At 64.1% G+C, this 63,728-nt stretch overlaps 3 protein-coding genes and 11 non-coding genes across 14 annotated transcripts; all 14 read right to left on the bottom strand.

The window, feature by feature from the left end:
• Nucleotides 1-5,154: 5,154 nt before the first annotated feature.
• PIP4K2B (phosphatidylinositol-5-phosphate 4-kinase type 2 beta) lies at nt 5,155-27,038 on the bottom strand. The gene is made up of 10 exons (XM_054176754.1): nt 26,823-27,038; nt 16,952-17,049; nt 14,520-14,616; nt 13,525-13,677; nt 12,043-12,189; nt 11,509-11,547; nt 10,663-10,776; nt 8,909-9,167; nt 7,418-7,521; nt 5,155-6,131 (listed from the first exon to the last, which is right to left on the bottom strand). Exons 1-10 carry the CDS (start codon nt 26,997-26,999, stop codon nt 6,051-6,053), a joined length of 1,269 nt encoding a protein of 422 aa, XP_054032729.1. The 5' UTR covers nt 27,000-27,038; the 3' UTR covers nt 5,155-6,050.
• Nucleotides 27,039-28,729: 1,691 nt separating this feature from the next.
• On the bottom strand, nt 28,730-36,310 carry CWC25 (CWC25 spliceosome associated protein homolog). The gene is made up of 10 exons (XM_054176809.1): nt 36,261-36,310; nt 35,742-35,914; nt 34,932-35,168; nt 34,727-34,796; nt 33,353-33,480; nt 33,032-33,101; nt 31,780-31,949; nt 30,740-30,826; nt 30,026-30,187; nt 28,730-28,866 (listed from the first exon to the last, which is right to left on the bottom strand). The coding sequence occupies exons 1-10, from the start codon at nt 36,276-36,278 to the stop codon at nt 28,752-28,754; spliced, it is 1,230 nt and encodes a 409-aa protein (XP_054032784.1). The 5' UTR covers nt 36,279-36,310; the 3' UTR covers nt 28,730-28,751.
• Nucleotides 36,311-38,433: 2,123 nt separating this feature from the next.
• On the bottom strand, nt 38,434-38,505 carry TRNAC-GCA (transfer RNA cysteine (anticodon GCA)). The gene has a single exon. It is a non-coding gene; the product is annotated as a tRNA-Cys (tRNA).
• Nucleotides 38,506-38,856: 351 nt separating this feature from the next.
• TRNAC-GCA (transfer RNA cysteine (anticodon GCA)) lies at nt 38,857-38,928 on the bottom strand. The gene has a single exon. It is a non-coding gene; the product is annotated as a tRNA-Cys (tRNA).
• A 343-nt stretch (nt 38,929-39,271) lies between these two features.
• On the bottom strand, nt 39,272-39,343 carry TRNAC-GCA (transfer RNA cysteine (anticodon GCA)). Its single transcript has one exon. It is a non-coding gene; the product is annotated as a tRNA-Cys (tRNA).
• Nucleotides 39,344-39,678: 335 nt separating this feature from the next.
• Nucleotides 39,679-39,750, bottom strand: TRNAC-GCA (transfer RNA cysteine (anticodon GCA)). The gene has a single exon. It is a non-coding gene; the product is annotated as a tRNA-Cys (tRNA).
• A 361-nt stretch (nt 39,751-40,111) lies between these two features.
• TRNAC-GCA (transfer RNA cysteine (anticodon GCA)) lies at nt 40,112-40,183 on the bottom strand. The gene has a single exon. It is a non-coding gene; the product is annotated as a tRNA-Cys (tRNA).
• A 335-nt stretch (nt 40,184-40,518) lies between these two features.
• On the bottom strand, nt 40,519-40,590 carry TRNAC-GCA (transfer RNA cysteine (anticodon GCA)). The gene has a single exon. It is a non-coding gene; the product is annotated as a tRNA-Cys (tRNA).
• A 342-nt stretch (nt 40,591-40,932) lies between these two features.
• TRNAC-GCA (transfer RNA cysteine (anticodon GCA)) lies at nt 40,933-41,004 on the bottom strand. The gene has a single exon. It is a non-coding gene; the product is annotated as a tRNA-Cys (tRNA).
• Nucleotides 41,005-41,433: 429 nt separating this feature from the next.
• Nucleotides 41,434-41,505, bottom strand: TRNAC-GCA (transfer RNA cysteine (anticodon GCA)). The gene has a single exon. It is a non-coding gene; the product is annotated as a tRNA-Cys (tRNA).
• A 689-nt stretch (nt 41,506-42,194) lies between these two features.
• Nucleotides 42,195-42,266, bottom strand: TRNAC-GCA (transfer RNA cysteine (anticodon GCA)). Its single transcript has one exon. It is a non-coding gene; the product is annotated as a tRNA-Cys (tRNA).
• A 1,551-nt stretch (nt 42,267-43,817) lies between these two features.
• On the bottom strand, nt 43,818-48,037 carry RPL23 (ribosomal protein L23). The gene is made up of 5 exons (XM_054176785.1): nt 47,974-48,037; nt 47,651-47,734; nt 46,624-46,752; nt 44,854-44,967; nt 43,818-43,943 (listed from the first exon to the last, which is right to left on the bottom strand). Exons 1-5 carry the CDS (start codon nt 47,984-47,986, stop codon nt 43,861-43,863), a joined length of 423 nt encoding a protein of 140 aa, XP_054032760.1. The 5' UTR covers nt 47,987-48,037; the 3' UTR covers nt 43,818-43,860.
• A 396-nt stretch (nt 48,038-48,433) lies between these two features.
• TRNAC-GCA (transfer RNA cysteine (anticodon GCA)) lies at nt 48,434-48,505 on the bottom strand. The gene has a single exon. It is a non-coding gene; the product is annotated as a tRNA-Cys (tRNA).
• Nucleotides 48,506-50,288: 1,783 nt separating this feature from the next.
• TRNAC-GCA (transfer RNA cysteine (anticodon GCA)) lies at nt 50,289-50,360 on the bottom strand. The gene has a single exon. It is a non-coding gene; the product is annotated as a tRNA-Cys (tRNA).
• Between the last annotated feature and the right edge of the window lie 13,368 nt (nt 50,361-63,728).

The raw sequence follows: 63,728 nt of genomic DNA, 5'->3' as shown, positions 1-63,728 counted from the left end.
ACCAAATCCAAACCCAACCCAAATCCAACCCAAATCAAACTCCCAAATGAAAAGGAAATCAAAACCAACCAACAAAAAAAACCCCAAACTAAGCCCAAAAGCAAATTAAGCAAAGCCCAAACTGAGTTAGGGGAAAACAGTCAAAGGAAAATAAGTTAAATATCAAACAAATCAAATAATAGGAAGGGGAAAAAAAAACCCATCAAATACAAAACCCCAAACCCAAACTGAAGCCAAAGCAGAAGAAAGGGAAGGAAACAAATGAAGAAAGAACTCCAAGGGCCAAATCCCTTTGCAAGCCCAACCGAAGCCTGGCAGCCTCACCTCTCACCCCGACCATCAAAGCCCTGCCTGGAAAGCCCAAGGAGCACTCTGCAGGCGATGCAGATGGTGAACCAGACCCCAAAGTGCTTCCTGCTCAGCAAAGAGCCAGCCCTGGCCCCAAGGCCATCCTCGGGGAGAGCCCTGCAGCCGATTTCCCCCTCGGGGAGAGCCCTGCAGCCGAGTTCCCCCTCGGGGGAGAGCCCTGCTGCTGATTTCCTCCTCGGGGGAGAGCCCTGCAGACGATTTCCCCCTCGGGGGAGAGCCCTGCTGCTGATTTCCCCTTCGGGGGAGAGCCCTGCAGCTGATTTCCTCCTCGGGGGAGAGCCCTGAAGCCGAGTTCCCCCTCGGGGGAGAGCCCTGCTGCTGATTTCCCCTTCGGGGGAGAGCCCTGCAGCCGATTTCCCCCTCGGGGGAGAGCCCTGAAGCCGAGTTCCCCCTCGGGGGAGAGCCCTGAAGCCGAGTTCCCCTTCGGGGGAGAGCCCTGCAGCCGATTTCCCCCTCGGGGGAGAGCCCTGCAGCCGAGTTCTCCCTCGGGGGAGAGCCCTGCAGCCGAGTTCCCCCTCGGGGGAGAGCCCTGCAGCCGAGTTCTCCCTCGGGGGAGAGCCCTGCTGCTGAGTTCTCCCTCGGGGGAGAGCCCTGCTGCTGATTTCCCCCTCGGGGGAGAGCCCTGCTGCTGATTTCCCCTTCGGGGCAGAGCCCTGCTGCCGATTTCCTCCTCGGGGGAGAGCCCTGCTGCTGATTTCCTCCTCGGGGGAGAGCCCTGCTGCTGATTTCCCCCTCGGGGGAGAGCCCTGCTGCTGATTTCCTCCTCGGGGGAGAGCCCTGCAGCCGATTTCCCCCTCGGGGGAGAGCCCTGCAGCTGAATTCCTTTCAGCACAGAAGTGGCAGCTGGGCAGGAGGGGCAGAACAGGGGAAGAAGCAGAGGCAGAGGCAGGCAGGTTCCACTCTACAAGGAGCTGGGAAGTGGAGCAGTAGTCAACTGCTCTTAAGCCCTTAATGCAGGAACTGACTGCATCTTGCTGTCCTTCCTGGGGAGGAAACTCAGTGAGGGGAGGCTTGCTCCTAGCACTGCAGCCAAGCTGCAGCCTTCCACTCTCTTTGGGTTTGGAGTGTCTCAGGTTCACTCATTGCCTTCTCCCCCCCATCCCTACCCCTGTCCTTTTCCTCCCCCATCCCTACCCCTGTCCTTTTCCTCCCCCATCCCTACCTTTTAGCTCTTCTTGGGTTCAAACCCACTCCAAGCTAAGCAGTTTCAGAGCTTCCCCAAAAGGAGGAGGACAAAACTCAGCAGGGTCCCAAAAGCTGCAGATTTAAATGCAGGCTTTTCAAGCTGTCAGGAATCAAAACTGATTTCCTGCTCCTTCCCAACCCTACCTCTATCCCTTTCTTCCCCCTCCATATCCCTTTCCTCCCCCTCCATATCCCTGTCCTCCCCATCCCTACCTCTCCTTCTCCTCTCCAACCCTACCTACCCCTTTCCTCCCTATCCCTTTCTTCCCCATCCCTATCCCTTTCCTTCTCCTCCCCCTCCCTATCCCTTTCTTCCCCATCCTTGTCCCTTTCCTTCTCCTCCCCTTCCCTATCCCTTTCCTTCTCCTCCCCTTCCCTTCTTCTCCCCATCCCTATCCCTTCCCTTCTCCTCCCCATCCCTACCTCTATCCCTTTCCTCCCCATCCCTATCCCTTCTTCTCCCCATCCCTATCCCTTCCCTTCTTCTCCCCATCCCTATCCCTTCCCTTCTCCTTCCCATCCCTACCTCTATCCCTTTCCTCCCCATCCCTATCCCTTCCCTTCTCCTCCCCATCCCTACCCTCTCAGCTCATCTTGGGTTTGAGAGGTGCAAGTTGGTTCCCCCAGGGAAGGGAGGAGGAAGAGGAGGACAAAACTCACCAGGCCACACAAGCTGCAGGTTTAAACTGCCAGGAATAAAAACCCCAAGTGAGGAGGAGGTGTTTGGAGGCTTCCTCCTTGCTGGCAACCACTGAAGTGCTTCTTGGCTTTTAAGGGGAAAGCAACCAAGCAAAGGGCCACAGAACTGAGCTGGATGCTCACCAAGTCCTCCCCACTGGCTCAGGGCTTTGCAGAGCTGCATTTTGGGGCTGTGGCTTTTCCAGCTCCCAACACCTGAGGACATGAGAGCCTTCAGCCTCCCCCCCCCCCCCCCAGGCAGTGGTGTGTCAGCCCCCAGCCCCCCCTACCAAGACTCCAGTGGCAGAAGAACTTTGTCCCATGTCAAAAGGAATGACCCAAGGATGACTGAACAGAAGAGAAGGATTCAGATCCCATAATGAGCCTGGAATAGTCCTTGCTGATTCCTTCAGAGACTATTTACAGTGCACTCTTGCTGGGCTGAAATCTTTGCCTCCCCCCTCCCTCCCCCCCTCCCCTCCCCCCCCCCCCCCTTGACTGTGGGATTCACATCACCAACGTGGGGCTGAAGCTAAAAAACCCAAACCTAGAACCCCAACCCCACCCCCAAAGTCCACATTCAGGATCCAGGCCCAGAGCCAGGGGAATGAGCAGGATGTGATGAGCACCAAGTTCTCTCTCTCCCCACCCTCCCCCACCCCCAAAAACCCAACCCCAACCCCCTCCCCAAACCCAAAAAGGACCAAATTCCACACAGCAAAACTGTAGCACAGCACAGGGACAAAGGACATTCCCCAACAGCTTCTTCCCCCCACCCCCCAAACAAAGGCATATGTGAGAGAACAGTTTCAAGGCAGAGAAGCAACAGCTGCAAAACAGAAGAGGAAGGTTTTTGTCCCAGGCTGCTGGAGAATGAAAACTAAAGGGGGGAGGGAAAAAAAAGGAGGACCCAGAGTTCTGTAACCTGTGCAGCAGGAGCTAACAGAACCCCAAAAGCAAGCCTGAGAAGCTTGGCTGGGGTGGGGGAAGGGGAAGGAGAAGGGGAGATGGCAAAACAACCTGGAGAAGGAACAGGAGGTTGGTTCAGTCACACAGCTCAGCTCCAGTTCCTTAGGGGGTGGTGGGGAAGCTGAGGCAAGAACCTGGTGCCAAGTGTTCAAAGCATTTCCACTGCTTGACTGTGGCTCTGGAAGAGTGAGGAGGGCCTGGAGCAGAGGAGAGCCAAAGCACAGTCCCAGGCTCAAGTCCTTGGAGCCCTCCTGGAGCGGAGGGAAAGTCGCTGCCCTCGGAGCGCCGGCTCCCAGCGCTCCCCCAGCACAGTCCCAGGCCCTTGGGGGAGGTGCAGGGCAAGGCTGCCACAGCCAAAGCCAACTGCAACACCTCTGGCAGGACACAAATTCAAGTACCTGTGGCAGATGGGGAGGGGAGGGGGTGGGGGGCAAGGTGAGGAAGACTGAACACCAGCTGGGGGTTAAAACACTGCCGAGGGGGATGGGAAGCTGGAAGGGGAAGAGACAACACCGAGGGGCGGCAGGGAAGTGTTCCAGGCAGCCCAACCACTATCTCCTATCTACAGGTAACAAAAGGGACACCAAAAAGAAACCCCCACCCCACAACCACCCCAAAAAGGACCTTTTGCTGTTGCTGTTTCCTCTGAGGAAATCTTCAAAGCTGAGCCAGCTGAAAGCAGCAGGAGGAGGAGGAGGAGGAGGAGGAGGAGGAGGAAGAGGAGGTCCAAGCAGATGGCTGGAGGTCGTTGGATGCTTGTTGGTTGTCAGAGAGCAGGAGGAGGAGGAGGAAGAGGAGGAGGGTTTGGGTTTGGAAAAGGTTCTAGGGGAGCTAACAGCTTCTGAGGTGATCACCTTTGGTAGAGGTTCATCTCCCTCCTCTTTTGGTGGTGACCAAGGGCAGGGAAGAGTTGGGGGGGAAAAAAAAATCAGAGGAATAATTAAGAAGAGATAAAAAGAGAAGTGGTGGTGGAGGAGGCTTTGTTTCTTGTTTCTTGTTTCTTGCTTCTTAAATTAATCCAAACAAAAAAAAAACCCAAACCCAACAACCCCTAAGCTAAAACCAAAACCAAACAAAAAAAAAGGTATAAAGTGTCCCAGTTTGAGTTGCCCTAAAGGTCAGCAACTCCTCCTTAAAGGCAGGGGCAATGTTTGCCAGCCCTGAAGGGAGGTTTTGCCCTTCCCAGCTGCTACCAAGAGGGGGGGATAAAATAAAACAGTAAAATAAAAGAGAAGGGAAGGGGAAGGGAGAAGGGGAGAGAGGAGAAGGGAGAAGGGGAGAGAGGAGCAGGGAGAAGGGGAGAGAGGAGCAGGGAGAAGGGGAGAGAGGAGCAGGGAGAAGGGGAGAGAGGAGAAGGGAGAAGGGGAGAGAGGAGCAGGGAGAAGGGGGGAGAGGAGAAGGGAGAAGGGGGGAGAGGAGACGGGAGAAGGGGGGAGAGGAGAAGGGAGAAGGGGGGAGAGGAGAAGGGAGAAGGGGGGAGAGGAGAAGGGAGAAGGGGGGAGAGGAGAAGGGAGAAGGGGGGAGAGGAGAAGGGAGAAGGGGGGAGAGGAGAAGGGAGAAGGGGGGAGAGGAGAAGGGAGAAGGGGGGAGAGGAGAAGGGAGAAGGGGGGAGAGGAGAAGAGGAGAGAGGAGAAGGGAGAAGGGGAGAGAGGAGCAGGGAGAAGGGGAGAGAGGAGCAGGGAGAAGGGGAGAGAGGAGCAGGGAGAAGGGGAGAGAGGAGAAGGGGAGAGAGGAGAAGGGAGAAGGGGAGAGAGGAGAAGGGAGAAGGGGGGAGAGGAGAAGGGAGAAGGGAGAAGGGAGAAGAAGGGGGAAGGGAAGGGAGAAGAAGGGGGAAGGGAAGGGAGAAGAAGGGGGAAGGGAAGGGAGAAGAAGGGAGAAGGGAAGGGAAGAGAAGAGAAGAGAAAGGAGAAGGGAAGGGAAGGGAAAGGAAGAGAAAGCAGAAGGGAAGAGAAGAGAAAGGAGAAGGGAAGGGAAGGGAAAGGAAGAGAAAGGAGAAGGGAAGAGAAGAGAAAGGAGAAGGGAAGGGAAGGGAAAGGAAGAGAAAGGAGAAGGGAAGAGAAGAGAAAGGAGAAGGGAAGAGAAGAGAAAGGGGAAGGGAAGGGAAGAGAAGAGAAAGGAGAAGGGAAGGGAAAGGAAGAGAAAGGAGAAGGGAAGAGAAGAGAAAGGAGAAGGGAAGAGAAGAGAAAGGAGAAGGGAAGGGAAGAGAAGAGAAAGGGGAAGGAAGAAAACAAAGGTAAAATAAAATCAAAGTGAAATAAACTAAAAGTGAAATAAAGGTGAACTAAACTAACCCCCCCCAGGTCTTTCTGGCCTAAAAAAGGACTCCCCAGACAACCCCAAGGAGCAGCAGCTTGTGGCATTCAGGCACTGCTGCCACTTGCCCCCCCAGCCCCTCACTCAGCATCTCCCTGCCAGCCAGGGCCACCTCTCCAGCTGCCCTCTGGGGGCCGGGGGGAGGGTGGGGAGGGAAGGAGTCGCTGGGGAAGAGCAGTGCTGAAACAATGCACTTGGGCTGGGCTGGGGAAGAGCCCTCCAGAAACACCAAGGTAAAAATCAGCCAGGTCTGGGCACTTCTGGACCATCCAAACTCCACTTGTGCCAGCTGGGGCCAGTGGCCTGCCCGAGGGTGCACCGGGAAGGAGCTGCTGCTGCTGCTGCTGCTGCTGTCGTCTCTCGGAGTCACACAGTGCCACACACACCCCTTGCACACTCACCACCCACACACACCCATGCACACCCCACATGCTGCTACAGTGTCTGTGTCAGGGCCTCACAGGGCTGCCTTCTCTGCCGGGAAGCAGCCTCCCTTCTCCTCTTCCTCGCTGGCTGAAGGCTGAGGACCACCCTGACTATGTCAGGATGTTGGAGATGAAGTCGTTGAAGCGCTTCGAGTACTGCTCAGGGTTGACAGTGGAGATCTCTGCCCCAGCCTGCAAGGCAGAGAGGGGGAACTGAGGCACAGCCCAGCCCCCTGCCAGGGCACAGCCCCTGCCTGCAGCCCCCCAGAGTCACAGCCCAGCCCCCAGCCAGGGCACAGCCCCTGCCTGCAGCCCCTCAGAGTCACAGCCCAGCCCCCTGCCAGGGCACAGCCCCTGCCTGCAGCCCCCCAGAGCCACAGCCCAGCCCCCTGCCAGGGCACAGCCCCTGCCTGCAGCCCCCCCAGAGTCACAGCCCAGCCCCCTGCCAGGGCACAGCCCCTGCCTGCAGCCCCCCAGAGTCACAGCCCAGCCCCCAGCCAGGGCACAGCCCCTGCCTGCAGCCCCCCAGAGTCACAGCCCAGCCCCCTGCCAGGGCACAGCCCCTGCCTGCAGCCCCCCAGAGCCACAGCCCAGCCCCCTGCCAGGGCACAGCCCCTGCCTGCAGCCCCCCAGAGTCACAGCCCAGCCCCCTGCCAGGGCACAGCCCCTGCCTGCAGCCCCCAGAGCCACAGCCCAGCCCCCTGCCAGGGCACAGCCCCTGCCTGCAGCCCCCCAGAGTCACAGCCCAGCCCCCTGCCAGGGCAGAGCCCCTGCCTGCAGCCCCCCAGAGCCACAGCCCAGCCCCCTGCCAGGGCAGAGGACACAGAGCTGCTGGAGAGAGCCCAGGAGGCCACAAAGGTGATTCCAGGGCTGCAGCAGCTCTGCTGGGAGCTCAGGCTGAGGGAGCTGGGGCTGTGCAGCCTGCAGGGGAGAAGGCTCCAGGGGCACCTCAGAGCTGCCTGCCAGAACCTGAAGGGATCCTGCAGGGAGGCTGCAGAGAGACTTTTGCTGAGGGGGTCTGGAGCCAGGCCCAGGGGGAAGGGTTTGGAGCTGAGGCAGAGCAGGGGCAGCGTGGAGCTGAGGCAGAAGCTGCTGAGTGTGAGGCTGCTGAGGCTCTGGCCCAGGCTGCCCAGGGAGGCTGTGGCTGCCTCCTGCCTGGGGGTGCTGAGGGCCAGGCTGGATGAGCTGAGTCTAGCTGAGAGCTGTCCCTGCCCATGGTGGGGAGCTTGGAGCAGATGACCTCTGAGCTCCCTTCCCCATGGCTCCTAAGGTGCCCTGCAGGCCACTCTGTGACCCTCTGCAGTGTTTCCCTCCACCCAAGCAGGGCCCAGAGCTCGAAGCCTTCCCAAGGCAGCCAGCCAGGGGAGAGCTGCCCTTAGGCAGGGAGAATTCCAAGCTCAGGGTCAGAGGAGGCACCAGAGGCACACCTGCAGGCCAAGGCAGAGCCCCCCCGGGCCTGGGGGGGCCAGGAGCCTTACCCCATGCTTCACTGTCTTGGCAGCGTGCGCTGCCTTCTTCTTGGTGTCGTAGGGCGTCAGGATGTCGATGATGGCCATGAAGTAAACCTCCTTCCTGGGGGCACCTGGCAAGGCAAGGCAGCTGCTGGCACAGCCTGGGCTGGCAGCAAAGCCCAGCTGCACCACCTCCCCCCCCCCCCCCTTCCTCTTCCTCCCCAGGGGCTAGGAGAGAGAGCAAGGCAGAGCGACTGCCCCCCCCCGAGGCTCTGCCCTGCTCCCCCAGCACCACCCCCAAGCAGCTCCCAGGGGGCTGGGGGGGGTGGAAGCTTCCCCCCAGCCAGGCACAGTGAGGGGGAGGACACAGCTTCCCTCACCCCAGACTTCCCTCCAGTGAATCTAGCACAGAGGGGAAGAGAATCAACCAGGCTGGAAAGGACCTCAGAGCTCCTCCAGCCCAGCCTCCCACCCAGCACCATCTGATCAGCCCAACCCTGGCACCCAGGGCCTCATCCAGGCCCCTCCTGAACACCCCCAGGGCTGGGGACTCCACCACCCCCCCGGGCAGCACATCCCCAGGGCCAAGCTCTCTCTCTGGGAAGAAATTCTTCCTAACATCCAGCCTGAACCTCCCCTGGCACAGCTTGAGGCTGTGTCCTCTTGTTCTGGTGCCTGGGAGCAGAGCCCAACCCCCAGCTGGCTCCAACCTCCCTGCAGGCAGTTGCAGAGAGCAAGAAGGTCTCCCCTGAGCCTCCTCCTCTCCAGGCTCAGCAACCCCAGCTCCCTCAGCCTCTCCTCCCAGGGCTGTGCCCCAGACCCCTCCCCAGCTTTGTTGCCCTTCTCTGGACCCCTCCCAGCAGCTCAACCTCTTTCCTGAGCTGAGGAGCCCAGAGCTGGGCACAGGGCTCCAGGTGTGGGCTGAGCAGTGCTGAGCACAGGGCAGGATGAGCTCCCTGCTCCTGCTGCAGGCCAGGCTGCCCTTGGCCTTCTTGGCCCCCTGGGCACTCTGCTGGCTCCTGTTCAGCTGCTCTCCACCACTCCCTCCCAGGTCCCTCTCTGCCTGGCTGCTCTCAACAGCTTTCTTAACCTGAGGAGCCCAGAGCTGGACACAGGACTCCAGGTGGAGATCTCTGCCCCAGCCTGCAAGGCAGAGAGGGGGAACTGAGGCACAGCCCAGCCCCCTGCCAGGGCACAGCCCCTGCCTGCAGCCCCCCAGAGCCACAGCCCAGCCCCCTGCCAGGGCACAGCCCCTGCCTGCAGCCCCCCAGGCTGCCCCCTGGCCTACCCAGGGCCCTCCCTGCTGCCTTGCTGCCAGCCCTGGAGCCCAACCCTTCGCCTCCCTGGCCGCGCCGCAGCCTTCCTCTCCCCGCGCTCCTCCGCTCCCACCCTGCAGCTGGGCTTGAAAGGGGACAGGGGCGGCAGGGGCTGGCTCTGCCTTCCCTCCTGGCCCTGCCCTGCAGGGCTGTGTGCCCCCCCAGCCCCTGCCCCCTGCCCAGGCCCCCTGCCCAGGCTCACTCTCGTGGCTCTTCATGGCGTAGACGTCGACGGCAGGGTCGAACTCGCCGGGCCCGAAGAAGCGTGGGTAGCTGAGGAGGTTGCCAGGGCTGTCGGGGGGGGTGCCATAGGAGGAGAGGGGGTTGCCCCCCAGCCCATCATTCTCACACTCCTCCTCCTCTGCTCGCTCCTCCACCTCCATCTCCTCCTGCTCGGCTCGGTCCACGTCGTGGATGCCGACCAGCAGGCTGTAGTCCATGATCTTCAGCTGCGCCAGGAACTGCCGGGGGGGAGGGGGGGAGGGAGGGAGTGAGGCCAGCAGCAGGCAGCTGGAGGGCAGGAAGGCTCAGCCCTGACCCCCCTAAACCTTCAGCAGAGGGCCCACAGCTGAGCTCATGCCCCCTGCTGCCGAGTCGATAAGGATGGAAGAGATCCTCAGAGGCCGTCAAGCCCAAGCTGTGCCCCAGCAGCTCCTGACAGCTCAGCCAGGGCTCCAAGGGCCTCATCCAGGCCCCTCCTGAACACCCCCAGGGATGGGGACTCCACCACCTCCTCCTGACAGCTCAGCCAGGGCTCCAAGGGCCACATCCAAACCCCTCCTGAACACCCCCAGGGATGGGGACTCCACCACCTCCTCCTGACAGCTCAGCCAGGGCTCCAAGGGCCACATCCAGGCCCCTCCTGAACACCCCCAGGGATGGGGACTCCACCACCTCCTCCTGACAGCTCAGCCAGGGCTCCAAGGGCCTCATCCAGGCCCCTCCTGAACACCCCCAGGGATGGGGACTCCACCACCTCCTCCTGACAGCTCAGCCAGGGCTCCAAGGGCCTCATCCAAACCCCTCCTGAACACCCCCAGGGATGGGGACTCCACCACCTCCCTGGGCAGCTTCCCTCACCCCTGACTTCCCTCCAATGAATTTAGCACAGAGTAGGAGAGAATCAACCAGGCTGGAAAGGACCTCAGAGCTCCTCCAGCCCAATCTCCCACCCAGCACCATCTGATCAGCCCAACCATGGCACCCAGGGCCTCATCCAGGCCCCTCCTGAACACCCCCAGGGATGGGGACTCCACCACCTCCCTGGGCAGCACATCCCCAGGGCCAATCTCTTGCTGGGAAGAATTTCCTCTTAACATCCAGCCCAAAACTCCCCTGGCACAGCTTGAGGCTGTGCCCTCTTGTTCTGGTGCCTGGGAGAAGAGACCAACCCCCTCCTGGCTCCAACCTCCCTGCAGGGAGTTGCAGAGAGCAAGAAGGTCTCCCCTGAGCCTCCTCTTCTGCAGGCTAAGCAACCCCAGCTCCCTCAGCCTCTCCTCCCAGGGCTGTGCCCCAGACCCCTCCCCAGCTTTGTTGCCCTTCTCTGGACCCCTCCCAGCAGCTCAACCTCTTTCCTGAGCTGAGGAGCCCAGAGCTGGGCACAGGGCTCCAGGTGTGGGCAGAGCAGTGCTGAGCACAGGGCAGGATGAGCTCCCTGCTCCTGCTGGCCACCCTGCTCCTGCTGCAGGCCAGGCTGCCCTTGGCCTTCTTGGCCCCCTGGGCACTCTGCTGCTCATCAGCACAACCCTGCCTGGTCCTTGGCTTGGCTGAGCCAGGCCTTGGGCTGTTCACCCTTTGAGGCAAGAGGCCACAGTCAGAGAGCTGTCAGGGCTGGAAGGGAGCTCAAGGATCAGCCAGTTCCAATCCCCACTTGCCACTGGCTCAGGGGTGGCTCAGTGAGGATGCAGAGCAAAAAGCTGCTGCCCCCCTCCCCCTCCCTCCCCCAGGAAGCTCTACCTCCACATCCCTCTTCAGCTTCTCCAGGAAGTTCTTTTTGCTCTCTTCTCCCACATGCAGCTTCTGACCCTCATTCAAGAAGTCATTGTCCTTGAAGGTGGGCAGGTCCTTGGCCTGCAACACAACAGCCTCTGTCACATCCCCCTGCCCCTGAGGGGAGGGCTGGCACCACCCAGCCACCAGCAACAGGCACTCAGCACTGAGAGTGGGGCTGGCCCAGGGCCTTCTGTCTCTCTGGAGGGTGAAATGGCTCCAGGCTGGCCACTGAGCATGGAAATGAGGACTGAGAGTGGGGCTGGCCCAGGCTGTGCCTCTCTGGAGGGTGAAATGGCTCCAAGCTGGCCACTGAGCATGGAAATGAGGACTGAGAGTGGGGCTGGCCCAGGCTGTGCCTCTCTGGAGGGTGAAATGGCTCCAAGCTGGCCACTGAGCATGGAAATGAGGACTGAGAGTGGGGCTGGCCCAGGCTGTGCCTCTCTGGAGGGTGAAATGGCTCCAGGCTGGCCACTGAGCATGGAAATGAGGACTGAGAGTGGGGCTGGCCCAGGCTGTGCCTCTCTGGAGGGTGAAATGGCTCCAAGCTGGCCACTGAGGCTGAAAGTGGCATCAGGGAGAGCAAAAGAGTTGCCCCTGAATCCACCCAGAGGGAAACTGCAGGGAGGCCCAGGGAGCAGCTCAGCTGTGGGGACTGCCAGGCTGGGAGCTTGGGCAGAGCTGGTGCAAGCAGCTCAGGGCCCAGCTGAGAGCCTCTGCTCCATACCCTGTGGGGCAAGGGAAGTCAGCTGGATCCCATAGCTGCTTCCAACCCCCAGGAGGAAGGAGAAGCTGGGCAGGGCTGGTCCATACCTTCTCTTTGTCACTTGCTTCCCTGGATACTGTTGAGCCCTGAGGAAAGAAGAAAGCAAAGAGCATTGCTGCCCCCTGGGGCACAGCCCCAGGGAGTTCCAAGCCACTCTTTGAAGTCCCCCAAGCAAAGCAAAGCCAGGAAAGCACTTTGAAATCAGGGCCCAAAGCCTTTCTCCATGCCCAAGGCATGAAGATGATGATGATGAAGGCCTGGAGGTCTTCCACCCCAGCCTGGCTGTGTTCCTGCCCTAAGGAGGTCCTGCTTTGCAGGGAGGGGTTGGAATGGATGAGCTCTGGAGCTCCCTTCCAGCCCCTCCCAGGAAGCTGCAGATGTCCCTGGGCTGGGGTAGGCCACTTGGGACAGGTGAAGGGAGCAACACCTGAGCCTGCAGGGCAGCCCCATCCCAACCCCCAGAGCACAGGAAGCAAAGCCCAGGACCTCTGGCAAGCAGATGTGCCGAAGCCCAGGCTGCCCCCAGCCCTGCTGGGAAAGGAGCTCTCAGCTCCCAGGGGCAGAGCCCCCCAGAGCCTCACCTTCAGGTCATATTTCCTGTGCACAGTCAGCCTGTGGCTGAAGACATTTCTGGTGACCACCATGTAGGTTTCCACTCCATCCACAGTCAGCCTGTACATGCCCAGGAACTGGGGCAGGAGGGTGTTGCCATGGCACTCCACGATGAACTGCAGCAGGGCAGGGCAGGGGAGGGCAGAGAAGCAGCACAGAGTCCATCAGCCAGGCTGGAAAGGAGCCTCAGAAGTCATCCAGTCCAACCTCTCACCCAACACCTGCTCACAACTCAACCATGGCTCCAAGAGCCACATCCAAGCCCCTCCTGAACACCCCCAGGGATAGGGACTCCACCACCTCCCTGGGCAGCACATCCCCAGGGCCAATCTCTTGCTGGGAAGAATTTCCTCCTAACATCCAGCCCAAAACTCCCCTGGCACAGCTTGAGGCTGTGTCCTCTTGTTCTGGTGCCTGGCAGAAGAGACCAACCCCCAGCTGGCTCCAACCTCCCTGCAGGGAGTTGCAGAGAGCAAGAAGGTCTCCCCTGAGCCTCCTCCTCTCCAGGCCTCCTCCTCTCCAGGCTAAGCAACCCCAGCTCCCTCAGCCTCTCCTCCCAGGGCTGTGCCCCAGACCCCTCCCCAGCTTTGTTGCCCTTCTCTGGACCCCTCCCAGCAGCTCAACCTCTTTCCTGAGCTGAGGAGCCCAGAGCTGGGCACAGGGCTCCAGGTGTGGGCTGAGCAGTGCTGAGCACAGGGCAGGATGAGCTCCCTGCTCCTGCTGGCCACACTGCTCCTGCTGCAGGCCAGGCTGCCCTTGGCCTTCTTGGCCCCCTGGGCTCTCCTTCACTCCCCCTTAGGTCCCTCTCTGCCTGGCAGCTCTCAGCCACTCTGCCCCCAGCCTGCAGCACTGCCTGGGGTTGCTGTGGCCAAAGGGCAGCCCCTGGCACTTGGACTTGGTCAGTGCCATCCTGTTGGACTCTGCCCAGCCTGGCAAGGTCCCCTTTGCAGAGCCCTCCTACCCCCCAACAGGATCCACTCCTGCCCCCAGCCTGCTGCCATCTGCAACCTCAAGCAGGGCACCAAGGTCCCCCTTGCAGAGCCCTCCTGCCCCCCAACAGGAGCCACTCCTGCCCCCAGCCTGCTGCCATCTGCAACCTCAAGCAGGGCACCAAGGTCCCCCTTGCAGAGCCCTCCTACCCCCCAACAGGATCCTCTCCTGCCCCCAGCCTGCTGCCATCTGCAACCTCAAGCAGGGCACCAAGGTCCCCCTTGCAGAGCCCTCCTACCCCCCAACAGGAGCCACTCCTGCCCCCAGCCTGCTGCCATCTGCAACCTCAAGCAGGGCACCAAGGTCCCCCCCGAGGCCAGCTGTGGCAGGGCACAAGCTGAAGGCTGCCGAGCCGAGCCCCTTGGCGAGCCACGAGGGTGCCTGCAACCTTCCCCCACTCCTCCTCCTCCTGCTGCTGCTGCTGCTGCTGCTGCTGCCAGGGGCCTGCAGGCTCACCATACCTGGTGGTACTTCTTTAAGATGTTGTGCATCTCAGCCACATCCTCGCTGGACACTGCCTTGATGACGAAGCGCCGGTCGTAGGTGGTGAGGAAGCGCGCGCCGCAGCGGCCCTGGCTGTCGCTGTTCACAGGGGCACTGCGAGTCACAGAGTTCTGGGGGGGAGGCCACAACGGCCACAAACAAGGGTGAGGAGGAGGAGGAGGAGGCAGAAGCTGTCAGACAGCTCCCTGGGACGAGGAAGGGGCAGCAGTGCCGGGAAGCAGGCGAGGGGCGAGGGAGCCGGGGCAGGTCGGGGCAGGTCGGGGCGGAGGGCAGCAGGAGGCTGCCAGGAGAGCTCCTTGTGGCCCTCCAGGAAAGCTGGGGAGGGACTTGTGAGGGTGTCAGGGGGGGATAGGAGTGGGGGGAATGGATCCAAGCTGGAGGAGGGGAGATTTAGATCAGACAGCAGCTAGAAGTTGTTCCCCAGGAGGGTGGTGAGAGCCTGGCACAGGCTGCCCAGGGAGGGAGGTGGTGGCAGCCTCAGCCCTGGAGGTGTTTGCAGCCAGGCTGGAGGTGGCTGTGAGCAGCCTGCTGTGGTGGGAGGGGTCCCTGGCCAGGGCAGGGGGCTTGGGGCTGGCTGAGCCTTGGGGTCCCTTCCAACCCTGACCATTCTGTGAGGCTAGGAGGTGAGATGTGAGCGACCCTTGAGATGTGATGAGGGTGAGGGAGACTTGGAGCTGCTCAGCCTGGGGAAGAGAAGGCTCCAGGCAGACCCTGGGGCTGCACTGCCAGTCAGGTTGGACTTGATGATCCTTGGGGTCTCTTCCAACCTCAGTTATACTGTGAGACTGTGACACCTGAAGGGGACCTCCAGGGAGGCTGGGGAGGCACTGCTGGGAAGGGGGTTGGCATGCCAGAAGGGGAGGCAATGGTGTGACTGTGGAGCAGGGCAGGCCTGGGCTGGCCAGCAGGGGCAAGGTGTGCAGGCTGAGGGCAGGCAGGGGGCAGGCAGTACCTGGTAGTCCTGGTCATCGATGCCAAACCTCTCCCTGAGGTTCCTGAACACCAGGGGACAATACTCCTTGAACTTGAAGCGGCTGGGCAAGTTCTCCCTGGGGCAGAGCAGAGAGCAGAGCCCTGGTGCAACCAGCAGCTGGGGGAAGCCAAACTCCATTCTTCTCCCACCCCAACCCCTCAGGGCATCCAAGCCCCTTCCTCCTCCTCCTCCTCCTCCCTACAAGAGCCTCACTCTGCAAGCAGTCAGCCCTCAGCAGGGTTTCTCTGGGTGCCTGCAGAAGTCATCTGCTGGAGGCAAAGCAGGTGGGGGGTGGGCTGCTGGGGGGCTGCAGGGGTTGAAGGGAAGCCTAAGAGGCAATTCCAGTGCTCTCTACAGCTCCCTGGGGCTGGTGTTGGCCTCTGCTCCCAGGTAACCAGCAAGAGGATGAGAGGAAGAGGCCTCAAGGTCCTGCTCTGGCAGGGGGCTCGGACTGGATGACCTCTGGAGGTCCCTTCCAACCCCTGGCCCTGATGCTGTGATCCAGCCTTTGCCTCAGAGGCTCTCTGGCTGGGGGCTGTCTGCCTCCCAGAACAATCTCCCCTGTCACAAGCACAGATCTGACACAATCCTCTCTCTCTTTGCCTTTGTTGCTTTGCTGTGCTCAGCAGTGCAGCTGCCCCCCTGCTACCCACTGCTGCTGCTGCTGCTGGAGATGAGAAGCTGGAGGAAGAGGAAGGGGGTGGGGGGAGGCCCCTCTGGTTTCAGATCAGATCAGATCACTCCTGCATCAAAGGAAAGGTCACCATCTCCAAAGCATCTCAGCCAGAAGGCCAAAGGAAAAGGGTGGGAAGGGGGTGGGGGGGAAGCAGCTTCAGTCTGGCACCTTCCAGACCAGTCCCAACCAGCCCAGGCTGAGCTCTGCCAGCTGGGAGCGAGGCCTGCCCAGAGCACAGCAAGCACAGCTCCCCAGGCCTGAGCCCAGCTGCATCTGCCCTGCCACAGCTCCTGCCCTGCACAGTGGCAGGAGGCAGGAGGGAGGAGGAGGAAGCAGGAGGAGGGAGGAGGAGGAAGCAGGAGGAGGGAAGAGGAGGAAGCAGGAGGAGGGAGGAGGAGGAGCAGGAGGAGGAGGAGGAGGAGGGAAGAGGAGAGGAGGAGGGAAGAAGAGGAAGAAGGAGGAGGGAAGAAGAGGAAGAAGGAGGAGGGAAGAAGAGGAAGCAGGAGGAGGGAAGAAGAGGAAGAAGGAGGAGGGAAGAAGAGGAAGCAGGAGGAGGGAAGAAGAGGAAGCAGGAGGAGGGAAGAAGAGGAAGCAGGAGGAGGGAAGAAGAGGAAGAAGGAGGAGGGAAGAAGAGGAAGAAGGAGGAGGGAAGAAGAGGAAGAAGGAGGAGGGAAGAAGAGGAAGAAAGGAAGCCCAGAGATGGCATGGAGCTGCTGGGAAGAGGCTCAAAGGGAGAAGGAATCCAGCAGGGCACAGACAGCAAACTCCTGCCCTGTCCCCTGCCCCATGGCCTCTTTGGGTTCTGCTGCTCTGCAGCAGGGCACTGCAGCAGGGCTCAGCAGCAGGGCTCTGCAGCAGGGCTCAGCAGCAGGGCTCAGCAGCAGGGCACTGCAGCAGGGCTCAGCAGCAGGGCTCTGCAGCAGGGCACTGCAGCAGGGCTCAGCAGCAGGGCACTGCAGCAGGGCTCAGCAGCAGGGCACTGCAGCAGGGCTCTGCAGCAGGGCTCAGCAGCAGGGCACTGCAGCAGGGCACTGCAGCAGGGCTCAGCAGCAGGGCTCAGCAGCAGGGCACTGCAGCAGGGCACTGCAGCAGGGCTCAGCAGCAGGGCTCAGCAGCAGGGCTCAGCAGCAGGGCACTGCAGCAGGGCTCTGCAGCAGGGCACTGCAGCAGGGCTCAGCAGCAGGGCTCAGCAGCAGGGCTCAGCAGCAGGGCTCAGCAGCAGGGCTCAGCAGCAGGGCTCAGCAGCAGGGCTCTGCAGCAGGGCTCTGCAGCAGGGCTCTGCAGCAGGGCTCAGCAGCAGGGCTCAGCAGCAGGGCTCTGCAGCAGGGCTCAGCAGCAGGGCTCAGCAGCAGGCCAGGGACAGTCCTGCATCAGTTCTGTGCACAGCCAAAGATGTGCAGCAAAGAGCAGCCTCAGGGCTTTGGCCAAGGGACACTCTGAGCTCTGCTGCCTGCTGCCCAGCCCAGGCCATGCCTGGGGGGAAGGAGCTTTGCAGCAAGGCCCCTTCTGAGCCAGGCCTTGGCTGACTGCTCAGCACTCAGAGGACACAACCCAAACCACAGCACAGGACACCAGCTCAGGGATGCTGCCTGGACAGGGCACAGACTCAGGGCTTGTGTCCAAACCTCCTGGGCTTCAGGAAGAGGGAACAAACCCAAAGGCCTTCACCAAGGCAGTTCCTTCCCTCCCCCCAGCCCCAGCAAAGAGAGGAGGAGGCTGGCAAGCACCTACTTACTTGTTGAAGAGATGATTGTCCACCTTAATCTTGCTGTAGGCTTTGAAGTCATCAGGCATTAGCATGACAGGGACAGGGACATTGCTGAGTTCATTGATCTGAAAGAGAGAAGAAGCAAGACCCAGGCTTGGCTGCTGGCTCAGGGAGAGGGCAAATCCCCCAGGAAGCTGTTTTGGGAAGCAAGAGAATCTGTTCAGGACTCTGAGAGCTGTGCTGGAGGCCATCTGTGGTGAGAAGGCACAGAAGCATCTCCCTGCACCCTGTGGGGGGCTGCTCCCCGAGCCAGCCCTTGGCTCCTTCCCCTCTTCACCTTCCCCAGATGCAGCCAAGACAAATCCTGCAGCCCAGCACAGAGCAGATCTGATGCTGCCACCGAGAGCCCTTTGCCTTCAGCGAGGCAAATGCTGCACCAGCCAAAGGCTTCACTGCTGCAAGCCCCCGAGGGGGGCAGGCAGGAGAGGCTCTGGGCAGCCCTGGTGCAGCACAGCTCAGCTCCCCTGGGGCTGCTGGTTGGTGCTGAGCTCTGCTGTCTCTGGTTGCTCTTCTCCCACCTTCTCCAAGAGGATGAGTCACTCCACTCGATGTTTTTGCTCCTTAGTCATGTGTGGCAGCCACAGGAATAGAGGGGAAGCAGAAGAATGAAACCTTCAGCTCCCGTTGGGCTCAGGCTGCAGGCACCCAGCAGGGGGAAAATCAGCAAGAGGGAAATGAAATCCACAGATCCAGAGCCTGCTCCCCCAGCCCAACCCCCCCTGCCCCCCCAGCAGGGCTCCCCCAGCAGCCTGCCCAGCAGCACAGTGCCCAGGGAAGGGTTGGGAGCTCTGCTCAGCCTCTCTGGGCAGCCTGCTCCAGGCCTCCAGCAGCCTCACACCAAACAACTTTCTCCTCCTGCTCAGATGGAGCCTCCTGGGCTGCACTCTGTGCCCCTTGCCCTGTGCCTGGGCAGCACTGAGCAGGGTCTGGCCCCAGCCCCTTGCCCCCCAGCCTTTAGCTCTCACTGAGCACTGCTCAGCTCCCCCCTGGGGCTGCTCTGCTCCAGGCTCTCATCCTGTGCTCCTCACAGAGCTGCTCCTCAGCATCTTCAGAGCCTGCCCTGGACTCTCCCCAGCAGCCTCCCTTGAGCCCAGAAGGTCAGGGAAGTCCTGGAGTGAGTCCCCCCAGGAAGGAGCAGCCACCACAGCTGCCTCTTCCTCCTCCTGGCCAGGGGGAAGCCCCTGGGCTCCAGGGACCCATTCTGCAGCAGGCTCTGTGGCACAGCTCAGCTCTGAGCAAGACCCAGGGTGGTGCCAGCTCTGAAGGTGTGCAGGGAGAGCTCTGGTTGGAGCAGGAAGCCTTTGATGAGGGGCAGCTTTTTCCTCTCCCCCCCTGCCCATCCTTTCTTCCTGCACTCAGCAGAGAGGAAACCCAAACCCAGAGCAGCTCTAACCCACGTCAGCCTGGCACAGCCAAGAGGACTATTTTCAGAGCCAGCCCATCCCACACAGCAGAGCAGCAGCAAAGCAAAGTGGCCACCAAAGCTGCTCAGAGCCCAGGAGGTGCTCCCCACAGCCCTGCCCTGCAGCAGCTCCAAACAGCCCCCAGGAAGCGCTGGGGGAGGGAGGGAGGGAGGAGGCTGCCTGGGTGAAGGAATCCATCAGGGGATGGTTTGGGGTGGAAGGGACCTTGAAGCTCATTCACAGGCCCCTAGAATGGCTCAGGTGGGAAGGGAGCTCAGGGGTCAGCTGCTCCAAGCCCCCCAGCCCCGGGCAGGGTCCCCTCCCACCAGCCTGAGGCTGCTCAAGCTCTCGCTCAGCCTTGAGCCTCGGCCGCCCCCCGGGGATGGGGACTCCACCACCTCCCTGGGCAGCCTGCTCCAAGCCCTGCCCACTCCTGCAGCTCAGAGATTGCTTCTCCATGCCCAGCCCAGCCCTCCCCTGGCACACTTTCAGGCCATCCCTTCTCCTTCTCCCAGCCTGACCCCAGGGAGCAGACACCAACCCCCAGCAGCCTCCAAGCCTCCCCTCGGGGAGCCGCAGAGAGCAAAGAGCTCTCCCCTCAGCCTCCTCTCCTCCAGCCTAAACCACCCCCAGGCTCCTCCTTCAGCTCCTCCTCACCCTCCCTGCCCTCCAGACCCTTTCCCCACCTCTGCTGCCCTTCCCTGCACCCCCTGTGCCCTCCAGCTCCTGGTGTCCACCTCTCAGCCAGCCCTCGGAGCAGCCAATTTCCCTTCCCCCCCACCCCCCCTGCCCCTTGAAGGTTTGGAACTGGTGCTGGGGAGCCCAAAAAAAAAACCCCAACTCAGTTCTTGTCTGAAGCCAGAGGAGCTGCCTGCAGCCACCAGTGCTCTGCTGTCTGCCAGCAGGGGAAAGCCTCCTGCCAGCAGAGCTGCTCAGACGCCGAGGCACAAAGGCTCCGTCAGCAGAGCGGAGGAAGGGGGCTGGGGGCTGGCAGGGCAGCAGCAGCCCCTGCAGGCTGCCTCCCCCCTGCCAAGGAGGAAGAGAGGGGGGGAAAAAAAGAGAGGAATCCAACACCCAACCTTCAGCAGAGGGAGAGGAGATGGCAAAGCAGCCCTGCATGGCCCCAGCCCTGCACGGCCTCATCCCTGCCCCAGCAGCGAGCTCAGAGCCCTGGCACCTGTTGCAGCTTCCTCCTGACTGGCAGCAGTGCTGCAGCTGCAGGCCAATCCAGAACGGTCCTGAGCCCCCAGCTGGGCTGGGGATGGAGGCAGGTGGGCAGGAAATGTGAGCTGGAGAGAGGGGAGGTGGGCAGGGGGGGGATGGCAGCACTCCGAGGGCAAGAGGGGGCTGGAGGCAAACAACGAATCCTGCTGAGCCAGGGGGAAGGGTCTGGGCAGGGGGGAAGGGTCTGGGGAGGAGGGGAAGGGTCTGGGGAGGGGGGAAGGGTCTGGGGAGGAGGGGAAGGGTCTGGGGAGGAGGGAAGGGTCTGGGGAGGAGGGAAGGGTCTGGGGAGGAGGGAAGGGAGAGCTCCTGGCTGGGGAGGTGGAGAAACCAGAGAGCTGAGCTGCTGTGTCCTCTGGCTGCTGGGCAAGTGGATGAGGAGGGGGGGAAGGGGGAGAGGAGAAAGGGAAATGGGTGAGGAGGGAAGGAAATGGAGGATGAGGAGGGGGAATAAATGGAAGAGGAGAGGAGGCAGCTGGAGGAGGAGAGGAGCAAATGGCAGAGCAGGGCACAGCTGCAGCCTTGGGCAGCTGAGGACCTTCCTCCCCATCACCTACTGCTGTTCCCTAGAGCCCTGCTCCCTCCTCCCCTGCCATGCCCAGGGACCCCTCCCCCCCAGCCCAGGCTGCTCCAAGGCCTCATCCAGCCTGGCCCTCAGCACCTCCAGGGAGGGGACAGCCACAGCCTCCCCTGGGCAGCCTGTGCCAGGCTCTCCCCAGCCTCACTGGCAAGAATTCCTCCCTCAGCTCCAGGCTCAGTCTGCCCTCCTTGAGCCCAAAGCAGCTGAGCCTCCCCTGCTCCATGCTGAGCCTCCCCTGCTCCATGCTGAGCCTCCCCTGCTCCATGCTGAGCCTCCCCTGCTCCATGCTGAGCCTCCCTTGCTCCATGCTGAGCCTCCCTTGCTCCATGCTGAGCCTCCCCTGCTCCATGCTGAGCCTCCCCTGCTCCATGCTGAGCCTCCCTTGCTCCATGCTGAGCCTCCCCTGCTCCATGCTGAGCCTCCCTTGCTCCATGCTGAGCCTCCCCTGCTCCATGCTGAGCCTCCCTTGCTCCATGCTGAGCCTCCCCTGCTCCATGCTGAGCCTCCCCTGCCCCATGCTGAGCCTCCCCTGCTCCATGCTGAGCCTCCCCTGCTCCATGCTGAGCCTCCCTTGCTCCATGCTGAGCCTCCTCCTCTTCCCTCTCCACACCCCAAGGGAAAAGGGCTCCTGGAAGCTGTTCCTGAGAGGGGCTCCCAGGCCAAGGAGGCTGTGATCCACCTGCCTGGGTGGGGAAGGACTGTGGTGGCCACCACCCTATGCTGAGCTCTCCAGAGGTCCATTAGAGGCAGAGCAGGCAGCAAGTGCTGGCAAGGCCAAACCTCCAGGCTGCTGAGGCTGTGCCAGCAGCAGTTCAGAGGAGCTGAGGGTCTGAGAGGTGGCAGATGCTGCTCTGGCTGCCAGGAGCAGGCCAGCAGCAAGGCAGCAGAGAGGGCAGAAGCCTGCAGCAGGTCCCAGAGCTGCTGCAGCTGCCCTGGGATGCCAAGGAGCTGGGCTCTGTCCTGCCTGGCACCGCTCCTGCAGGGCCCAGGCCCTGGGCTGCAGCTCCCAGCCAGCCTCTGCAGCCACAGGAGGCTGCCTCAAGGCCAGCCAAAGGGAAGGGGTCTGCCCCACTCCCACAGGACAGGCCCTGGCCCTGCCAACAGCCACAGGGCTCCGGGGACCACCTCTGCTGCGCCCGGAGGAGCTGCACCGCAGCCTGCCTGGGCACAGGGCAGCAGCAGCCTCCTCCACCAGGAGCCCCCAGGAGCCCCAGGAGCCCCCAGGAGCCCCCAGGAGCCCCCAGGAGCCTGCCATGCCCAGCCCCTGGGGGAAGCAGCCCCTTCCAACCGTTTCTATGGTTTCCAGAGCATCCCTCCAGGCTGCTGTGCTCCTCCCTGCGAGATGGCTTCCCCCTCCCGGCGCCAGCACAGCTCCCTCCCCTCCCCCCCCTCCCTGGCCAGCTCCAGCCCTCAGGGACCCCCACCAGGGGAGTCCAGCCAGGGCCTGGAGAAGGTGCCTGGAGCAACCCCCCCCCCCAGGAGCTGCTCCTCCTCTTGCAGTGCCATGACAACAGCAGGGGCAGAGGCAGCCCCCCCAGCCAGCAGCCCCCCCCAGGCAGCAGCCCCCCAGCCAGCAGCCCCCCCAGCCAGCAGCCCCCCCAGCCAGCAGCCCCCCCAGCCAGCAGCTCCCCCAGCCAGCAGCCCCCCAGCCAGCAGCGCCCCCAGCCAGCAGCTCCCCCAGCCAGCAGCTCCCCCAGGCAGCAGCTCCCCCAGGCAGCAGCTCCCCCAGCAGCAGCCCCCCAGCCAGCAGCCCCCCAGCCAGCAGCCCCCCCAGCCAGCAGCGCCCCCAGCCAGCAGCCCCCCCAGGCAGCAGCTCCCCCAGGCAGCAGCCCCCCCAGCCAGCAGCCCCCCAGCCAGCAGCTCCCCCAGCCAGCAGCCCCCCAGCCAGCAGCCCCCCCAGCCAGCAGCCCCCCCAGCCAGCAGCGCCCCCAGCCAGCAGCCCCCCCAGGCAGCAGCTCCCCCAGGCAGCAGCCCCCCCAGGCAGCAGCCCCCCCAGCCAGCAGCTCCCCCAGCCAGCAGCTCCCCCCAGCCAGCAGCCCCCCAGCCAGCAGCCCCCCCAGCCAGCAGCCCCCCCAGCCAGCAGCCCCCCAGCCAGCAGCTCCCCCAGCCAGCAGCTCCCCCAGGCAGCAGCCCCCCCAGGCAGCAGCCCCCCCAGCCAGCAGCCCCCCCAGCCAGCAGCCCCCCCAGCCAGCAGCTCCCCCAGCCAGCAGCTCCCCCAGCCAGCAGCCCCCCCAGCCAGCAGCCCCCCCAGCCAGCAGCACCCCCCAGGCAGCAGCCCCCCCAGCCAGCAGCCCCCCCAGCCAGCAGCCCCCCCAGCCAGCAGCTCCCCCAGCCAGCAGCTCCCCCCAGCCAGCAGCCCCCCCCAGCCAGCAGCCCCCCCAGCCAGCAGCTCCCCCAGCCAGCAGCCCCCCCAGCCAGCAGCCCCCCCAGCCAGCAGCCCCCCCAGCCAGCAGCCCCCCCAGGCCAGCAGCTCCCCCAGCCAGCAGCCCCCCCAGCTAGCAGCCCCCCCAGCCAGCAGCCCCCCCAGCTAGCAGCCCCCCAGGCCAGCAGCTCCCCCCAGGCAGCAGCTCCCCCCAGCCAGCAGCCCCCCAGCCAGCAGCCCCCCAGCCAGCAGCTCCCCCAGCCAGCAGCCCCCCCAGCCAGCAGCTCCCCAGCCAGCAGCCCCCCCAGCCAGCAGCCCCCCAGCCAGCAGCCCCCCCAGCCAGCAGCTCCAAGCTTGCTGAGCTGCACTCAGGGCTCAGGGGGAAGCCCCTGGGGCTCCTCTTGCTGCTCCCCTCTGGATCAATTTGCCCTCTCCCTCATTTGCCAGCTCTGAAGTGTGGGCAGAGGGCAGCAGAGGGGACCCTGCCCCTTGGCTCTGCTCAGAGCTCACCTCCAGCCCTGCTGCCCACACCAGCAGGAGCAGGACTCAGAGCTGCTGGAGAGGGCTCCAGAGGAGGCCACAAAGCCAACCCAACTGCTGGAGCAGCTCAGCTGGGGCTGTGCAGCCTGCAGAAGGCTCCAGGGAGAGCTCAGAGCTGCCTGCCAGGGCCTGGGGGGAGCTCCAGGGGAGCTGGGCAGGGACTCTGGACAAGGGCTGGGGGGTGCCAGGCCAAGGGACAGCAGCTTGGAGCTGGGAGAGGGCAGACTGAGAGTGAGGAGGAGGAAGGAACTCTTGGCAGGGAGGCTGGGGAGAGCCTGGCACAGGCTGCCCAGGGCAGGCTGCGGCTGTCCCCTCCCTGGAGGTGTTCAGGACCAGGCTGGATGAGGCCTGGAGCCACCTGGGCTGGGGGGAGGGATCCCTGCCCGTGGCAGGGGAGCTGGAACTGGATCATCTTGGAGCTCCCTTCCAACCCAAGCCACCCCAGGACCTATGAAGGGATCCTGCCAGGCTGCTCCCACCCTGCTCACCCCAGCCACAGCCCCAACCTGAGCCCAACCCAGCCCCTGGCTGGGGAGCAGCAGGACAGCTGAGCCCCAGCTCCCTTCCTCAGCCAGCAGCCCTCTGAGCCTGGAGTCCCCAGGAGGCAGCTGCCTGCTGGGCTGAGATCCCCTGCCCCTGCCCCTGCCCAGCCCTGCCTGCAGCCACAGCAGCTGCTCCCAGGCTTGGCTAAGCACAAGGCAGAGCCCAACTGTTGCCAGACTTCAGCTGAGGCACCCAAGGGAATTGCTTCAGCCCACAGAAAGGGAGGAGAGCAGCAAATGGTTGAGGGCCTGGTGGAGCCCAGCCCTGCCTGAACTGAAAGAGTTCATCCCCAACCCAGCAGCAGCTGGGACAGAACCTTCCTGGCCCAGGCCCTGGAGCTGCTTGCTTTCCTTCCCCTCTCCTTGCTGCAGGCTTCAGCCCTGCCTGCAGAGAGCCCTGGCTCAGGAACCAGACACTGAGCAAAGCAACCCCCAAAAACCAGCCAGGAGTTCCACCCAAGGCCCAGAGAGAGCTCCTGGAAGTGCTCCCCAGCTGCCCACAGCCACTGGCTGGCAGCACAGAAGGACTTCACCAACATCACCTCCCAGATGCAGAGCCCCCAGGGGGACCACGAGGGGGGCCTGGAGCTGCTGGAGCAGGACCAGAGGAGGGCAGGGAGGTGATGGGGGGCTGGAGAAGCTCCCCTGTGGGGCCAGGCTGGGGCTGCTCAGCCTGGAGAAGGCTCCAGGGAGAGCTCAGAGCAGCCTGCCAGGGCCTGAAGGGCTCCAGGAGAGCTGGGGAGTGACCCTGGAGGCAAGGGCTGGGAGGCACAGGACGAGGGACAATGGCTTGGAGCTGGGAGAGAGGAGACTGAGACTGGAGAGGAGGAAGAAGCTCTTGGCAGGGAGGCTGGGGAGAGCCTGGCACAGGCTGCCCAGGGGAGGCTGTGGCTGCCTCCTGCCTGGAGGTGTTCAGGACCAGGCTGGATGAGGCCCTGAGCAGCCTGGGCTGGCAGGGGGCTGGCACTGGAGGATCCTGAAGGTCGGTTCCAACCCACTCCATGAATCCAGGAGCACACAAAGCCAGCCTCAGCTCACAGCCCCAGCAGCTCTCCTGGGCACTCAGGAAGCTCACCCAAAGGCAGCCCAGAGCTGAGGGGAGCAGAGGGGGAGAGGGGGGAAACAATCCCAACCAACCAGCAGGGATCCAGGGGTGGGGATCCCAGGGTGGGGATCCCCAGGGTGAAGACCCAAGGGTGGGGATCCCCAGGGTGGGGATCAAAGGATGAGGACCCCAGGGGTGGGGATCCCCAGGGGTGGGGAGGGCAGAGCTGAGATGTTCCAAGCCCCTTCCCAGCCCCTCCAGACAGTGCTCCGTGGCAGCACTTTCCTCCCCCCTGGGGCTCTGCTGTCATCTCCTCACCAGCTCAGGGCTCTCACACAGCTCCCCCAGCTCTGCCTCCCCTCCCTCCCTGCCTCCCTCTGCCTGAACATCTCCCAGCCGAACCCTCCCGAAGTTGCATCGCCCTGACCCGGAGCCTCCACCAGTTGCCAGCTTCCAAGCTCGCAGACAGCTCCAAGCAGGGAGGGAAAGAGAGCAACATCTGAAAGGGACTAATTAGCACCAAGCACCAACTGTCCCTCAGCGGCCCCCGAGTGAAACTCAGCCGCATCCTACCCAGTTCCCTCCCTGATGGCCCTCGCTGATCAAAGGCTGAGCGAAGGAACTGACTGCCCTGCTGCCCGGGCAGGGCTGGGAGCAGGCAGCAGCGCTCGGAGCACCCTCCGAGGGCAGAGCTGGCAGAGCTCCGCGGGGAAGCTCTCCCTCCAGCCTCGGGCAAGCTGGGAAGGCAACCCTCGGGCTCTTCACAGCGACAGAAAGGAAGCTGCCATCCCTCTGCCCTCCCTAGGAAACAGCCAGCAGGGCTTTGGGCACCCCCCAGGGATTATTCCTGCAGCGAAGGGAGGAGGCTTCAGGGCTCCTGGAGCAGCTGGATGCTTCCCCCTGCATCCATGAGCCACCTCCAAGGGAGAGCAGGAGGAAAGCAAATCCTCCTTCCCAGCCTGGGGTTGGTGTCTGCCATCACAGACGAGGGAGGAGTTTCCAGAGGAAACATGATGATGGTTCCATGAAGCTCCAGAGGAGATGGAGCAGAGCTGAGCCGCCACAGACACTGCCAGGGGAGCCTCTGCCAGCTCCCTCCCGAGCCCTGCACCGAGCCCTGCCCAGAGAGAGCCAGGCCAGGGCAGGGAGCCGGCAGAGCAGGGACAGGGGCGGGCAGATGGGCCCCGAAAAAGATCCTTCTGCGTTGTGGGATGGAGCTGAGAGACAGCAGCTGCTGGCCACAGCCAGCCAAGCCACGAGCAGGGCTGGCACCGTCTGCCTGGCACCTCTGGGGCACGGCACACAAGAGCCTCCCCCCAGCCCCAGGGCTGCAGGCACTGCCCTGAGCCAGCAAGGCAGGGGGCAGGGCGGGGGAGAGAGCCGGGGGTGGGGGTCCCCCCATCGGTGTCCCCAAGGTCTCTGGGGCCGGAGAGGAGGTGTGCCAGGGGCACAGCACCCACACAAAGGGATGCAGAGAGAGAGGGCAGCGCCTGCCCTGCCCAGGGACACAGAGCAGCGGGGAAGAGCTGGCTGGAAAAGGGGATGGGGAGGCTGGAGAAGGGGATGGGGAAGGGGAGGGTGGAAATGGGGATGGAGAAGGGGAGGGTGGAATAGGGGATGGGGAAGGGGAGGCTGGAAAGAGGGATGGGGAAGGGGAGGCTGGAAACAGGGATGGGGAAGGGGCCAGAGGCAGAGGAGGGGCTGGAGGGGCTCTGGCAGACACAGGTCCAGCAGCAGAGGAGCCCAAAGCCACCTCGGGCATGTGGAAGGTGATGCCCGGCAGGGACATCCTGAGCCAGGGCAGCAAACCAGAACGGTCCGGAGCTGGGGATGCCGTAGGGCAAGGCAGCCCCAACCCCACGGCACCGAGCAGCGGACCCCGCCGGGGAGACCCTTCCTCGCAGGGCAGGAGGCTGAAGGGTCCCGCCCCGGGGCTGCCCTGGGCACGGGAACCCCAGGCACGACCCAGCCCGGAGATGGGCTCCGGGGCTGAACGGGGCGCGAAAAGGCCCTGGCCGGGGGAGGGCAGGGTCCGAGCCGGGGCAGGGCGGGGGCGAGGCCGCTGGGTGCGGGGCCGGGCCCGGTACGAGGGGCCGGGGGGAGGGGGGGCGGGGGGTGCCCGGGGGGGCGGCGGCGGCGGCTCACCGTGTGGTTGGCCCCCCACATGAGGACGCTGAGCAGCGGCTCGGAGGCCCGGAACAGCTTCACCTTCTGGCACACGAAGTGCTTCTTCTTGGTCTTGGTCTTGCTGGCGCTGAGGGCCGAGCCCAGCGCCGTCCCCACGCTCCCCGCCGACGAACCCCCCGCGCAGTTCGAGGCCATGGCGGAGCCCGGGACCGGCGGCGGCACCGGCAGCCGGACCGAACCCCCCCACCTTCCCCCCCCCCCCGGGCTTTCCCCCTACCGCTGCCTCCGCATGGTTCCGCCCGGCCCGGCACACCCCCCGGCGCCCCCCTCCCGCGGTGGTACCGCCCGCCGCTGTCAGCCCCTGCCCGTTGGTCCGGCCCGGCCCGTTAGCTTCTCTCTCTCGCCGTATCCCAACCCTCCCCCCCCCCCCGGCTCTTGCCGCAGTGGTTCCGTCCCCGCCTCCCTTCCTCCTCCCCCCCCCCCCCCCCCCACTCCGCGGTGGTTCGCTCCACCGCTGAGGAGGAGCCGCCGCGGCCGGCCGAGCCCCGCTCCGGCCCCGCTCTGAGGCGCCGCCAAGATGGCGGAGGGCTGAGGAGCGGAATGTACCACGTCCCCAAAGGGGAAGCGCGGAGGCTAAGCGGCGGGAGCGCCGCGCTCAGGGCTGCCTCTGCCCCGCTCAACCTGCGGACGGGACGGGGAGAACCCCGACATAGCTCGGGCTGCGAGAGGGGACGGCGGAAAAGGTTGGGTGAAAGAAAGGAAAGGAGCGGGAAATAAGAGCGCCCTTCCCTCCTCCTCTGCCCGGAGATGGTCTCGCCCCGCCGGCGTGACGCGCCCGCCCGGGGCCACGCCCCGCTCTGAACTGGCCAATGAGCAGCGAGGCGCCTGGAATTATGAATGGGCTGCTGCGCACGGCCCCGGCCGCCGCGCCAAGGGCCAGCAGCGGGGCCGCGGCTAGCGGGGACCCCCTCGGGCAGCTCCCCCTGGGGCCAGGCGGCACCGGGGCCACGGCCTGCGGGACAACCGCTCGGGAAAACTCACAAAGGGACGGCCAGGGCCTGGTAAAGCCCACTGCAGGCTCTCCAAACCCTTCCCTGTGACGGGAAGTGTCACCCTTGCCCCCCCCCCCCCCCCATCTCCTGCCCCCCAAAAGCCACAAAAACCATTCAAAAAATGAGAGTAAAAGTGTCTTAGTTCTTAAAATAAAAAAGCTCTACGTCTCTGTACATATACACATTACTTACATTAGAAAATCCCAGAGCAGCTCTTGCTGTACCAGCCACACTCTGCTCCTTTCCTTTCCCCCCACTTCCCCCTCCTTGCAGCTCCCTTTTGGGTCAAGCTGCTTCAAATCTGGGAGCAACCAAAGAAGAGGGTTTTTTTTGTGTGTGTGTGACTTAACATCACCCCTCCAAACCCACAGCTCGAGTGTGGAGCAGGATTTGGTGCTCCTTGTGTAGCTTTTTATCCCCTCCCATGGAATTAGAGCCCAAGGGTAGTTTGTTCTGCTCTGATTTCCAGGCACCAACAAAACATGAGGGAACTCAATTCTGTCCTAGAAAGACCTCAGACAACCTGCCCAGTGCAGAAAGCAGCCACCCCCCAGGCATCATCTGGGTGCTAATACACCCAAAACCCCAAATCATGATACCCCTGAAGGTGGAGAGAGAAGGAAAAGACCTGGCAAGAGGTTAGAGATGGAATACAAAGGCTCAGGAGTTCTCCAGCAAAGGTCACACCCAGCACAAGACAGTTCCCAGTGCCAGGAGCATCCAGAACTTAGCATGAGCTGAAATCCAGCAGCTCCCTAGGGGAGGGCTGAGTGTTCCTGAGGAGAGGCAGCAGGTCTGGGGCTGGAGATCTCTCACCTTTGGGGGCAACAAGAATCCATCATACAAAAAAACCCCACAAACCCAAGTCCCAGACCCCCACTTCTGGGACCCAGTTTCATCTCTGCATGAAGTTCCTCTCCAGGGCAGCAGGAGTCCTCTGCAGGGAGTGGATGTTGCGCTTGACTCGATCCTCCAGGGTGGAGGAGGAGGCACTCTCCAGCTTCAAACGGCTGCAGGAGGGTGGAGGCAGAGAGACAACACATCAGCAAAACCCCCTCCCAGACACCAGCACCACTGCTGCCTTCACCCTCCCCCACATTCTCCACCCAAGCACAGGGCAACAGCAAATTGTTGCCCTCCTCCGAGCACAGCCTTGGAAGGGACCCTCAAAGGTCACCTTCACTATCCCCCCCCCTGCCCTGAGGGAATCAAACCACCTCTGAGCCTGGCTTGGAAGGGCTTTTGGTGCCTCATTTAAGCTTCCTTTCAGCAGCTCCTCCAAGAGGAGAGGACTCCAAATAGAACCAACTTAATTACTAAAGCATCTGTCCCAGGGGGGTGTGTGCCTGCTTTCCCCTGCAGCAGAGGAGGGAGAGGCACAGTGTGCTCCTGAGGAGAGGGCAGGGCTCCTCTGGGAGCCCAAAGCCACAGCTCCCTCTGGACATGGCTCTGGTGCCCACCAGGCCTCAAGGCCCTCAAGCTCTTGGGACACAGGCTCCCAGGGGGCCCAGAATGGTTTCAGTAGGAGAAGATCTTCCAGGTCCTCCAGTGCCACCAGCCTCTGGCTCGACCCTGGCCCTCAGCACCCACACCTCTGCCTCCCTGCAACACCTCCAGGGATGAGGCTTCCACCACCTCCCCTCAGGAGCCTGTGGCCAGGCTTTAGGAACCCTTCCAGTCCAGAAGTTTCTTCTGATGTCCAACCTCAACCTGGCCTGGTGCAACTTGAGGCCATTTCCCCTCACTGTCACTTGCTGCTAGGTACAAGAGATCCATCCCCACCTCATTCCAGCCTCCTCTCAGGCAGCTGCAGAGGGCAATGAGGCCTCCCCTCAGCCCACTGGCCTCAGCTCATGCATCCAACCTGAGCAGATCCCTCTGCAGAGCCTCCCTTGCAGGCTTGGAACCACTGCAGGCTCCTAAACCTTCAACACCTGTGTGTAAAACAGGACTAAGACTTCCCAGAGGGTGGCTAAACCCAGCTGACTACCAGCTTCCAGGTCCAGGACCACCATAACAACCTTCTGGGTTGAGGCAAGGAACTGGGACCAGCAGCTGCCCTGAGTTCTGCTGCAGAGCACAGCAGGGACAGCTCCTGGAGCACCACCCCTCAGAGGCTGTGGCCTGTGCTTGCCCTGAGTGAAAAAGCAGGCAGCAGGAGAGACTCACTTGAAGAACTTCCCATCCCTGGAGTCGAGTTTCTCCAGCTCCCTCTCCATCTCCTCCTGCTTTTGGTGCTTTCTGAGGTTGTTTGCCCTCTCCTCCTCCCTCCACTTGGCATTTTCCATCATCTCCTGGCGCTTCCTCTCCAGCTCCTCCGGGGAGATCTTTCTGTTTGGGTAGGAAAGAGCCCTGCTGAGGAGCCACAGCCCTGCTGCTGCCACCCTTCTGCCTTTCCACTCTCCACCAGCAGTGCCAAGCCCCCAAGGGAGGGCAGCCTTGAGGTGCTTTTGACTTTGGCAGCCCAGGCAGCAAAGCTTTCAAGCACCCAGCTGAACCTTCTGCTTCAGCACAGCCCCAGCTGGAGGCTGCCTTCTCCCTCCTCCCAACCACCTTCTCTTCAGCTGACTGCTGGGATGCTGCTGTCAAGCTGCCAGGTTAAAGAGAAAGCTCTTCATGAAGAGCCCATGGGACAGTGACTGCCCCTGCACAGTGCCCTCAGAGCCCCAGCAGCCACCTGGGATGGCTCTGGGGAGCTGCCCAAGCTGGGAGCCAAGAGCAGACTCAGCGCCCCGGGGCCTCCCTGCCCAGCTTGCTGGGCACTGAATCCAACCTGCTCCAGCTGAGAGAGCAAAGTTGGGTTCCCAGGTGACAGCCAGGTGGTTCCCACTCCCCCCCAGGGCAGCTTGCAGGCCCAGAGCAGGGGGAGAGGTCCTTGCTCACCTGGTGTACCCCGAGGTGTGCTGCCGCCGGTGGCTCCTCCTGGGGGAAGGGCTCCTGGCTCTGCCCTTCTCCTCCCGGCTGCTGTGCCTGGAACCCAGCAAAGCTCTGAGTGGAGGAGCTGAGCTTCAGCCCACAGCAAGGTTTGGGCTAGAAAAGACCTTCCAAGATGATCAAGCCCAAGCCTGAACCCAGCACTGCCCCGGGGCACCGCCACGCCATGGCCCTCAGCACCACAGCTGCCGAGGGCTGAGCTCCCCTCCAGGGCTGGAGGCTCCCCCACTGCCCAGGGCAGCCTGGGCCAGGCCTGGGCAACCCTTTTGGGGTACAAATTGCTCCTCATGGCCAAGCCAAACCTGCCCTGCTGCAACTTGAGGCCATTTCCCTCTCAGCAGCTTCCTGCTGAAGAACTTCTTCCTCAGCTCGACTCTAACCCTCAGCTCCAAACCCTTCCCCCTGGGGCTGGCTCCAGACCCCCTCAGCAGCAGTCTCTCTGCAGCCTCCCTGCAGGATCCCTTCAGCAGCTCTGAGCTCCCCCTGGAGCCTTCTCCTCTGCAGGCTGCACAGCCCCAGCTCCCTCAGCCTGAGCCCCCAGCAGAGCTGCTCCAGCCCTGGGAGCATGTCTGTGGCCTCCTCTGGGCTCTCTCCAGCAGCTCTGAGTCCTTCTCCTGCTGGGGACAGCAGAGCTGGAGGCAGGGTTGGAGGTGAGGTCTGAGCAGGGCAGGATCCCCTCTGCCCACCCTGCTCTGGCTGCAGCCCAGCACCCAGCTGCCTGAGGGCTGCAGGAGGCACTGCTGGCTCCTGGGGAGCTGCTCAGCACCCAGCACCCCCAAGGCTCTTTCTGCAGGGCTGCTCTCAGCCCACTCTGCACCCAGCCTGGATCTGTGCCTGGGCTTGGCCTGACCCAGCTGCAGGACCCTGCCCTCTGACTTGTTGAGCCTCACACAGCTGGCACTGCCCCACTCCCCCAGCCTGTCAAGAGCCTTCTGGATGCCCTCCCTGCCCTCCCCAGCAGCCCTGGGCTGTGCATTGGCCACACTCACTGTTTGCTGTGTCTGGAAGGAGATCTTGAGCCCCTGCATGCAGCCTGTTCTGAGCTCCTCTTGCTGGAGTGTCTCTGAGGAGAAGGGGACCTGCTCCTGGAGCGCTCCCAGTGCCTGTGGTTGGCAGCTGGAGGGCTCCTGGGCCTGTGGCTCTGCTCAGAGTCTCTCACCTGCAATCCCAAAAGGTCTCTCAGCTCTTGGAGGAGGCACAGCAACAGGGGAAGGTCACAGAGGGGACCTCAGAGCAGGTTGAGTGTGCTTGAGGTTTGTGTTTACTGCTCTGAGCCCCAGCTGTGCCTGGGGGGCAGCAAACAGAACCCAAAGAACAGCCAAGAGAGGACCTGGGCAGAGGAGTGGAAGCCTCAAATGGTTTGGGTTGGAAGGGACCTTAAAGACCATCTGGGTCCAACCCCACACCCTGGGCAGGGTCACCTCCCCTGAGAGCTTCCCCTGTGACTCTGAAGAGAAACTGAACAAAGCTGAAGGCAGAGCAGATGGAAGTCCCAGCCAGGACCCAAACAGGTTGGAGTGCCAAGGCTCAGATGGCTCCAAGCTGAACAGGAGCTTTACTACCATGGAATGGTTTGGGCTGAAGGAGCCTTTGAAGGCCACCTAGAGCAAGCCCCCTGCAGGCAGCAGGGACAGCTCCAAGCAGAGCAGGCTGCTCACAGCCCCAAACCACCTGAGCTGGGCTGGTGCCAGGGGTGAGCAACCTGAGCCAGGCTCTCCCCAGCCTCAGGGGCAAACATTTCTCCCTCCTCTCCACTCTCAGTCTCCCTCTTGGAGTTCAAACCATCCTCCCTTGGCCTGGCCCAGCAGCCCCTGCTCAAATCTCTGTCCCCAGCTCTCTGACCTCCCCTTGGAGCACTGCAAGGCCACCAGAAGGTCTCCCTGGAGCCTTCTCCTCTCCAGGCTGCCCAAGGCCAACTCTCCCAGCCTGGCCTCACAGCAGAGGGCTTCCAGCCCTGCCAGCACTGCTGTGGCCTCCTCTGGCCCTGCTCCCCCAGGTCCCTGTCTGTGCTGAGGGCTCCAGAGCTGCCCCAGCACTGCAGGGAGGGTCTCAGCTGAGCTGAGGGGCAGAATCCCCTCCCTGCCCCTGCTGGGTGTGACTTTGCCACCCCCCTCCTCCTCATCCTCTCCCAGCCAGTGAAGAAGTCTTCTACCTAACTGCCAAAGCTCCTTCCCCCTAGCTCAGGACACCTCCTGCTCACAGAGCTGCTCTCAGAGCTGCCCCAACCCCCCCCTTGCTTACCTGTAACCCATATCCTGGGACTCTGGAAGGAGCAGCTTTGCAGGAGGAACTGCTCTCCCTCTTCTGGGACCTGAAAAGGAACCAGGAGAGGCCTTTTCAAAGAGCAGAGACAACAAACTCCCCTCCCCAGAGCCTCAGCTCCCAAGGACCTCCTGCAGGGGAATCCTAACACAGGGGAGGGACACTGAGGGGAGCTGAGAGCATCCCCTGGGGAAGATAAAAACCCAGAGAGGGGCAGGGGGGAGTGGAAAAAAAAGCCAGGAAAGGGCAAATTCAGCAGGAGGAGTGGTGGGCTGGCAGCAAAACCCTTCCCAGGCTCACTTAGCTTTGCCTCTCTCCTCCTGGCTGCTGTGGCTGCCGCTGCTGGAGCTGCGCCGCCGATGCCTTTTGTGCTTCTTCCTCTTCTCCTTCTTCTTCTTCTTCTCCTTTTTCTCTAAGCTGTTTTGCAGCTGGGAAGAGAAAGATCACTGCAGCAGGCAGGCAGCAGGCAGGCAGCAGGCAGCCTGCAGGGGCACAAGGCCAAAGGGGAGCACTGCACAAGATTGTCTGTAGGAGTCGGGGGGGGGGAGCCTTGGCTCAGGAGGGGAGAGGGAGAGGGAGAGGGAGAGGGAGAGGGAGAGGGAGAGGGAGAGGGAGAGGGAGAGGGAGAGGGAGAGGGAGAGGGAGAGGGAGAGGGAGAGGGAGAGGGAGAGGGAGAGGGAGAGGGAGAGGGAGAGGGAGAGGGAGAGGGAGAGGGAGAGGGAGAGGGAGAGGGAGAGGGAGAGGGAGAGGGAGAGGGAGAGGGAGAGGGAGAGGGAGAGGGACTCCTGCTGAGAGAGTGATGCAAAAGCTCTCTGCTCTGGCAGGGCAGCACAGGATGGCTCAGACTGGGGAAGGAGCTCAGCTGCTCCAAGCTCCCTGCTGTGCCCAGGGGCAGCTCTCAGCCAGGATCAGCTGCTCAAGGCCTCATCCAGCCTGGCCCTGAGAACCCCCAGGCAGGAGGCAGCCACAGCCTCCCTGGGCAGCCTGGGCCAGAGCCTCAGCAGCCTCACACTGAGCAGCTTCTGCCTCAGCTCCACTCCAACCCTGCTCTGCCTCAGCTCCAAACCCTTCCCCCTGGGGCTGTCCCCAGCCCCCCTCAGCAGCAGTCTCTCTGCAGCCTCCCTGCAGGATCCCTTCAGCAGCTCTGAGCTCCCCCTGGAGCCTTCTCCCCTGCAGGCTGCACAGCCCCAGCTCCCTCAGCCTGTGCTCACAGCAGAGCTGCTCCAGCCCTGGGCTCATCTCTGTGGCCTCCGCTGGGCTCTCTCCAGCAGCTCTGAGTCCTTCTCCTGCTGGGGACAGCAGAGCTGGAGGCAGGGTTGGAGGTGAGGTCTGAGCAGAGCAGAGCCCAGGGGCAGGATCCCCTCTGCTGCCCTCTGCCCACCCTGCTCTGGCTGCAGCCCAGCACCCAGCTGCCTGAGGGCTGCAGGAGGCACTGCTGGCTCCTGGGGAGCAGCTCAGCACCCAGCACCCCCAAGGCTCTTTCTCTCCAGGGCAGCTCTCACCCAGCCTGGGTTTGCAGTGAAGAGGCAGGAAGCCTTCCCCCTCAGCCTCCATTCTAAGCAATTAACAGCAATTAAGCTGTGATGACCCCAAACCAAATGAACCTCTGACCCTCTCCTTGGCTCAGGATCTTCTGTGCTTGGAGTGTTTGAAGCAGCCCTGGGAGCCACCTACCAGGGCTTTGATCTTCTTCATTTTCACAGGGTTGTTCAGCACCTCTCTCTTCTTCTCCTCCTCCTTCTTCCTGAGAGAGGAGAGGGAGGGGGAAAAAAACCCAGAGGAAAATGCAGGGGCTTTGTTTTAAACAACTGGAAAGAACATTTCCATCAAAGGCAGCAACCCAGGGAGCCACTGCTGATCCCAGCTGCCCCTCCAGTACCTGATCATGAACAGGGGATCCTCCCTGATCTTGTTGGCCATATCCAGGACAGAATTGGCACCAGACTTGGCAAAGATGGAGCCTGGCAGGAGCCCTGTCTCACTGGAGCAGCCTGCCTCCTTCTCTTCCATCTTCTCAAAGATGTATTTGTCCACAGGGCGACCCATGAGGTACTCCTCCCTGTTCACCATGCCTCCAGGCCCCTGGTACATCCACTCCAGCTTCTCTTCTCTCTTCCTGTTGCAAACAAGACCCCCCCCCCACCAAGCAGGGCTCTGAAGTGATGTTTTAAGACACCAAGAGGTCATAAGAGCCATGAAATAGAATCACAGAATCAAGAAGGCTGAAGGAGACCTCAAAGATCATCCAGTCCAACCTGTCACCCAGACCAAAATGGGGTGGGTTGGATGAGACCTTCAAGATCATCCAGTTCCAACCTCACTGCCATGGGCAGGGACAGACTTCACCAGCCCAGGCTGCTGAAGGCCTCATCCTGCCTGATCTTGAGCACCTCCAGGCAGGGGGTAGCCACAGCCTCCCCTGAGCAACCTGTGCCAGTGTCTGCCCACCCTCACTGGCAAGAATTTCTTTCTCACAGCCTGGGGCTCCAAAAGCCACAGCCTGGGGCTCCAAAAGCCACACTTCAACGCTCACTAAGAGGAGGGAAAATGTTTTATCCCCAGACACATTAAACCAAAGCTCTCTGAGAGGCAGCAGGAACACCAGCAGCACCTCACCACGCAGCACCTGTGGCCAGGGCCGGGCCAGGAGCGGCGAGGAGCAGCCCGAGGGGAGGCGGCAGCGGCTCACCTGACGGTGCCCATGTCCTCGGCGTACCGCTGCATCTCCTCCCGCGCCCGCTCCTCCTGCAGCTCCCGCTGCAGCTCCTCGATCTTCTTCCGCTCGGCCTCATGCTTCTGCTCGGCCTTCCACACCTTCTCCACATTGCGCAGGGTCTGGGGGTGCCAGCTCTTCTTCAGGTTCTGCAGGAGCCGGGGACGCGGAGCGCGGTCGTTAACGAAGCGCCAGCGAGCAACCCTCTCGGGTCCCCACCGGCCTTCCCCCCACCCCGCCCGACGCCGCGATCGCCCGCTGCGCTTCCACCCGCGGGTCCCGACCCGGAGAAGGAGACGCGGCCGCTCCTGCCCCACCGAGACCCGCGGGGACGGACGCGCCCTCGGTCAGAAGCGGGGACGAGCCCCAGGCCCCGGCGAGCCCGCGCGCCCCGGGCCTGCCACTCACCGCCCGGCGAGCCCTGAGCGGTGCCCGGAGCCCTGCGGGACGCACTCAGCCCCTCCTGACCCTCCCCGGGCCCGAAGCCCTCCTCACCAGGTCGCCTCCACCCATGGCGACGGTCGGCGCAGAGCTTCCCCCGCCGCTCCCGGGGACCGGATGTGCGTCATCGGGGCGCGCCGGCGTCACCCCCGCTGCGGGCGCCGCTCGGAGTCGTCACTTCCGGTGCGTCACTGGGGGCAGCCGGCAAGATGGCCGCGGCAGGCGGCGGGGCAGAGCGGGGCGCAGCCGGTGCCTCCCAGAGCTATTCGGTAGGGGAAAAAGGGAAGGCTGGAAGCCTCTCCGGGTGCGCGGAGCACCCGGGGCTCTCCCGGTCCCCGCGGCTGCGCTGTCCCAGGCGCCGCCGGCAGGTCCCTTCCGTCCCTTGCCCGCATCGGTGGCCGAACCCCCGAGGGGTGCAGCTCAGGCTCAGGCTGCCCCTGCGCGACAGCGGAGCAGAGGTCTCAGCCGCACCCAGCTGCAGCCTTTGGGGTGTATGGAATAGGGGGAGCTTGGTCAGCTGAACGGCCCCGCGCACAGCTCGGGGCGGCAGGGGGATACGTGGGGTGGGTTTGGGACCACCTCAGACCACGAGCCCCAGGATCGCCCCACGGGAGGGAGCGTCAGGGTTGGGGTCAGACTCGGTGGTTTTCGGGCTGCTCTTCAGCCTAAGCGCCTCTGTCCTCACTGTTCCGCGAGGCGAGCAGCCGCTGCGCTTGCCTCTGGCGCCGGGATGAAGATCTGAGCTCGCAGGGAGGCTGCTGGGGGCGGCTCCCGCAGCAGGGGGCCAGGAGTCAGGCTTGGGGAGTTGGAGCCGGACGCTGCGCGGGGCAGGAGCCGCGGGGCGCTGCCTGCCCGCAGCCTGCTCCTCGGGCTCCGGCCGCTGCGGGCACAGCGCCCTGCGGCGTCTCCTTGCCCGCGGCAGTGGCCCCGAGCGGGGTTAGAACCCTCGACCTCCCCATTGCCAGCCGGGCGCCTTGCCCCTGAGCCACTTCCTCCCTCCAAGCCCCCGCCCCCCTCCCGGCCCCCGCCCCCTCCCCCACAGGCAGCCCCGCGGCGGAGGCGCGGCTCAGGGGTAGGGCGTCCGCCCGTGGGGCTGCGGGCCGAGAGTTCGAGCCCCGGGGGGGGAACACAGCCAGCACAGCCTGGTTCGGCCACCGCTGCCCCAGCGCCCCTCAGAAGTCACTCCAGAGATCCTCACTCGCAGGGGGACAATCATCCAGCTGCAGTGAGCCAGCTCCTTCCTGCCTCACTTCCAGAGGGACACTGAGCCAGCCCCTTCCTGCCTCTTCCCAGCACAGATCCTCACTTCCAGGACACTGAGCCAGCCCCTTCCTGCCTCTTCCCAGCACAGATCCTCACTTCCAGGACACTGATCCAGCCCCTTCCTGCCTCTTGCCAGCACAGATCCTCACTTCCAGGACACTGAGCCAGCCCCTTCCTGCCTCTTCCCAGCACAGATCCTCACTTCCAGGACACTGATCCAGCCCCATCCTGCCTCTTGCCAGCACAGATCCTCACTTCCAGGACACTGAGCCAGCCCCTTCCTGCCTCTTCCCAGCACAGATCCTCACTTCCAGGACACTGATCCAGCCCCTTCCTGCCTCTTCCCAGCACAGATCCTCACTTCCAGGACACTGATCCAGCCCCTTCCTGCCTCTTCCCAGCACAGATCCTCACTTCCAGGACACTGATCCAGCCCCATCCTGCCTCTTGCCAGCACAGATCCTCACTTCCAGGACACTGATCCAGCCCCTTCCTGCCTCTTGCCAGCACAGATCCTCACTTCCAGAGGGACATTGATCCAGCTCCTTCCTGCCTCTTCCCAGCACAGATCCTCACTTCCAGAGGGACACTGAGCCAGCCCCTTCCTGCCTCTTGCCAGCACAGATCCTCACTTCCAGAGGGACACTGAGCCAGCTCCTCCTTCCCTCGCTCCAGCCCAGATCCTCACTTCTAGCAGGACAATTATTACCCAGCTCCTTCCTGCCTCAATTAGTGGCAATTACTGCAAACAGGAAAAACAAGGCCAGCAGTGCTGCCTCTGTGGGGTGAATTTGTGTGTGGCTGAGAGGGGAAGGGAAGGGAAGATGTCCAAAGTCTCCTTTGGTGCTTGGCAGAAATCAAGTCTCAAGCAGTGGCCTCCAGGATCTCAGAAGGCTGAAAAAGTCTCTGAGGAGATTGTGGGAGAAGAAAAGGGGTGGGGGGGGGATAAAAAAGGCAGCTAAAGAGGGGGCACCTGGAGTTGAACCAGGGACCTCTTGATCTGCAGTCAAATGCTCTACCACTGAGCTATACCCCCTGGGCCCAGGGCCTGCACAGAGGACACCTTACAACTGCCTTGAGGAGGACACAAGGCCTTATGGCCACTGCTCACAGGCCTTGCATTGCCAGGCCCTCCCTGCACCTCCAGCTCTCCAACAAAACAGGTCACAGACACAAAGCTTCTGCACCCCCCCACAGGGACAGGCACTCAGCAGCTGCTCACACTGCTCAGCTCCTCTGCTTCCCTTACACTCAGGGACTCAGCACCTTGAAGCCACACCACAAAACAACCTGACCCTTTGCACAACAAGCCCCAAGCCCCAAGGAGCTCTCTCCACCTCCCTTCTACCACTAAGGCCCCAAAAAGAGGAGAGGAGCAGAAGAAAAGAGGGGGCACCTGGAGTTGAACCAGGGACCTCTTGATCTGCAGTCAAATGCTCTACCACTGAGCTATACCCCCTGTGCCCAGGGCCTGCACAAAGGACACCTTACAACTGCCTTGAGGAGGACACAAGGCCTTATGGCCACTGCTCACAGGCCTTGCATTGCCAGGCCCTCCCTGCACCTCCAGCTCTCCAACAAAACAGGTCACAGACACAAAGCTGCTGCACCCCCTCACAGGGACAGGCACTCAGCAGCTGCTCACACTGCTCAGCTCCTCTGCTTCCCTTGGACTCAGCACCTTGAAGCCACACCACAAAACAACCTGACCCTGGACACAACAAACCCTAAGCCCCAGGGAGGTCTCTCCACCTTCCTGGCACCCCAAAGCCCCCCAGAAAAGGGGAGCAGAAGAAGAAAAGAGGGGGCACCTGGAGTTGAACCAGGGACCTCTTGATCTGCAGTCAAATGCTCTACCACTGAGCTATACCCCCTGGCTCAGCACCTCCTCAAGGCCACCTCAAAACCATTCTCTGGGTGGGGGACACAAAGCTGTGTGTGCACTGCTTGCAGGCCCTGCAGCACAGCTCCCTCTGCACCTCCAGCTCTCCAACAAAAGAGGGACAGACAGAAAGCTTCTGCACCCCCTCACAGGGACAGGCACTCAGCAGCTGCTCACACTGCTCAGCTCCTCTGCTTCCCTTGGACTCAGCACCCTGAAGCCACACCACAAAACAACCTGACCCTCTGCACAACAAGCCCCAAGGAGCTCTCTCCACCTCCCTTCCACCCCAAAGCCCCCCAGAAAAGGAGAGGAGCAGAAGAAAAGAGGGGGCACCTGGAGTTGAACCAGGGACCTCTTGATCTGCAGTCAAATGCTCTACCACTGAGCTATACCCCCTGGCTCAGGGCCTCCTCCAGGCCACCCTGAAAACATTCAGAGACAGGCTCTAAGCTCTGGCAGCCACTCACTGGATTCATTCCCTTCCCAGGCCTCTCTGCCCCTCTGCCCCAGGCTGTGCAGGGAATAAAAGATGATCACTGGGGGGGGGAAATCAGTGCTGCAGGGAATCACATCAGGGACAAGTGCAGATACAGGGCACAGCTCCTCAGCTGCCCTTACACTCAGGGCCTCAGCACCTTGAAGACAGATCAGAAATCAACCTGCCCCTGTGCACAACAAACCCCAAGCCCCAAGGAGCTCTCTCCACCTCCCTTCCACCCCAAAGCCCCCCCAGAAAAGGGGAGCAGAAGAAGAAAAGAGGGGGCACCTGGAGTTGAACCAGGGACCTCTTGATCTGCAGTCAAATGCTCTACCACTGAGCTATACCCCCTGGCTCAGCACCTCCTCAAGGCCACCTTAAAACCATTCTCTGGGTGGGGGACACAAAGCTGTGTGTGCACTGCTTGCAGGCCCTGCAGCCCAGCTCCCTCTGCACCTCCAGCTCTCCAACAAAAGAGGGACAGACAGAAAGCTTCTGCACCCCCTCACAGGGACAGGCACTCAGCAGCTGCTCACACTGCTCAGCTCCTCTGCTTCCCTTGGACTCAGCACCCTGAAGCCACACCACAAAACAACCTGACCCTCTGCACAACAAGCCCCAAGGAGCTCTCTCCACCTCCCTTCTACCACTAAGGCCCCAAAAAGAGGAGAGGAGCAGAAGAAAAGAGGGGGCACCTGGAGTTGAACCAGGGACCTCTTGATCTGCAGTCAAATGCTCTACCACTGAGCTATACCCCCTGTGCCCAGGGCCTGCACAAAGGACACCTTACAACTGCCTTGAGGAGGACACAAGGCCTTATGGCCACTGCTCACAGGCCTTGCATTGCCAGGCCCTCCCTGCACCTCCAGCTCTCCAACAAAACAGGTCACAGACACAAAGCTGCTGCACCTCCTCACAGGGACAGGCACTCAGCAGCTGCTCACACTGCTCAGCTCCTCTGCTTCCCTTGGACTCAGCACCTTGAAGCCACACCACAAAACAACCTGACCCTGGACACAACAAACCCTAAGCCCCAGGGAGTTGTCTCCACCTCCCTTCCACCCCAAAGCCCCCAGAAAAGGGGAGCAGAAGAAGAAAAGAGGGGGCACCTGGAGTTGAACCAGGGACCTCTTGATCTGCAGTCAAATGCTCTACCACTGAGCTATACCCCCTGGGCCCTTCCCAGCACAGACCTCACCCCCAAAGCACCTGAGGATGTCCCTCCTCAAGCCTGGACCTTTCTGCTCCACACAAAGCCACTCCAGGCTGAGAGGTGCCAGCAGCAGGGCCCTTGGTTAGCTCCCTGCCCCCCAGCACAGGGGACAGCCACTGTCTGTGCCCTGCACTTCCCAGCTGACCTTGGCCCAGTTCCTCTCCAGCCACATCTGTTGCCTCTCCCCAGCTGCAATCTGTTCTCCTGCAGTGGGCTAGGAGGGGACACAGCAACTGCCTTGGGAGTCTTTTGACATCTTCCCCCAAGCTTTGCAGCTCTGACTGGGACACCAAAAGCAATTCTTAGGAGGGGAAGCCAAGCTGACCTTAGCACTCAGCCTTCCAGTGAGGAAACCCCCCCCAAACCCCCCCCAAAAATGGAACTAAAGAGGGGGCACCTGGAGTTGAACCAGGGACCTCTTGATCTGCAGTCAAATGCTCTACCACTGAGCTATACCCCCACGGCCACAGCCCTGCTCAGCAGGAAAACATCACAGCAAGGCTCTGCAAATGAGCCCCAGAGTGACTCAGGCTGCTCAGGGCCTCATCCAGCCTGGCCCTCAGCACCCCCAGGCAGGAGGCAGCCACAGCCTCCCTGGGCAGCCTGGGCCAGAGCCTCAGCAGCCTCACACTCAGCAGCTTCTGCCTCAGCTCCACTCTGACCCTGCTCTGCCTCAGCTCCAAACCCTTCCCCTGGGCCTGGCTCCAGACCCCCTCAGCAAAAGTCTCTCTGCAGCCTCCCTGCAGGATCCCTTCAGCTCCTGGCAGGCAGCTCTGAGGTCCCCCTGGAGCCTTCTCCCTTCCAGGCAGCACAGCCCCAGCTCCCTCAGCCTGAGCTCCCAGCAGAGCTGCTCCAGCCCTGGGCTCATCTTTGTGACCTCCATTGGCCTCCCTCCAGCAGCTCTGTCCTCCTCCTGCTGGGGACACAGAGCTGGAGGCAGCACCCAGAGCAGGCTCCCATGCTCAGCTCTCACCCCACAAACAGCCCCCCCAGAGCCTCCTCTTCTCCTGGAGGGGGGTGGCTGGGATCTGCAGCTCTCCCTCTGGCCAGCAGCCACTCACCCAGCCTGGGGGAAAGCACTGAAACCATTTGCTCCAAATCCACTTCTGGTTGGGCTGTGTCCTGCTGACGAAAAGGAAAGAAAAGGGGAGGGGGCACCCGGATTTGAACCGGGGACCTCTTGATCTGCAGTCAAATGCTCTGCCCCTGAGCTATACCCCCGCTGGGCAGCGCTGCCCGGGCCGGCTCCTTGCGTGCAGGCAGGAGCTGGCCCGGCCGCGCTCCGCCGGCCCGCGGGGCTGCCGCTCACACCGCAGCGCTCAGGCTCCTCCCGGCTCGCAGCCAGCCTCCGGGAGCCCAGGGAACGCGTCCCCAGCTGGCCGCCTCTGCAACATCCCCTGGCAGAGCCGGGGAGAAGGGGGAAGCTCCCAGGCAAAAGGGGAGAGAAGGAAGGGGGAAGCTCCCAGCCAAAAAGGAGGGGAGAAGGAAGGGGGAAGCTCCCAGGCAAAAGGGGAGAGAAGGGAGGGGGAAGCTCCCAGCCAAAAGGGGAGAGAAGGGAGGGGGAAGCTCCCAGCCAAAAGGGGAGAGAAGGGAGGGGGAAGCTCCCAGCCAAAAGGGGAGAGAAGGGAGGGGGAAGCTCCCAGCCAAAAGGGGAGAGAAGGAAGGGGGAAGCTCCCAGGCAAAAGGGGAGAGAAGGGAGGGGGAAGCTCCCAGGCAAAAGGGGAGAGAAGGAAGGGGGAAGCTCCCAGCCAAAAAGGAGGGGAGAAGGAAGGGGGAAGCTCCCAGGCAAAAGGGGAGAGAAGGGAGGGGGAAGCTCCCAGCCAAAAGGGGAGAGAAGGAAGGGGGAAGCTCCCAGCCAAAAGGGGAGAGAAGGAAGGGGGAAGCTCCCAGGCAAAAGGCAAACATGAAGGATGCTGTGGGAATGGCTTCATGCCAGGGCAGATGGAGCCCGGTGCCACCACTCCAGGAGGCTGCCTGGGGTAGGAGCTGCAGCCAGCCCTAGCAGCAGCTCTCCTTTACCCACCCCAGGCCCCTGTGGGCCACCAAGACCCCACCCCAAAGTCACCACAACCTCCCTGCCCCTCACTCAGCAGGGTCAGGAAACAACCTGACCTGTGCTCCACCCCCAACCTCAGCCAGGGCAACCCCAGGACCATCCCCAGCACAGCTTTGGGTGGGGGGCACCTTCCACTCTCACCTTGAAGCCCTTCAGCTCATCTCCAGCTCAGGTCCCTTCCCCCCCACACAGCTTCTCCTTGCCCTGAGCCACCAGCAGGGACCTCTGGGCCTGTTTCACCCCTGCTGGAGGGGTCAGCAGCATGGCCTTCAGCCACCACCTCAGCCAGCAGTGGTGGGGGTGATGTATCCTTGCCCTGACTTCAGCAAGGCCTAAATGGTCCCCAGAGCCTCCTCTCCACACCCCAAAGCCCAGCAGCTGATGGCACAGCTCAGCTCCAGGCCAGGTTCTCCTCAGCAGCATCTCCAAGAGTGCCTGGGTGAGGGCTCCCTGGAGAAGGGCTTTGAGATCCCTCCCAGCTCCCACACCTGCCTCAGAGCAGCTCCCTCAAGCACTGCTCCCACTGAGGCCATTCGGTGCAGGCCCCCTCCAGACCTCTGCCAGGAGCAGAGGAACTCTGCCTGCCAGAGGCTCACCACTGGCTGCTCAAATCCCCTTTTCCTAGCAGGGGACTCCACTGCAAAGGCTTCCCAGGCCCCAGGCCTTGGCTGGAGGCTGGTTCTGGGCAGAGGAAGAGGCTGGAAGGACACCACAGCTTTGGCAGAAGGATCTTTATTTGCTGTGAGGAGAGGATGGTGCTCAGGCAATGCTGCCTGCGTTGGAGGCTATCCTGGGCCACAGATCTGCACACTCCTTGGCCACAGGGCCTGTGATGGCAGAGCCTGCAAGAGAGGAGAAGACAACATCAGAGGTCCAAGCAGGTGCAGAGCTGGCTCTCAGCAGCACTCCAGCTGAGGCCCAGCAGCCCTCCTGGCTCTTGAGGAGAGCCCAAGTCCCCCTCCTGCTCACCCAGCCTGCTCCACACTCCCTGCACAGAGTCATTTGGCTTGGAAGGGACCTCAGGGATCACCCAGTTCCAACCTCCTGCCTTGGGCAGGGACCTCTCCTGCTAGAGCAGCTTGCTCAGAGCCTCAGCCAGCCTGCCCTTGAACACTGCCAGGCTTGGAGCCTCCACAGCTTCTCTGGGCAACCTCTTCCAGTGCCTCAGCACCACCATGGGGCATTTCCTCCTCATGTCTAAATTCAGCTCCTTCCACTCTGAAGCCATCACCTCTCACCCTCTCACTCAGAACCTTTGGAGCAAGCCCCTCTCCAGCTCTCCTGTAGCCTACTCAGGTGCTGGAAGGCAGCTCCAAGGTCTCCCTGGAGCCTTCTCCAGGCTGAACAGCCCCAGCCTGTCCCCACAGGGGAGGTTCTCCAACCCTCTGATCACTTTTGGGGCCTCCTCTGGACAGTTCCACAGCTCTCTTGTGCTGGGGGCTCCAGAGCTGGCCCCAGCAGTGCAGCTGGGGGTCTCAGCAGAGCAGAGGAGCAGAATCCCCTCCTGCCACCTGCTGCTGGCTCATGCTGAGCTTCTCATCACCCACCAGCCCCAAACCCTTCTCCTCAGGACTGCTCCCCAGCCATTCTTTGCCCCAACCCTGGCCCTTGGCTCTGCTGAGCTCCAGGAGCGCCGGCACCCAGCCCAGCTCTGAAACCCATCCAGGTCCTTCTGGATGGATCCCTTCCCTCCAGGAACACCAAGGGCTTGGTGTGGTCAGCCCAACAGCAGCCCCCTCCCTCCCTCCCTACCTTTCATTTCTCCTTTGTTGTTGACTATCACTCCTGCATTGTCTTCGAAGTAGAGGAAGACTCCGTCCTTCCTGCGGTAGGACTTGCGCTGCCGGATCACCACCGCCGGGTGCACTGCAGGGACACAGCAGCGGCTTGGGATGGCACAGAGCCCCCTGGCTGAGGGCACAGGCAGGACCCCAGCAGCAGCTGGGGATGGCACAGAGCCCCCTGGGCGAGGGCACAGGCAGGAGCCCAGCAGCAGCTGGGGATGGCACAGAGCCCCCTGGCTGAGGGCACAGGCAGGAGCCCAGCAGCGGCTGGGGATGGCACAGAGCCCCCTGGCTGAGGGCACAGGCAGGAGCCCAGCAGCGGCTGGGGATGGCACAGAGCCCCCTGGCTGAGGGCACAGGCAGGAGCCCAGCAGCAGCTGGGGATGGCACAGAGCCCCCTGGGCGAGGGCACAGGCAGGAGCCCAGCAGCGGCTGGGGATGGCACAGAGCCCCCTGGCTGAGGGCACAGGCAGGAGCCCAGCAGCGGCTGGGGATGGCACAGAGCCCCCTGGCTGAGGGCACAGGCAGGAGCCCAGCAGCAGCTGGGGATGGCACAGAGCCCCCTGGCTGAGGGCACAGGCAGGAGCCCAGCAGCAGCTGGGGATGGCACAGAGCCCCCTGGCTGAGGGCACAGGCAGGAGCCCAGCAGCAGCTGGGGATGGCACAGAGCCCCCTGGCTGAGGGCACAGGCAGGAGCCCAGCAGCAGCTGGGGATGGCACAGAGCCCCCTGGCTGAGGGCACAGGCAGGAGCCCAGCAGCAGCTGGGGATGGCACAGAGCCCCCTGGCTGAGGGCACAGGCAGGAGCCCAGCAGCAGCTGGGGATGGCACAGAGCCCCCTGGCTGAGGGCACAGGCAGGAGCCCAGCAGCAGCGTGGGATGGCACAGAGCCCCCTGGCTGAGGGCACAGGCAGGAGCCCAGCAGCAGCTGGGGATGGCACAGAGCCCCCTGGCTGAGGGCACAGGCAGGAGCCCAGCAGCGGCTTGGGATGGCACAGAGCCCCCTGGCTGAGGGCACAGGCAGGAGCCCAGCAGCAGCTGGGGATGGCACAGAGCCCCCTGGGTGAGGGCACAGGCAGGAGCCCAGTAGCAGCCAGCCTGAGGGCCTCCTGCTGCAGCTTCCACCCCAGCCCCACGGGCCTTGGGGGTGGCCTTGCAGCACCTCGTGCCCGGAGCACGTCGCACCCTGGGGGTCAGGAGTCCACTTCTGGCTGCCCAGGGAACGCTTCCAGGTGTGCCTGGGCACCACCAGCACCACCTATGCTTGGGCATCACCATCTGGGCTTGGGCACCACCACTACCATCTCTGCTTGGGCATCATCATCTGTACTTGGGCATGTCTGCTTGGGCATCACCATCTGGGCCTGGGCACCACCAGCACCTGGGCCTGGGCACCACCACCACCTACACCTGGGACAATTCCACCTCTAACCACACACACCACCAGCAGCAGCAGCCAGCAGGAGCTTCCCCCATGCCACCTGCAGGAGCAGCCCACCCCCCAGCCTCTTCCTGGCAGCTGTGCCACCGCTGATTGAAGCCAGCAGCACCACCCAGCTGCCGCTTCACCCAGAAGCGATGGCTTTGCTCTGCCCTTCCACGACAACTCAAGAGGCCACCTGGCCCAGACCCAGTGAGTGCTTTTCAGAAGGGTGAAGGCCAAACTCCAGGGGCTTGGTGCCCCCCTCCTGCAGGGGGGGCCGAGGCCAGCAGGCCCAGGCTGTGCTCCCCGTGCTCACCCTTCTTGCGCAGCTCCGGTTTGCCCTTCTTGACGGTGGCCATCACCATGTCGCCCACGCCGGCGGCCGGCAGCCTGTTCAGCCTCCCCTTGATGCCCTTCACAGAGATGATGTAGAGGTTCTTGGCACCTGCAGAGAGAGCATCAGCTGGGCTTGGGGACACAGTCACACAACTGCCAGGGTGGGAAGGCACCTGAAGGATCAGCCAGCTCCAACCCCCACCCCTGCATGCCACCTCACACCAGAGCAGACTGCTCCTGGCATGAGGCTGCCACCACCTCCCTGGGCAACCTGTGCCAGGCTCTCGCCACCCTCCTGAGGAACAACTTCCTGACATCCAAGCTGAATCTCCCCGTTTCTAGCTTTGTTCCATCCTCCCCAGTCCCACCACTCCCTGACACCCTCAAAAGCCTCTCCCCAGCTTTGCTGTAGCCTCCTCCAGATACCGGAGGGCCACAGCCTCCTGCCAGGGCAGGTGGAGGCCAAGTGCCACCGGCCCAAGCCCGGGAGCAGCTCTCCGTTGCGGCAGCACACGGAGGGGTCGCAGGCCAGCAGGGCCACCGCAGCCAACACCAAGCCACCTTGATCGCCACTCCGCAACCCAGCCTCCTCCTTCCCCCTCGGCTCAGGGGAGCCAGAGAACAGCCTGCCCTGCGGTTCGCACCCTGCTCCAGCCAGAGGGAACACCGTAACAGCCAGCTCCACCCGCCACAGCAAACCCCAGCTGAAGGCACCGGGGGCCACACCGGCTCCGGGCAGCACCGGGACGCCTCCGCCCTTGTCTGACCACCGACTGAAGCCACCAGCACGGGCTGCGGCTTCACCCAGAAGCGATCCCCTCGCTCTGTCCTCCCACGACACCTCGCTAAGCCACCGGCGCAGGCCCAGCGAGAGCTTTTCAGAAGGACCCGGAGCCTTCCGCCGGCTCCCTCCACAGCCGCTCGCCCTCCGCGTCCCGGCGGCCGCCTCCCGCCCGCCAGACTCCGCCGGGCTCGGAGCCCCGGCGCGGGGGGACGCCGCCGCTCACCTGTGTTGTCCGCGCAGTTAATCACAGCTCCCACCGGGAGACCGAGGGAGATGCGGAACTTCGCACCGGAGGAACCTCCGCGTCCTGCGGGGCGAGAAGAGGATTAAGCCCAGGGGCGGCTGAGCGGCGGCGGCGCTGCGCCGCCAGGCCCCGTCTGCGCCAGCCGGCCGAGGGACACCATCTGCGGCCTCCGCTCTTCACACCGCAGCTCAACCGGGCGCCGCCCGAGCAACGATCCGGGCCGCCACCGGCCCAGCGCAGCGGAGAAGGGAGGATGGAGCTGGATTCCAGCGCCCCCAGGCCGGGCCCGGCGCCCGCCTCACCTCTCTTAGACATCTTGGCGCCGGAAGAGGGGGAGGCGCGCGGGGCACGCCGGGATATGGGCCGGCCCCGCCCCTGCCGCCGCGCCGGACGTCACGTGACCGCGAGGGAAGCCGCGCGGGGCGGGCGGCCGGGACCCCGCGGCGCCCCCTAGAGGCGAGCGGGAGCGGCTCCCCCAGCCCGGGACCGGGAGGAGCGGGGTGGGGAGCGAGAGCAGCCGCGGCTCGGTGGCCCCCGCAGGCTGCGCCCCCTTGCCCCCCCCCCGGCCTGTGCCACGGGCTGGCTCGGGCCGGGCCCTTCAGCGCGCCGCGGGCACGGGGAACAGGGAGAGCTTTGGGACCGGCGCCCACGGGAAACAGCCCGGGGCAAAAATGCTTCCCCGGAGGGGTTGGGCGCGGGGGGGAGGAGGCGAGAGGAGAGGAGGGAAATGAGTGGAAAAATGAGGGTGAAGAAAGCAAAACAAGGGGGCACCCGGATTTGAACCGGGGACCTCTTGATCTGCAGTCAAATGCTCTGCCACTGAGCTATACCCCCGCACGCTGCTCGTTCTGCTCCGCGCCCACTTCCCCGCACCGCCGCCGCTCTGCGAGCCACGGGAACCGGCGGCAAAGACACCCCCGGGACCGCGCCGCGGGGAGGAACCTGCCGACGCGATACCCCCTCCCTCCCCGGACTGCTCGATGAAGGACAGGGCGCGACCCCCTCGGATCCCTCCCACTAGGGCTGCCTGCAGACCGACTGGTGGGAGCTGGGCCCGCCCCGCTGGGACCCCCAGGGGGTGGAGCGGTGGGCACGACCCCCTCGGGTCTTGTTGTGGCTGGGGACCCCCTCCAGGGGGTGGAGAGGTGGGCACGACCCCCTCGGGTCTTGTTGTGGCTGGGGACCCCCTCCAGGGGGTGGAGAGGTGGGCACGACCCCCTCGGGTCTTGTTCTGGCTGGCGACCCCCTCCAGGGGGTGGAGAGGTGGGCACGACCCCCTCGGGTCTTGTTCTGGCTGGGGACCCCCTCCAGGGGGTGGAGAGGTGGGCACGACCCCCTCGGGTCTTGTTCTGGCTGGGAACCCCCTCCAGGGGGTGAAGAGGTGGGCACGATGCCCTCGGGGGTCCTGTTCTTGCCGGGACCTCTAGGGAGGCCGTCGGGAAATCAAGTCAATAAAGTCCATACTCTGCTGCCCGCAGGAGCTGCGCTGCCCTGGGCTGTGCCTCCAAATTCAGTTCAGCTCTGGTGGCTCCAGCGCCGTTTTTACCTCCCAGCGAGAGTTTTGCCCGCGGCCGTCCCTGGTTCTTTATTTACTCAGCGATTGCTCAAATCTAACCGAAATGAGTGGGTGGATGCTTAAGACGGCAGGCGTGAAGTCCTCAGCACAGCACAGACAGGGACCTGGTGGAGCAGGGCCAGAGGAGGCCACAGCAATGTTAGCAGGGCTGGAAGCCCTCTGCTGTGAGGCCAGGCTTAGAGAGTTGGGCTTGGGCAGCCTGGGGAAGAGAAGGCTCCAGGGAGACCTTCTGGTGGCCTTTTGCTGCTTCAAGAGGAGATCAGAAAGCTGGGGACAGAGATTTGGAGCAGGAGTTGTTGTGCCAAGACAAAGGGTAAAGGTTTAAACTAGAAGAGGGAGATTGAAACTGGAGAGAAGGAAGAAGTTTTTGAGCCTGAGGGTGGGGAGAGCCTGGCCCAGGCTGCCCAGAGAGGTAGGAGCTGCCCCATGCCCGGCACCAGCCCAGCTCAGGTTGTTTGGGGCTCTGAGCAACCTGTTCTGGTGTGGGGCTGCCCCTGCCGACTGTCGGGGGTGGGGTTGGACTAAGTGACCTCTAAAGGTCCTTTCAACGCAAACCGTTCCTCTTTTCAACGATTTTATGGCTCTCGTGAAAAGGAAAGAGAAAGAAAAACTGCGTTTGGCGCTGGGGTTTGGTGGAGAGATGTCCTCAGCTGCCCCGGGAAGGGGCGAGGTGAGCACCCGAAACGCGGGGGCGATGACGATCCGCCCGCAGCCGGCAACATCTCCTCAGCCAAGAGCGGAAAAAAATCCTCCCACCGCGTCCCCGGGAGCCGGAGAAGCAGGGGAAGAGGGGGGGAAAAAAAAACCCACCCAAACCTCGTTATTGTACACCACGACGGAGCAGGAAAGAGTGGGAGGCTTGGCTAAGGTGGGCGAGCTGATGAGAAACCCAACGCGAGCGAGAGGATCTGCGTCGCTTCCAATTACTCCGTGGAGAAACAGCGGCTCCCGGGGGAATAACCTGGGGCGGGGGGGGGGGGGGAAAGGCTTTAAAAACAGGGAGGGGAAAAAAAAGGCCGAAAACAGAGAACTCGCCTCCCGAGGGGGCACCCGGATTTGAACCGGGGACCTCTTGATCTGCAGTCAAATGCTCTACCACTGAGCTATACCCCCGGTCTCGCGCCAAGGCGCCGGCGGGGGCGCAGTTACACCGCCCTCTGCGCATGCGCGGTCCCCCATCCTCCCCGGGCTCCACGTAAGGCGCGAGAGCCGCGCATGGGCGACACTGACGCGCTGGGCGGGGCCACGCTCCCCCTGTGTTGGGGGGCGTGGTTTGATCTAGCCCCGCCCCCTGCCCCCTCCACCCCCGCCTATAAAAGGCGGGAGCGGTGCGGGCGGAGGCTCAGACGCGGCTTCCGCGGGTGGGAGCGGGCGAGCTCTTCCCTTTCCCTCCCCCATCCCCCCCTACCCACCCCCCCCGCCACCATGAACCCCAACTGCGCTCGCTGCGGGAAGATCGTTTACCCCACCGAGAAGGTGAACTGCCTCGACAAGGTGAGCCTTAGGCGTGGGGGGGAGGGTCTTCCGTGGGCTTGGGGAGGGGGTGCCTAAGGGGTTTGGGGGGGGGGGGGGGTCCCCCGTGGCGGGGTGGTACTCCCCCCCACACACACCCCCGCCGTGGGGGGTTATCTCCTTGTTCTTGTCTTAGGGTCTGGTGAGGGGAGAGAGGAAATGGTTCTCTGCGTGGTGGGGGGAGGAAGAGTTTGCGGGGGTCGCCCGTGGGGCTGCCCTTGGGTGGGATGGTTCTTCACCACCCGCCTGGTCTCGAAGGGTCGCTCCACGCTGCCCATCCCTGGCGTCGAGTCCGGAGTGGGGAAATGGGTCAGCGAGGTCCTCTGTGTGGTCGGGTGGGGCAAGTATCTCCAGGATCCCCCCCCCCCCCCCCCGTGGGGGCTGCTCTCGGGTGGGATGGGTTTTCATCCCCTCCGGTCCTCGGCGCGGGGGTATCTTCGGACTGCCAACTCTTAGCTGAGGGTCTGGTGTGAGGAGGGGGTCAGGGGTTTGTGGAGACCTCCGTGGGGCTGCCCTACAGTGGGTTAGTTCCCCTCCCCCCACTGCTTCCCCCCCCCTATCTCGGCGTCTGCTGTGTGAATTAGGGGGGGGGGGGGATCAGGGGTCTGTGGGGTGTCCCCTGAGGCTGCCCCGGGATGAGCTTGTTCTTCATGCCTTCCTCCCGGGAGGTCTCTCCGTGGTGCCCACCCCTCTCCCATCGCTGGGGGCATCACCCCGCCGCGGGTCCCGGCGCCCACGGTGCCAGCTCCCCGCGGAGCAGAAGCCCTTTCCCGGGGGGCTCTGGGGCTGCCCTCCCGTACCCAGGAGAAGGATGCAGCAGCGAGGTGGAGGTGTTGGGGAAGCTGCCGCTGGGGAGAGCGGTGGAAAGCAACAGTTAAAGCTTCCCCCCCCCCCCCGGGAGCTGGGAGCCTCATCTGGTTTCCATTAGCCCAGCTTTTCCTCCTTCTTTTTCCCCCCATTCCATCCCAACTGATGCTCCTCCGCTCCGGAATCCAATCCTTGCGCTCCCTTAGCGCGGTGCCCAAGGGCTCTGAGTGGCTCTCTTGGGGTCTTTCCCCCTTGGGTGAAACCAAGTTGGTGCTGGAGGTGAGGTCCAGTGGAAGGAGGAGGAGGAGGAGGAGGTGATGGAGGCTCCATCCTTAGCCTTGTGCTGTTTTCCCGTGGGATTTGGCCCTCTTGGAGAGCTGAGCTGCTGCCCTCTTCCTCCTCCTCCTCCTCTCCCCTTACCGCCTCCCCTCCCTCTCCGGGCTCCTGGGATGAGCAGTTTAGGGACTAAAAAAAAGCGGCTGGAAGAATGCGTGGCTCTGGGCAGCAGCATTCCTGAGCTGCAGCAGACCCTGCTGCCTGCATTTTTCACCGATGAGGTTTCCCTCCCTCGGGCTGGGGAGGCTGAACTTGCAGCCCCCTCGCGTCCCGGGCGCCGGCCCCGGGACGGTGGGAAGAGGGAAGTGGCTCTGGAGCCCTCCGCAGGGCAGCCAAAGGGGGGGGGGGGGAGGGAATGGGAAGGAGGGCAGGGAGTGACCCGTGCTGGGTGGAGAGGGATCTTGGAGCCTCCTGCCAGCCGCACGGACTCTGTGGTTCCTTCCTCCTGCCCAGCCAGAGCCTGGCTCTCTGTGCCCCTTGGCAGCTGTGGGGAGGGCACAAGTGGGGCTGCCCCTGTGCCAGCTGCTGGGGGAGGGGGGGCAGGCAGGGGGCTGCCCTCCTCTCCTGCCCTTCCAGGGGCTGGGGGGGGGCAGGCAGGCAGGGGGCTGCCCTCCTCTCCTGCCCTTCCAGGGGCTGGGGGGGGGGCAGGCAGGCAGGGGGCTGCCCTCCTCTCCTGCCCTTCCAGGGGCTGGGGGAGGGGGGGCAGGCAGGCAGGGGGCTGCCCTCCTCTCCTGCCCTTCCAGGGGCTGGGGGAGGGGGGGCAGGCAGGCAGGGGGCTGCCCTCCTCTCCTGCCCTTCCAGGAGCTGGGGGGGGGGGGGGCAGGCAGGCAGGGGGCTGCCCTCCTCTCCTGCCCTTCCGGGGGGGGGGGGGGGGGGGGCAGGCAGGGGGCTGCCCTCCTCTCCTGCCCTTCCAGGGGCTGGGGGGGGGGCAGGCAGGCAGGGGGCTGCCCTCCTCTCCTGCCCTTCCAGGGGCTGGGGGGGGGGGGGGGGGGGGGGGGGGGGGGGGGGCAGGCAGGGGGCTGCCCTCCTCTCCTGCCCTTGAGGGGCTGGGGGGGGGGCAGGCAGGCAGGGGGCTGCCCTCCTCTCCTGCCCTTGAGGGGCTGGGGGGGGGCAGGCAGGCAGGGGGCTGCCCTCCTCTCCTGCCCTTCCAGGGGCGGGGGGGGGGGGCAGGCAGGGGGCTGCCCTCCTCTCCTGCCCTTCCAGGGGCTGGGGGGGGGGGGGGGGGGCAGGCAGGGGGCTGCCCTCCTCTCCTGCCCTTCCAGGGGGGGCTTGGCTTGGCTGAGCAGGTCGTGGTGTGGTCAACCCTGGGGTGCAGGGGGGAGGGGGTTGTCCCTGGCTGAGGGGTGCAGGAGCCCAGAGAGGTTGTGGAGTCTCACCTGGAGAGCTTCCAACCCCCCACCCCCACCCCCCCCGGCCGTTGTGCTGTTGTGGGTGCCCTGCTGTGGGCAGGGGAGGCTGTTTGGGGGGGGGGGGGGGCTTGGGTGAGCTCCAGGGGGTCCCTTCCAACCTCCCCCCGAGCCACGCTGGGGGCTCCCCGGTGCTCTCTCGCTGCTGAGAGCCTTTCCCTGCCTGTGGCACCGCTGCACTTCTGCTCCTTCCTCTCCCCTGTCCCCCCCCCCCACCCGGGGGTGGGGGTACCCCAACCCCTCTCTGGGGTTCTTTGCTCTCCCCTCTGCACCTCCCCACGTCCCTTTTTGCTCTGTGTGCTGCGGTTTGAGGCTGGAAAAGCCTTCCCCGGGCCGGGGAGGGGGTGGGCAGGGGGTGCTTGGAGTGGGTTTCCCCCTCCCCTCCCTCCCCCCCCCCCTCACCTGGGGCTTTTTTCTCTGTGTGTTTTCTTTTGCTCCACCTGGAGCAAAGTCGAAAGGGCAGCTCGGGGGGGGGGGGGGGGGGTGAGGAGGAGGAGGAGGGGGAAGGTTGTTTGCATAAGAGGCTGGAGCTGAAACAGAGGCAGCAATAAGGAAGAGCTGCTGGGGGGGGTGGGGGGAAGTGTGGCTGCTCCCCGAGCTCTCTGCTGTGCTGCAGCTTCCAGGGGGGGCTGAACAGGCAGCTGGGGTTTGGGGCTGCTCCTGGGGAGTGACATCAGGGAAGTCCATTTCCCTTCTGAGATTGGGTTGGTAGCAGCCAGAAAAGGAGGGGGGGGGAGGGGGGGAGGGTGAGGAGGAAGGTGGGGAGAGGGTGAGGAGGGAGGGGGGGGGTGTTTGGCAATGGAGTTGCTGCTCTCTCAGCTTCAGCAAGGCAGCAGCTGGAGGAGGGAAGCAGCCCCCCCAAATGCCCCCCCCCCAGCACTTTCTGTGCCTCTTTAGACTTTTCACCCTGCAGACACACACAAAAAAGAGCAAATCCTCTCCCCTGCTGCTCAGGTTTGGGGTGGGGGAAGGGAGCCCCCGCCCCCACCCTGTGCCTGCCCTGCAGATAAGGTGCTGGGTGCTGGGCCCTGGCTTCCGTGGGGGAAGTGACAGCTCCTGGGTCGCAGGGCTGCTGCTGCTGGCTGCCTGCAGCTGCTGAGCCCGCGGGGAGCTGAGGTCAGGTTGGCCTCTGGGTGGTAGAACACCTCCAGGATGGAGTCCAAGCAAGCCAGCACCTCCCCCATCCCCCCCCCCCAGGCACCAAACGGTGGCTGCAGGCTTCCTGGGCACCTGCAGGGCTGGGGAGGACCTTCTGCCATGGGCAGGGACTTGCAGTCAGCTCTTGTGGTGCTTTCAGGCTGCTTGGGGATCCAGCCCCAGGGGGCTCTGAGCTTGCCCTCTGCCCTCCTGTCTTGTCCCCTGGCCCTCGGTGCTGGCTCACCCTGGAGTGCTGCCTGGGTGCAGGGCCCTTGGGTGGCTGCAGCAGGAGCTCCAGGGGGGCACAGCAGCCCCAGCTGGGGCTGTGAGCTCTGGCCTCACACCTGGAGTGCCCCAAGGGCTCCATCAGGGGATGAAATCCCTCACAGTGAGGGTGGAAGAGGCTGCTCAGGCTGCCCCCTCCCTGGGGGTGCTCAGGGCCAGGCTGGATGGGGCCCTGGGCTGGTGCCCATGGCAGGGGGTTGGAGTTGGATGATCTTGCAGGTCCCTTCCAACCCATTCCATGATCTCTCCAGGAGCAGCCTGGCTGATGCAGAGGATGCTCAGCAGCTGTGCCTGGGATCCCCTCCAGCTGCTCAAAGCCCTCCAGGCTTGGGAGTGGAAAGCTCAGCTCCTGCTGCCCCTCTGAAAAACCCCCTTGGAAGTTGTCCTCTTTCCCCCTGGAGCCTTTGCTGGGAGCTGGGATTGCTCTTGCCCTGTGTCCAGTGCTGCTGCAGCCTCCTGTGGGTGCTGGGGGCAGTGCCCCCCAAGCTCAGCTGGGGCTGGGTGAGAGCCTCAGCACCTCTGGAGGCTGCCTGGCTGCAGAGTGAAGCAGGGGGAAGCATCAATTGCTGCCTGGCTGGGAGGGGGAGAGGCCAACTGAGTGCATCCCTCCTGCTGTGGAGGGTGCCAGGGGCAGGGGGACAGCTGCTGCCCCCTGCCAGCTACTCCTTGGCCCTTGGGTGCTCATCAGAGGAAGTGCTGCTGAGGTCATCCTGCCTGGCAGCTTCCCCCTGCCATGATCCCCCCCCAGCATCTCTGCTGGTGGTGCAGAGCTCTTGCAGCCTGGGGAGGGCTCTCCAGCACCTCCAAGGGTGGCAGGAGCCAGGCTGTGACCCTGGGGGATGCCTGGAGGTGGCTGTGGGTCTGTCTGTCCTGGCTGAAAGGGCTCCCACAGCCCAGCTGGGGCTGGGCAGCAAACCTCACCAGGCTTAAGCAGTAGCTGGTGGCTGCTCTCCAGTTCCAGCTGCTGGAGGATCTCCTGGATCCTCCTCCTCCTCCCTCTCCCTCTTGAGCATCCCTGGAGGGAGGGCCATGGAGGAGCCTGGGCTGAAAGGGCTCTCACAGCCCAGTTGGTGCTGGGCAGCAAACCTCTTTGCCAGGCTCAGGCTGCAGCTGCTGGCTGCTCCCCAGCTCCTGTAGGATGCTCTGGATCCTTCTCTTCCCTCTTGAGCACTCCTGGATGCAGGGCTGGAGAGGAATCCTCAGCTCCTTCCCTGCAGCAGCATCTGGAGGGCAGGAGAGGCTGAAGGGCTGCCAGAGCCCAGCTGGTGCTGGGGTCCCAGTGCTGCTCCCCAGGCTCAGCAGCAGCTGCTGGCTGCTCCCCAGCTCCTGTAGCATCTCCTGCATCCTTCTCCTCCCTCTTGAGCACCCCTGGAAGGAGTGGTGTGGGGGAATCCTCACCTCCTTCCCCTCCTTGCTGGAGGGCAGGAGAGGCTGAAGGGCTGCCAGAGCCCAGCTGGTGCTGGGGTCCCAGTGGTGCTCCCCAGGCTCAGGCAGGGCAGGCAGAGGGGGGGCTGCAGCTCAGCTGCAGGCAGGGAGGTGTCTGCCTGGAGCTGCTCTCCCTCTGTGTGCCCTGGCAGGAAGGAGGATGAGGAGCTGCTGGTAGCAGGGCAAGGGGGTGCAGGGGGTCTGGAGAGGGCAGCAGGGTCCTGGTGTGTGATGGGACCTGGGGGAGGGGCACTTGGGTGACCCCCAAGCAGCCTGGGCTGGGCTGCTGGCCGGCTGCATCCACCCCAATCTCCTGGGTGCTGGGGGGGGGGGGGAAGAGAAGCTGAAGGTGAAGGCTGAGGTTCAAGTGGAGCCTCCCAGGCTCCAAACAGCAGCTGCTGGCTGCTCCCCAGCTCCACTTCGGGGGGCAGCCAGGAGGTGACTGAAGCTCAGCGGCGGGCAGGGAGGTGTCCGCTCCCAGCGCCTCGGGCAGCAGGAGCTGAAGCACAAAGGCTGTGCCTGAGGACACCTTGGGAGGTGCAGGGCTCAGGTGCTGCCCGGGGCGGGGAGGGGAGGCTGGGAGGGGAAGGGAACGGAGGAGGGCGGCGGCGGCGGCGGGGAGCAGCCTGCGGTTGACGTGGAAACTCCTTGGAGCCGGCTGGGAGGAACTTGTGTAACGAGAGAGCAAACTCGTTGCTGGGAGCAACTGGGCGCAGGGAAATCGTCCTCCCGGGCTGAGTCACGGCCTCGGCTGTTTGCGCTCCGGGGCGTGGTACCCGCGGGGCTCCGGGGCTCGGCTCCGGGGCTCGGCTCCGGGGCTCGGCTCCGGGGCTCGGCTCCGGGGCTCGGCTCCGGGGCTCGGCTCCGGGGCTCGGCTCCGGGGCTCGGCTCCGGGGCTCGGCTCCGGGGCTCGGCTCCGGGGCTCGGCTCCGGGGCTCGGCTCCGGGGCTCGGCTCCGGGGCTCGGCTCCGGCAGGGCAGCGCTGCCCCAGCCCGGGGCCGCGGCGCTGGGGGTCGCCCCCCCGGGAGGCTGCGGCCGCGGGGACCGGCCCCTGCCCGGGGCAGGGACACCTCCCGGCCAGCCCCCGGGGCTCGGCCAGCCTGGCCTGGAGCACCTCCGGGGGGGACAGAGCCGCAGCTGCCCAGCAGGGCTGCGGAGGGCAGCTTGCGAGGGCAGGGGGGCAGAGGGGCAGCGGCAGCCTCGGCTTTGTCCTGCACAGCCTGGGGGGGAGGAGGGGCCTGGAGGGCACAGCCTGGAGGGCACAGCCTGGAGGGGAGGGGGCTGCTGGGCACAGCCTGGAGGGCACAGCCTGGAGGGCAGGGGGCTGCTGGGCACAGCCTGGAGGGCACAGCCTGGAGGGGAAGAGGGGGCTGCCAGGCACAGCCTGGAGGGCACAGCCTGGAGGGCACAGCCTGGAGGGGAGGGGGCTGCCGGCCACAGCCTGGAGGGGAAGAGGGGGCTGCCAGGCACAGCCTGGAGGGCACAGCCTGGGGGGGAGGAGGGGGCTGGAGGGCACAGCCTGGAGGGCAGGGGGCTGCCAGGCACAGCCTGGAGGGCACAGCCTGGAGGGGAGGGGGCTGCCAGGCACAGCCTGGAGGGCACAGCCTGGAGGGCACAGCCTGGAGGGCACAGCCTGGAGGGGAGGGGGCTGCCAGGCACAGCCTGGAGGGCACAGCCTGGAGGGGAGGGGGCTGTCAGGCACAGCACAGCAGGAGCCTGGTTGCTCCTGGAGAGACCATGGAATGGGTTTGGGTTGGAAGGGAGCTTCAAGCCCATCCAGCTCCAACCCCCCTGCCATGCCCAGGGACACACACCCCCCCCGCCATGCCCCCCCCACCAGCCCCAGGCTGCTCCAAGGCCTCATCCAGCCTGGTCCTGAGCACCTCCAGCAGGAGAGGGCAGCCACAGCCTCCCCTGGGCAGCCTGTGCCAGGCTCTCCACAGCCTCCCTGCGAGGAGCTGCTCCCAGCACAGCTCTCCTGGGCTTGCCTGCTGCAGGCTGCTGTGTCCTGGGGGGGCCCAGGGGGGGCTGCTGGGTTGCCCTCTGCTTGCTGCTGGATGTGGCTTCTGAGAGGTGAGAGCAGAGGCAGTGGCCTGAAATCGTTGGGGAAGGGGCTTGGAGGAGCAGCTGGGGAGGGGGGAGATGGAGCAGAGGAGGCTGAGGGAGAGCTCCTTGCTCTCTGCTGCTCCCTGGGAGGAGGTTGGAGCCAGGGGGGGTTGGGCTCTGCTGCCTGGAGCCAGGAGGAGAGGAAATGGCCTGGGCAGGGGGCCAGGGCAGGCTGAGCTTGGGCTTGAGCAGCAACTTCTGTCCTGCAGGGGTGGCCAGGGGCTGGCACAGGCTGCCCGAGGGGGGAGGTGGAGTCCCCAGCCCTGGGGGTGGGCAGGGCAGCTGTGGGCTGGGGGTTGGTGGCCACGGAGGGGCTGGGGGTGGCCCTGGGAGAGGTCTCCTCCAAGCCTCTGCTCCCTGGCCCTGGGGCAGCAGCTGCCTGCTGCTGCTCCTCCTTGCCTTGGGGCTGTGCTGGCAGCTTGGGCTCAGTCTCACAGCTCCCTTCCAGCCCCCAAAGCCCTTCCCTGGGGGTGCTGAGGAGCCTTGGGGCCATGGTTTGGTGGCCATGGAGAGGTTGGGGCTGGCCTTGGGAGGGCTTCTCCAAGCTGAGCAGTGCTGGAGCCTTGGGGCCATGGTTTGGTGGCCATGGAGGGGTTGGGGCTGACCTTGGGAGGGCTTCTCCAAGCTGAGCAGTGCTGGAGCCTTGGGGCCATGGTTTGGTGGCCATGGAGAGGTTGGGGCTGGCCTTGGGAGGGCTTCTCCAAGCTGAGCAGTGCTGGAGCCTTGGGGCCATGGTTTGGTGGCCATGGAGGGGTTGGGGCTGGCCTTGGGAGGGCTTCTCCAAGCTGAGCAGTGCTGGGAGCCTGAGGGGGGGGTTGGGATCTGCCAGCTGGGGTCTTGCTTGGTGCCTGTGCTGAGGAGCTTTGGAGCTGCCTGTGTCCAGCTCTCTGCTCCTCAGGTGAAGCTGCTCTGCTGTGTCCTCCTTGCCTGGGGCTGCTCTGCTGGCTGCCAGCAGCAGCAGCCCAAAACAACCCTCAAAAAGGAAACAAAAACCTCCCAACCCCCCCCAAAAAACCTCTCAAGCAGCCTCCTGGAAGCCTCCAGAGCACAGCTGGGGACTGTGACAGGGCCAGGCTGGGAGCAGGGAGCTTTCCCTCCTGCCTTTCACCCAAGTCCATCAGCTCCAGGCCAGGAGATCACAGAGCTGCCAGGGCTGGAAGGGAGCTCAGGGCTCAGCCAGCTCCAAGCCCCCTGCCACGGGCAGGGATCCTCACTCACACTGCAGCAGGTTGCTCACAGCCACATCCAGCCTGGGGCCTTAAAACCCTCCAGGGCTGAGGTTTCATCCCCTCCCTGGGCTGTCCTGGTGCCAGCTGCTGCCCTGCTGCTGTGTTGGGAGCCCTGGAGGAGGATTTCCCTCTGCCCTGCAGGCTCCTGGCCGCCGTGGCTGCCCTCTCCGAGCCGCTGGCTGGGGGCTGTGTGTTGGGCTGTGAGCCTGGTCCTGCAGGGCAGAGCTGCTGATGCTTGGCCTCTCCTCTCCCCCTCCCTGTGTCCCCCCCAGTTCTGGCACAAAGCCTGCTTCCACTGTGAGACCTGCAAGATGACTCTCAACATGAAGAACTACAAAGGCTACGAGAAGAAGCCCTACTGCAACGCGTGAGTCCTGCCCCCTGCCCCCCAGGCAGCCCCCCAGGAGCAGCCCCCAGGCCCTTCCTGCCCCTTCAGCACCCCTGGATGCAGGGCTGGGGGGGAATCCTCAGCTCCTTCCCTGCAGCAGCATCTGGAGGGCAGGAGAGGCTGAAGGGCTGCCAGAGCCCAGCTGGTGCTGGGGTCCCAGTGCTGCTCCCCAGGCTCAGCAGCAGCTGCTGGCTGCTCCCCAGCTCCTGTAGGATGCTCTGGATCCTTCTCTTCCCTCTTGAGCACTCCTGGATGCAGGGCTGGAGAGGAATCCTCAGCTCCTTCCCCTCCTTTCTAGAGGGCAGGAGAGGCTGAAGGGCTGCCAGAGCCCAGCTCAGGCAGGGCAGGCAGAGGGGGGCTGCAGCTTGGGCAGGGCAGGCAGAGGGGGGGCTGCAGGGCAGGCAGAGGGGGGGCTGCAGCTTGGGCAGGGCAGGCAGAGGGGGGGCTGCAGCTTGGGCAGGGCAGGCAGAGGGGGGGCTGCAGCTTGGGCAGGGCAGGCAGAGGGGGAGCTGCAGGGCAGGCAGAGGGGGGGGCTGCAGGGCAGGCAGAGGGGGGGGCTGCAGGGCAGGCAGAGGGGGGGCTGCAGGGCAGGCAGAGGGGGGGCTGCAGGGCAGGCAGAGGGGGGGCAGCAGCTCAGCTGCAGGCAGGGAGGTGTCTGCCTGGAGCTGCTCTCCCTCTGTGTGCCCTGGCAGGAGGGAGGATGAGGAGCTGCTGGCAGCAGGGCAAGGGGGTGCAGGGAGGTCTGGAGAGGGCAGCAGGGTCCTGGTGTGTGGTGGGGCCTGGGGAGGGGCACTTGGGTGACCCCCTGCAGCCCCCTGAGCTGCTCTTCCCCTCTGGGTCGTGGGCACCCCGGTGCCAGCTCTCTGCCCACCCCTGCTGCTTCTCCCTCTGGCCCTGGGGGTGGGTCTGGGGTCCTGTTTTGGTGCTCCCTCCCTGCCAGGCTGCTGGAAGGGGAAGTGGGATAAGAATGGGAAATTCCTGGGATTCCAAGGAGTCTGCAGCAGCCTGGACCCAGCTCAGCTTCTCACCCCCCTCTGCCTCACAGCTCCCTTTGATGCTGCTCTGCTCTCTTAACCCTTTGAGAGCCTCCCCTGGAGAAGCAGCAGCTGCCCTGGGGTGCTCCTGGGTGCCCTCAGCCCCAGACACCCCCAGTGGCTGCTGCTGTGCTTCCTCTTTGGCCTGGCCAAGCCTCCAGGCTGGGGGAAGTGAGAGCAGCTGAGACCTGCTGGGGCTGGGGGGCTGCAGCCCCCAGGCTGGGGCTGAGGGGTGGGGAAGGGCTGGAGGCTGTGAGGGGGAAGGGCTGGAGGCTGAGGGCTGCAGCCCCCAGGCTGGGGCTGGGGGGGAAGGGCTGGCTCCAGGCCCAGGCTGTGGCTTTGGCTCCCTCTTAGCTGGCAGCTGGAAGCCCCCAGGCAGGGAGAAGCCCTCAGGCAGGGAGAAGCCCCCAGGCAGGGGCAGTTTGCCTGGCCCAGGGCAGCCCAGGGGGAGCTCAGCTTTGCCCCCAGAGCTGCTGCTGGGCAGGGGGCAGGGGGTGGCAGTGCCACAGGTTGCCCCTGGCTGGGAGGAGGCCTCCCCTCTGGCCATGCCTCAGCACAGGCTCTGCTCTGTCTCAGCTGTGGCCTGCTGCCAAATTCCTGAGCTGCTTTCTGCAAGAGGAAGAGGGCTGAGCTTCCTCCCTGCCTGCCCCTGCCCCAGCAAGGAGCCTGGCAGGCAGCTGAGGCACTCTGCCCTCCCCATGCCCATGGGGGGCATCTCCACCCTCCTGCAGCAGGGCCCTGGCAGCAGTGTGCAGGGCTGGGCTCAGCCCTTTGAGCTCAGGGCAGGGGAGGAGGAAGGGCAGGAGCCAGGTGAGGGTTGAGGCTGCTGCAGGTGAAGGGTGGAGGAGAGGAGGAGGAGGAGGAGGTTAAGGCTGAGTGCTCCAGGGGCCCAGCTGCTCCCAGCTCTGCCCTCTGGAGGGGTTTGGGTTTCTCTTGCTGGTGGCCTGGAAGGGTTCAGGGAGCTCTGGGCTGCAGCTGAGCTCAGCCCAGGCTGCTGCATGCCTCGGTGCTGGCTGCTCAGCACAGCTCTGTGCCCCTCAGAGCCTCTCTGAGGGCTGCCAGGGGAGGAGCTGGCACCTCCAGAGAGCTGCCCCTGGGCAGTGGTGCTGCTGGCAGCCTTGTGGGGAGCTCATGGAGCTGGGAGGGGCAGCAGAAGCCTCCTGGGCAAGAGGCTCCCTGGCTGCCAGGTTCTGCTCCTCGCCCTCCAGGCCATCTGGGCCAGACCTGAGGCTCAGCTTAGCCCTTGGGGCTGTGGCTCTGCCTGGCTGCTGCAGGAGCCCTTGGAGGCAGCCTCCTGAGCCTCCCCCTCGAGAACCTTCCTGGCTGTGAGGCTGGCAGAGCCCTGGAGCAGGCTGCCCAGGGGGGCTGTGGAGCCTCCTTCCAAACCCCCCCCAGCCCTGGCCCCTGGGCAGCTGCTGTGGTGCCCTGCTGGAGCCCTGGGGCAGCTCCAGAGCTGCCTTCCACGCTGGGGCTTTGGGGCTCTGTGCTCTCCCAGCCCTGCTCTGGCTGCCCACATCCATCCCCCCCTGCTGCAGCCTGGCTGCTCAGGGAGGCTCTGCTGGCAGGAAGTCTCTGTCCTACTTGCTCAGCAGTCCCTCCTCCTCCTCCTCCTCCTCCTCCCCCAGCAGGGAGCTCAGCAGCAGCCTGACCTGTGCAGCATCCTTTGTCTGAACCTGCTGCAGGAGATGCAGCTGCAGGCAGCAGCCCCCCCCAGCCCCTGGCTGCTCTCTGTGCTGCCCCCAGGGCCTTCTCTTGCCTCTCCCAGGGCAGCTCCAGGGCCAGGCAGAGGAGCTCAGAGCTGCAGGCAGCAGCTGAGGTCTCCTCTCAGCCTCCCCTGGCACAGTTTCCAGGCCCCTTCCTCTTGCCCTGTCCCCTGGGAGCAGCCCCCAGACCCCAACCCTCCCCCCCTCCTCCAGCCTCCTCCCAGGGAGCTGCAGGCAGCAGCTGAGGTCTCCTCTCAGCCTCCTCTCCTCTCAGCCCCCAGCCCTCCCCCCAGGCCCTGCAGCAGCCTTTGGTGCCCTCCCCTGGGGGCTGCTGCCAGCCCAGGAGCCTCCCCAGGCTCCAACCCCTCCTGGCCTGGCAGGAGGTGATGTGAGTGGCTCTGGAGCTGGCCCAGGAGCTCCTCTGGGCTCTCCTCTCCCCTGCAGCTGCCTACTCCAGCAATAAAGTTTGGGGCTGAGGGGAGGAGGAGGAGAGGAAGAGAAGGAGGAGCAAGGGTGGTGGTGCTGGGCTGGGCTGCTGCTCCCCTGCCCTGCTGGGAGGCTGAGCAGAGCTCTGCCTGCCTCAGGCTGCACTCTGCAGCCTCAGCTGCCTCTGCTCCCTGCAGAGGGGGGGGAAGGATCCTGCCCCCCCACACAGACACCCCACACAGACCCCCCCCACAGACCCCCACCACCACCCCAGGGCTCCTGGAGGAGCTTCTGTAGGGGAAAGGCTTCCCTGGAGGCATCTGAGGGGGGAGGGAGGAGGTGATCCTTGGGGGGAGGAGGCTGTGATCCTTTTGGGGGGGGGAAGGATGTGATCCTTTTGGGTGGGGGGAGGCTGTGGGGGTGGAGCTGCTGCTGGGCCTGGCAATGGTTTGGCTTGGCAGGGACCTGGACCCCTGCCCCCTCCCCAAGTGGTCTCTGCTGGGGAGGCCTCTTCAAGGTGGGACTCTGCCCTCCTGGAGGCTTCTGCTGCCCACCCCCAGCCCTGGCTGGGGATCAGCTCAGCCCTGCCCTGCCTGCACCCCCCCCAGAGCCTTTGAGCTGAAGCCTCTGCAGGGCTGGGGGAGCAGCAACCTGCCCAGGACCCTGCAGGTCCCCTCCTGGGCTCCC

The sequence above is a fragment of the Dryobates pubescens genome, chromosome 36, assembly GCF_014839835.1.
Source record: "Dryobates pubescens isolate bDryPub1 chromosome 36, bDryPub1.pri, whole genome shotgun sequence".
In the NCBI taxonomy this organism is placed as follows: Eukaryota; Metazoa; Chordata; class Aves; order Piciformes; family Picidae; genus Dryobates; species Dryobates pubescens.
Note: the sequence above shows the minus strand (reverse complement) of the source record. Positions and strands in the feature narration are given on the sequence as shown.

What these genes read in the sequence shown, in the direction of transcription:
- RPL23 (XM_054176785.1), bottom strand. An exon ending in TAACTGCGCGGACAACACAG is followed by an intron (nt 46,753 to 47,650) that starts GTGAGCGGCGGC and finishes CTCTCTCTGCAG; the next exon opens with GTGCCAAGAACCTCTACATC. An exon ending in ACCGGAGCTGCGCAAGAAGG is followed by an intron (nt 44,968 to 46,623) that starts GTGAGCACGGGG and finishes GTGTCCCTGCAG; the next exon opens with TGCACCCGGCGGTGGTGATC.
- CWC25 (XM_054176809.1), bottom strand. An exon ending in TCCCAGGATATGGGTTACAG is followed by an intron (nt 31,950 to 33,031) that starts GTAAGCAAGGGG and finishes TTGGGATTGCAG; the next exon opens with GTGAGAGACTCTGAGCAGAG. An exon ending in CCTTCCAGACACAGCAAACA is followed by an intron (nt 30,827 to 31,779) that starts GTGAGTGTGGCC and finishes GCTGGGTTCCAG; the next exon opens with GCACAGCAGCCGGGAGGAGA.
- PIP4K2B (XM_054176754.1), bottom strand. Translation starts at nt 26,999, where the DNA reads ATGGCCTCGAACTGCGCGGGGGGTTCGTCGGCGGGGAGCGTGGGGACG. An exon ending in AAGCAAGTGACAAAGAGAAG is followed by an intron (nt 10,777 to 11,508) that starts GTATGGACCAGC and finishes GTTGTGTTGCAG; the next exon opens with GCCAAGGACCTGCCCACCTT. An exon ending in CGCCATGAAGAGCCACGAGA is followed by an intron (nt 7,522 to 8,908) that starts GTGAGCCTGGGC and finishes TTGCCTTGCCAG; the next exon opens with GTGCCCCCAGGAAGGAGGTT.